The following is a 72,089-nucleotide window of genomic DNA, read 5'->3' on the forward strand; positions in this document are numbered from 1 at the left end:
TATTCGAGAAGTGGCTCACGTGTGATACAGAAAACAATCATCATACCAACAACAAGTATTAACAGTAAAACCTCGAATCAACTCCATCAAATTTATAAACTTTTCTGATTCAAAATCATCATTTGTACGTTAATTCTACCTACCAGCCAGGTTAGGACATCAGAAAAAAAAATGAAATTACTGTTGTGTATAAAATGCAACTTTCTCGTCCATTTTTGAAGAATCAAGATAGCCTTTACCAATTGGAGAAAAGACGGTTTTTGAGCTAGTGGGGCAAAAATATTCTTTTCTCAAACATGGTATGAAATATTGATGTTATGTGCCTTATAATTGGCAGCGAAGTATGACGTTGCAGGTGCGGCTAGGACGATTGATAGATAATGGAATTTCATACAAACCTTGCAGGCCAAGGCCGGCAAAGTCCTCTTTTTTAATTTCCAAACACAGATAATTGTGACATAACATCCAGGTATTTAGCCAATTAAAAAAAAAACTATAAGGGGCTTTATAGACGTACCGACTGCAACAGAACTGGTATGGGCCCTAGACAATATTTGATTTTGGGTGCGTTTTCATACAAAAAAAAATTTTTTGGTTTTTTTTTTAATTTTTTTTTAACTTTTTGTTTTTTTATAAGCGTATACGGGATATTAAAGGGGAACGAAAATTCGATTATTTTTGCGCTACGACGCACCGTTTAGGAGATACAGCCATCCAAAGTTACTATTTTCAGTAGACTTTATTTATTTCATACCATGTTTGAGAAAAGCACTATACATACCTCGGCGGGAAATGGGGTTGCCGGCCGAAGACATATAGACGGCCGAGCGAAGCGAGGCCGGATAGGTCTGTAATGTACTATTACAAATATTGCCTTTGGACTGAGTCGAAGGGTCCACGCTGGTATAAGCAGGTAGCAGGTGCTACTGCCCGAAGAAAACTCAACAAGCCCCTCTTTGTCTGAGGGTAAAGGTAAGATTCGTATTTTTTTTATTTTCTGGATAAGTAGGGAAGTCATTTTAAATGATAAAAACAATTAATATATTTTCTCATTCTTTAATCATATATACCTTTTAGGTACTTACACGCGAACACTATAGTCGTTATGGTGTATGGTATATGGTTAAGCTTAAACATTGAGTTGAATAAAATTTACAGATTTATAACATTTAGTAACAAGACTAGACAATACTTATTATACTTACACTGTAATATCATTATCCGTATATATTCTGTTTTATATAACCACAATTTAAACGGAACGTAGGGTTCATTGCTAAAACGATTCCTAAATCTATTGCGTCAAATATTTTAGACCCAACGTTACAAGTGGCGGCACAAATTTAGCGCTGAGGCCACTGAGTGAAATGTGGAGGGGATAGCTGCGCATGGGGACGCATACCCTTCACCCCTTGTAATCCCATGAGAGACCCGTTTTAGACTTCTTCGCATTAACTGTCAGCGCTAAAGTTATGTGCCGCCACTTGTACTTAAACTTATAAGGGCCACTTGCACCAACGGAAATGTAGGGTTAACCTTCCATTTTCGTTGGTGCAAGTGGCCTTAATAACATTAACTTATAAACTACTATTTATTTCATGAAACTGGTTGATTAACTCAAAATTATAATTTTCCTGAATGAACCCAATAAAACATATATACCTAGATATTTAAGAACAGTACTTAAGCCACAAGTTTGAATGTATTCACATTTAATTATTCAATAATTATCAGTAATATCTAATAGTAACACTAATTAGCCACTGTAACTGGATTATCCATACTATTATATTTTGTACTTAATAAATATAATATTATAAATGTTTAATAATTACGCAGATGCTCAGCATATCCCCCTGCGTTACAAATCTAGAGTTAAGAAGATCAGGTGATGACCTAAGTATCGGCATCGGTCGACGATTGCTAATCTAGAATGAGCTTAAGTCTCAGAAAAGAAAGATAGCTTTGTGGAGACCAAATCACCGTCTTCCAACAAGATGGGACGATGACATTAATGTCTGTTAAATATTAGAGGAGGAGATTTGGTTTGGAGAGAGGAAGCCCAACAGCAGACATGATTCTTACCGAGGAAGACGAAGCGACCACAGCGATTATTTATTTATTTTATTTAAACTTTATTGCGCAAAAATCAAAAATGTACAAATAGCGAACTTAATGTCTAATGGCATTCTCTACCAGTCAACCATCGGGCCAATCAGAGACAAGTAAAAATGGTGCATGAAGAATGAAAAATAACAATTAAATAAATAAATAAACTTACTATATAATTAATACATACAAATATTATTATAATATGCTTATATTGATGGATGCTACTCGAACTCTTGTTTCAGCAGATACTGATGTACCAACCGCTTAAAAGCTAACTTGCTTGGGGCTTGTCTAATACTGAGAGGGAGAGATTTCCAGAGGCGGCTCGCCTGGACAGCAAAAGAGTTAGAGCTTAAGAATACGAGATGTACGCAGCTCACCGCCAGGGTGAGGGGTGTCAAACAGGATCACTTTTACGCTTCACAATATTCACATAAGTTTTTCATAAGATAATCAGGACATAATCCTATAATAAGCCTCAAGAAACGCCACCATTTTGCATTCGTTCTGTTGCTGTTGCATAATAAAAGTTTTTGGTAAAGCGTAGCAATTATATTTGTTAATAAACTGCCTACTAAACTAAATAATGAGCGCGACAAAAGTCCAATAAAAGAAATACCACCAACACATACCTACACTCGAATATTTTGTTAATAAATAACGAATTAAAAAATGATGATATGCGTAACGACAAACGAGCTAATATTATTAAGTATTTAAAATTAGAATACTAAAAACTTCCTAATTTTCAAAAATTGTTGAATAAAATTGTCTTCATTTGAGGAGTGCAATATTTGTGTTTTAATTATGTCCTCGTGTTACAGGAAAGGGTCCGGTGAAATTGTGAACTCATCGGTAATAGTATCAGCAAGTCTGAATGATACCTTGCATTGCTTCAAAATGCTCATTCATAATGAGATTTGATACGGTGTAAATACCTTAACGATTAATGTAGTAATGAATTTGTAAAAAAAATAAAGCTTATTGGTTGGCACTGCAACACAGAAATTACATATGCCGCAAACGACTGAAGTGTGCAATCTAATTCTCCGGCCTCGGGGAAGCGCCGCGGTCCGAGTTGGGCGAACTGCCGCCGGAGGTGCTCTGAGGGCTTCGCTCGTTCACCTGCAACACCCAATAAAGGGAACCTAGAAGTAAATTTATTCAATCTAACACAATTTACGATCAAATAATCAGTTCCACGTGACTATACGTCAAAATAATTTATTTGCCATCTATATTCATAATATTATTTTATTTAAAACGAATCGGAAAATTTTGTAAATTTCCTGTCTAAGTAGTGAAGGATCACGAACGACAGGCTGTTTGAAGCCCGACGCCGAGGCTTTAATAACTCGAGTTTGTAATCGCACTCGCGAAGTAATAACCAAATTTTAAACTAAATGTATTGAAATATCTACGCTGACATTTCGAACATTCGTCCGCCATCTTGTCATTTTTAAACGGTCGAGAAAGGCCCCACCCATGTATTCACTTTACTGCCCTAGGGTGGTAAAATAGCTCATTACACATCAGTATGCAGGCATGTAATAACACCGTTTACGAGCGAGTGTGATGAAAAATACATATTGAGCATGTTCCATGGCTATTGTCGTTCACAAATTGTGTGAAGCGTGCTAAGGATTTCCTTTCTTATGAACTTCGACGATGAAAAGGAGAGTTTAACATTTTAGTCGAGACTTCGAAAATAAGTGAAAAAAAAAATTTACTACCTCTACCTACTTTCGTGACCTGGCATCACGTCTCTTCCCATATTTATGTATAAGTTCCAATGCTACTCCGACGCCACCAATATTTCTTCAAAGAAAACACACTTGTTGCCAATCGGAGCCCAACATTGTGACCCTTTACGTCCTCTGCTCTTTTGTTTGGCCATTCATAAGAGCATTAATGCATTTCATTCACCGCTCAACATATGGTACGGTTGAAGTATCGGTGGGTGAAGCAATAATCGAGGACCTTAGGAAACTCATACCATTTTGTGTATACCTACCTACCTGACCTATTGTAATAATTATAAGGTTTAATTGAGCGCAACACTAACAAACTGTGTCACAGTTTGGCGAAAAATTAACTTAAGGACAATGTAACTGGGTTTTTTATTTAACAAATAAATAAAAAAGTTTCACTCTCTGGCAAGTTTTGTTTAACCTACGTGACTTGAAACCCTGACACCGCACAAGATTCCACATTCTGAACCACTCGCTATGCTCGGGTATTAATATTGGCACGTGCGGTTAAAGAATAACTTTACCCCCTTGTAAAACAAGTTACTATTTCTAGGTTTTGGGATTGTTGGAATAGGTATATGCCATATTCCAGAAAGTAATGTAGCATCTGTTGTTCAATTTCGCCTTTCGATGTAATTTTTGCAGATATCGGCTGTGAGATGTACTATGTCTTTCATGAGGCCTTCCTGGGTCTCATGAATCGAATTATTTCTGTTGCATAGTAAATGGCTGTTCATTATGTTCTATTGCCGGTTGCCTATTATTGACTGTTATTTGTTTTATTTGCAGGTGATCTGGATCATCGATGACAGGATCTTCCGGGAATAACTTGGCTGTAAGCTTGTTAGCAGTGTCTAGTGTGGACGTAGTGAAAATACCACTTTTGGTTTTTAGAGTTGAAGGCAGTTGCAGTTTACGTGCGTTCTTCAATAAGTCAATGAATTTCTGTAACAAATAAAAAATACAATCTTAGGGTAACTTAGTATTGTCATTGGAAAAGGCGCTTAGTTAATTCCGTAAGTACTTCTGTAACTTTGCTGAAGATAATTGTTCTAACATGGGGCCAGCAATCAAATTACGATTTGTAAAGGAAAGTTCTCGAGGTGTACAAATGCAACTACTTAAATAGAAATACGAATCATTAGGTGTGGAATAACTGATTGTCGGAGCAACGCCAAAAACTGTTACTGGAGCGTGTTACAAAAGCGTGTATCAAAAACAGTACAAATAATGTAAGCTTACCGTCTGAATGGCTGCCTAACATCTCGTATGCATGTAAAGGTAATAAAAAAATTAAGTATAAGAGAAGATATAGAAAATTAAACCAATTCAATTTCAATACTGGGAATTGCTGCTTGACTTAAAATAATGACGTGCCAAGTTTTGAGCCTATCATGACTTTTTTTCATCCTTTTGTCCTTTAGATAATTATAATATAATAGGCTACTAGACTCGTATCGAATTTAGCACATCAAGTTATTGTTTTCTGTAGTATTTGACTTAAGAAATCAATATTTATAGCTTGCGGGCATTAAAAGTGCGTGATGACTGCGTATTTTTAATTAAAGATGTGTGTATGTTTTTTTTTAATTATGGACTCCGAAAACGGTGTTGGCCAATGGAGTGACGTCACATAATTCAGATCAACTATGGAAATTAGAGGCAGTAATCTGATCTCCATAGAAGCAACCTCTATTAAAATTCATAGTTCTTGACGGGTGTGACAATGTGAAATATTTTTTCTAAATATACTGACGTCATGTCATAGATATTCTATAGATTAATATGGCTGATGTTGTTTTTGCCTGATCACGTAAAAGTAAACTTTAAATAATTTTTTTGCGGGTTTTTAAGTCGTAATAAAATATGGTACTATTTTTTTTTCGTTTAATTAGACAGTAATCAATAATATAAGACATACTTTGAAAAAGGGTCAAGTAGCCTATACCAACGTCAAAATATTTACCAAACAGAGTTAACCATATTATGATTTATAGCAGCACGCATATTCGTAATAGGTAATATTTTTTTTACTACCTACGTAGTCTTTTCTAAACACATCTAGTTCTGACAACATTCAGACCAAGAAGTGTTAATTCGCAGTGGATGTTGCATTACAAATTTACAATGCTATAAACATTTGCGTTATGTTTGTGTTGTTGTTAATGTGCGTAAATACATCACGACTCGTGATCGTGAATCATCAAATAACGGTAACATTTCTGAACCTTTTAAATATAAAATAAATATAATTGCCTGGACCTGGACCTGAATGTCTGAAAATACATCACAAAACGAAAATGAAACCTCAGGACTTTTTACAAGAAAATTATCCCACGCTGTGGGATGGGACCCACCCCGATTCGAAAAGGGGATACCCCCATTTGCCAGAATTTCATTTGCCATAATTTTATTTGCCACCCTATTCAACAACCATAATATTGTTTCCCATAACAGCTTATGCCATACTCATTGTTTACTATATTGATCATTTGCCAGAAACTTTGTTTCCCACAAAGTCACTTTCCATAATGTCATTTGTCAGAATCATCGAAATCCGTAATGATCACATTCCATAACATCATTTGTCATCCAAATTAGCTGCCAGAAAAGTCAATTTTCATAATGTCATTTATCAGAATCATCGAAATCCGTAATGATCACATTCCATAACATCATTTGTCATCCAAATTAGCTGCCAGAAAAGTCAATTTTCATAATGTCATTTAACAGAAATATCGAAATCCGTAATGATCACATTCCATAACATCATTTGTCATCTAAATTAGCTACCAGAAAAGTCAATTTTAGGTTAGGTTAGAACTGTGATTCCCGGAAAATGAGAGTGCTGTCAGAAAGTAGGTTAGGTTAGGTTAGAACTGTGACCCCCCGGAAAATGAGAGTGCTGTTAGAAAGTAGGTTAGGTTTAGAGGGTTGGGGTGTAGCAAAGGGTACGCAGGACTTAGAAAAATTTTGATGGGAGTGGTATCATTATGACACCTACTTTTTATGATGCTATCGTATAGAGGACGCTAAAATAAGCACGTTTTGTATGGGCAACTTTTCTCTAAACTTAATAATTTCCGAGATAAATGGGTACAAAAGTTACGGGACTTAGAAAAATTTTGATGGGAGTGGTATCATTATGACACCTACTTTTTATGATGCTATCGTATAGAGGACGCTAAAATAAGCATGTTTTGTATGGACAACTTTTCTCTAAACTTAATAATTACCAAGATAAATGACGGATTGTAAAATGTGAAATTTTCAATGATGACATATTATGTGAACAATATTAGGCTGCGAAAGTCCGAATCTAGGGCTCTCGCCGGTTAGGACGCGTGCCGACACTGCGCGCCCTAGAGTGTTTTTGTAGAGCCGGAGGCGCGGAGGAGGGCAGCCCTCGCCCGCCGTGACAAAGCTCGGGAGCCGTGCGAAGCGGAGCGGCTGAGGCTGGTCGCCGAAGGCGACCAACAAGCCGAAGCTGCGGAGCGGAGTACGAGCGACCGTGCTTTGCCACGCAAGGGCGGAAGGGCTGCACTTCCCGAAGCGCCGGAGCTAAGGCTGAATCTTAGGTCTCACAATAACACCACTTGGATGATTTTTTTTCTAAGTGTCTGAAACTCGCCATTTTCAAAGTCCATTATTTTCTCTACAAAACATGCTTATTTTAAGTGCTCAAAAATATGTATACGGCCAAAGTGGTCAAAAATATGTATACGGCCAAAGTGGTCAAAAATATGTATACGGACCAAGTGCTCAAAAATATGTATACAAAGTTCTTTGCGTACCCTTTGGTACACCTTGACCTAGGTTAGAACTGCTAACAATTTTATTCAATCATCATATTTTTATTACAATGTGCTAATCAACACAACAATAACAATCAACTATAACTCTTAAACTCTAATAAAAATCTTCATAGTTTAATGTAAATACAGGTTTGAACCCAAAGCACGCAAAAATTCTTCCTTTGTATATACGTCTTTGTTAGACAATATCTCATTGATTCTATTCGTACGATTTAATGTTTTCTTCCTTTTTTTGGTTCCGGTTCGCCATTGAGAACATTTTGTATGTCCATCGTTACTTTATGCAACTCATGCATTATTTCTGTGCTGAAGAAATAAAAACCGGGATGGGATTTACCCATAAGTGTATTAATTCGATTGTGCCAAGCTTCGGCGAAGTTTTGTGTTCGTGGGAGGTCATCACTTTGAATGTTAACAATACTCCAGAACGAAGGATGGAAGCGCGGAGGTTTATTATCAGCACCGGAAATGTAATATTTATCAAACCATGAAGCAATTGGGACACTTGCTGGTAAAATCGTTTTCACCCATTGCTGAAAATATTGGGGAATTTCACTGGGGCTCAAAAATGATAATGCCAGCAAAGACTTCATTTCTACAGCAAAATCAATACTTTCACCGTATAATACGACCAGCCCGTCGGTCTGTATTTTCCTGAAAATAATTTGGGCTAAATGAAAGTGGCAGCCGTTCAATTTTATGTCATTAAAATGTTGCCTGAAACACTGTATGGCTGCCAACTCAAAATCCATTATACAATTCTCCACTTTTAATATTAAATTATTGTCATTACTGTACTCCATGATGAATTCAATAATTTTATTATATGTGTTTTTATCTTTATGTGTACACAGTACAAACATAAGTGGTAATGTGGTTTTCCTATTGCCCATTACATTCCCGTGAATAGCATATAACTGCAGAAATTGTGTAGGTGCGATTTTAAATGTACCATCAAGAATCCACAAAGTAGATCGACACAAAAACTCCATCATTTTCCGTGTTGAATAAATTATAATGCGCTTGTGTTCCTTAAACAACTCATCTTTCATAATAATATTATCGCCATTCAACTTAAGTTTGTCATGGTTTACCGTAAAATAAATATCAGTAGGCTCATGAAAAATATCCTTATGCTTCTTTTTCTCACGGTAAACTATCTGTTTCATAGCACTTGTAGATGGTTTTTGTAATAATTGTTCGGGACATTTAGCAATAGCTTTTTGAACAATTTGACAAGGTTTTTGACTTATGTCATTTGCAGCAATGCTTTTTAAATCGTTAGTCAAATTTGCGATGTGCAATCTATTGGCATCGGGCTCATGATTATGATAAGTATCACTATTCACAACCGTATGATTTTCAGTATTTTCGTTGCTTAACGTTATTGCCCGTGCATTGCAATTTAACTCCTTGCGTAATTCACACACCCAGTAAAACTTGGACTTCACGTTTTTGTTCTTCTCGTATGAATGACCATTTATATTCAACTTAAAACCACCTTTTGATGTTTTAAATAACTGACAAACAATATTATCATCCATTTTACACGTAAATTCAACATCAAGTATCGTAAACAGACTGACACTTTTTTTTTCAGAAAACAAAATGTAATTATGTCAATAAAAGTAGACAAAAAGGAATATAAAAAATCATAGACAATAAATAAAAAGGTAAAATACTATAAAAAGTTTGTGCAGTCTTGCACAACACCATTGACAATAAATATCGCCTACAAAATATATTGCATACCCACTACTCACATTAAAACTACTTTGTAAATATACATCGAGCGCCTACAGGAATTTTGTTGGCAATTACTTAGCTAGTGTTCGAAAGAACTGATAATTTCTTATGGCGTTTGAATATTCTATTAAACCATATTATTGCACTTAATAATATGGCTAACAAATAATATGGAGAACAATTATTATGGCAGTAATCGCTTATGGCATTTGAATATTCTATTAAACCATATTATTGCACTTAATAATATGGCTAACAAATAATATGGAGAACAATTATTATGGCAGTAATCGCTTATGGCATTTGAATATTCTATTAAACCATATTATTGCACTTAATAATATGGCTAACAAATAGTATGGCATTGTATGATTATGGAAGGTAATATTCGGATAAACAACGAGTATGTCATATGATCTTTATGGTAAACAAATCATTCGGGCAAATGAAATTCGGGCAAGTTAGATTCGGGCAAATGAATATTATGTTAAATGACTGTCGGGCAAACAATAGACAACCTTCGAAAAGACGTTCATTAATTTTTGCTTTTTACTACTAATCGGTATATGTTTATTTTTTTTTGATTTACACTATTAAGTTAATGAGTGTCATATGTTTCCATTGCATGCCAGTATTTAATAATCTCAAAATTGTCAAATATAAATGAAAAACAAAACGATTTGTTGAAATTACGCGCAAGACGTAACTGCCCTAAATATAGGTACCAGGTGGTTTATCGAAAAAAAAGTAATCAGTACAGAATACAAAATACCTGTAAACCGGTGTGCAACATGTTGGCGATAGTCTCGACGTCGAGAGTGGAGTCCTGAGCGGAGATCTTCTTGATGGCGGAAGACACGATGCAGATGTCGCCTCGCAACTCTCGTACGAGTGCCGTTATCTTTTGAGCGTTGCTTAGAACCTCCACACTCTGCGTGTATGGATTGTATCGCACGCCGAAAGGACGCTGGATACTTTCAGCGAATGCACTGCAATTAAATGATACATATAAGCCCTGCACATAGCGATACATGCAAACCGTTTTCTTCTCACGCCGCCCAATAATATTAAGAAGATCTTACAATCTTTTTAAATTAAGAATTTATTTTGCCAAATCAAAATAGTGTTTGTCTTAGAAATTTTTAATGTGTGTGCGTGTACGCTAGCTTAAAAGGTATAAAAGTACTGTAAATATTTTTCTAAGTAGGTGCATAACTCTGTGCCTCGTGTGATTAAACCGAATCCTATTCCGCAACCACAATAGATATTGTGTTGCAGATGTTGCAGGATTTAATACAGTGCTGCCGCAATTGCAGCAATGATTTCCTTCTGACACATACATATACATATACTGACCGCATCTTTTCTTTGGCTTCTTCAAAAGAGTCCGTGTAATAATAAGCATTCTGGTAGGAAGTGATGATGCAGGTTTCATTGACGGTGACTTCAGGGTCAAAGCGCTTGTGTTTAGCACTCGTGGTTAGTGCGTGCTTCAACTCCGCCACTGAGGAAAGTAGCCCGGCGCCGTAGACCCGGAACGAACCGTCTAGGGAACGGCAAAGACCGAACTCCACGGTGAAGAAATAAAGCTGTAATAAACGTAAACGTTTTGACTTTCAATCGACAATAACTAGTGAATGGGAATTTAAAAAAGTATTAGATATATAAAATAAATAGAAGCCAGTCTATAGATCGACATGCATTGTGCCGCCTGAAACTATCGACACCAAACAGTCTGCAATTCAGTAGGATCGAGAGTTGCAAGCTGCACGTGGGTTGCATTTCGTCTGTATATTAGGCTCTATTATCATGGCAATGTATTAAGAACACGTCACTGTTTATTTTTGAAATGTTTATGAAATGAAATATGGGTAAGTATTTTCTGATGTAAGTATGTACATTGAAAATATATATGATAAATATTACTTTCTCACAGCTCAATAACGTAACTATACCTCTAAAAGTATAATGTTCATTTGAGCTGTATCAAAATCAGTAAAAAAGTCAAATATGAATCGGAATCACATCATATTCGGTGTTTCAGAGTACGAAAAATATTCTTCTTTCTTACAAATAAATATTTTGAATAAACAACTATTACCGTAGCCAACTTGTCGATATCCTCGTCTGACGCACCCAGAGAAGCTAGTCCTAGCTCCTGAGAGAATTGTGCGAAAGAAGAGTTTGCGAGCAACGGCATGTGCCCTAACAGCTCGTGGCAGCAGTCACTGTAACATCATGGGAGTATGTTTACTCGTAAATATAATGTTTTGTTTTGCTTCAATATTCTCGGAATATGCATAAGTAAGTATATACTTACTGTAAAAAAGTGTGCGTTGTTTTAGGATAAAATATGAATGCCTTGAAGAATAAGGAAACTTGGCATAGGAAAAATGAAAGCAAAAAATAAATCTTCCATAATGATATCATTAAACTTCTTATTCATAACTTTAATTGTCAATTTTTAAATATTCTGTTTTTAGTCTTAGATATGTAGTTTTATTTTTATACTTCTTTATTAAAAAAATTGTATCTTCAACTTACGGCTCAGGAGTATAAAACGGATCAGAATAATGGCGAATGTATTGGGTGCAGTGAAAAACTCGGAAGGCGAGACCGGATAGAAAGTCGCGGGGAGAGAGGTAGCCAGCTACCGGCCGTAGCTGGAAGCCAGTCTTCCTCTTCAGGAACGCGCTAACGTCCTCCAACTGAAAGTAACATTGATAGTGATTCATAATTTTAATATTTCGGATACTGTGCTTATAAAACCTAACTATAATTAAGATCCATTTTTAGACCACATAAACCCCGAAATTAAATGTGCAAGAATTGATCGCTCAAAGTTGTACAAGATAAACAATTGTTAATAATAAAAAAAATACTGTATAAATATAATGGACGTCATGACCGGAGGCGCCAATATACTGAATTACATAGCTGATGGGCATACTCGTTAATCCATAAATCGTTAATTAACGAAGTGACCATTTTGGCTCAACTAAGTACATTCTTGCGACTAGAAAACTTGCTACTTCACATTTACCACAGATTGAGACGTATTTCTAATGTTGATTCTTCGTTAATTGACGAGCACAAAATAAATAGCTATGCACCTTATTCAACAACCAATCTCAGGAAATGTTTAGTCTGAAGCTTGCATCTACTTCGGTAGCAAACCCAACATTAGCACCAACGAAACTACTGCTACTAGTACATTGCGATCGTAGTCTAATCTGTGACTTTATTTCAGTTTAACTATGTGTTTTCTCATACAGTATACAACTTGTTAAACATAAAAAAACATAAAATTAGGTAAGTAAATTTCGCTTCTAAAGCAAGTAGAGGCATACAAAACGATATGTTCCAAATTTTATCAAAATGTGCCTCTAACGTTTTCGAGTGAAATGGCTGTGATATACAAACGTATAGAGAGACGGACGGAGACGACGAAACATAAAAGAGTTACATTTTAGCTACGACGGCATCAATAGGTACAATATAAATAACCCGTATTTATCTTAATTACACATACCTACATTTTAAATGATTCCAGATGCTTCGGAAACGGAAACATGTTACCGAAAGGTCGTCAAAAAGCAAGTTTGCTTGTTAACGGCAGAATATATGAAGAGGTATTCTCAGGGAAGTCATTAAGAAAAGCAGCAACCTGATCTGGACCATGTTTCCCTTGCGACTTTTGCGAGATAAGTATAAAAAAGGGAGAAAGTGCGCGAGATACTCGAGATAGTACACCGATAGAATATGTAACGATGGATTCCGCAAAAAAAAGAAAATGTTAAGAGAAAATGAAATTGCTGAATTTAAATAGTTATTTGTTATACAAGGGGGCAAAGCTGTATTTTAACGCCGAGTGTGGAATTGAAAAACGAGCAAGTGAAAGGATTCTATAGTTGAACCACGAGCGAAGCGAGTGGTTCGAGAAAAGAATCCTGAACTTGCGAGTTTTTTAACACACGAGAAGTAAAATACATTTGCACCCGAGTGTAACACAAAACTTTTCCCCTCACTGTAGCGAGGAAACTACAACGCAAAAAATGCGTTTATCACTGCTTCCAGTAGTTCCACAGGTGGTAAATCATCTTTATTACTAGATTCACCTACTTTTATCAACTTTACAGCTGTTAATTTGACTTTATTCAAGGTCAAATTACTTTACCCACTAGTGGATAAAATGCGTTTTTACCCGCTGGTATTAAAGGACAAAACACGTGTTTCCGAGCTAGTGAGGGGAAAATAAAATTAAGTCAGCTGATATTTACTTTTGACTGCAGTCTACCAAAGATCTCCGAAAAATGGCATACGATCTAACGGACTGATATACATGTAAATAAAGCCTTTTTGTTACTTATTCAACCTATGACTTGTGAGTGTCTATGACATGGCCATGTCTTTGACATTTCTATTTACACATCAAATGTCAGAGGCTTTATTCAACGAATAATGTTTTATTTGTAAATTGTTTAAAAGATACTGGAATATTAGCTTAAATGTTGTTTCTCTTTCAGGTGAGCATTTTTGTTGTTATAATTTCAACAGGTATTATAATTAGAGTATAATTTGTTTGTACTTAATAAAACATTCTCTTTCAGAGCAACAATCTTAGTTATTATTTCAAGAAAAGATAATTAACATATTATAAAACAACATTTAGACAGCTAAACCATGGAAAAACTAAAATTTGAATTTGTTGTGAAAGCGGGCGAAGACCCGAAAACAAATATATGCTGCATGACGTCAATCACAAACGCGGACAAACAAATTTTTTTAATTCCGGAAAAACTACAACCAGTTAGACTGCACGAAATTATTGTAAAAACCGCGGCGTATGAAAAAGTCAAACTTACTTTACAAAAGAGACATGATAGGAGACAAGTATGGATATCCTTGACTTCAGAACAGATGAGTGTTTATATGGATGAAGATGATAATATGCAGTTCAGAGGATATCTGTTAGAAGAAATGACACTTACACCTCAACTACAGGCGCCAGCTGCGGGTATCTCAGAAGAAGCTTTGACAAAGATTTTAGAGAATTTGGTTGATAAAAAGAAAGATATATCGAAACAGCGCAACATAAAAAAATTGTCTGATAAAATGGTTTTAGAAAAGTTTAGCAATAAGACAACAAACGCAAGTCAGTGGTTAACTACTTTCGAGACCGAGTGTTCTCGTGTAGAAATAGAAGAGGATATACAGAAAATTGAGGCACTTAGGTTGTTTTTGGAAGATTCTTGCTTGGACTGGTACCGGTCAATGATAATAAAATTTACAGTAGACTCGGACTGGTGTCAATGGAGGAAAATGTTTTGTGAGACTTTTGCGGACAAAGGTTGGTCGCCGATCAGGTATGCAATGTTTTTTAAATATAGACAGGGATCTTTACTCGACTATGCTATTAAAAAAGAAAGACTTCTGCTGGAGATAAATAAAAAAATTGACAAATATACATTGATAGACCTGATTGCTACCGGATTACCAATATTTGTAGCTGACAGGATTGACAGAGAGGATCTAAAGGAAACTGAAGATTTATTTAACAGTCTGAGAGGATTAGAGCACTTGGTGAGTAAGAAGATTTGGGAAAAAAATCGGTGAGTTTAGAAAATAAGAATAAGGAGAAGAATGAAAAAGACTATCATCCGTGTAGGATATGTGAGAAAGAAAATAAGCCAAATCGGTACCACCCCGAATCTTCTTGTTGGTTTAAAAATAAAAATACGCAGGTACCAAACAGGGAGCTAATAAGGAGCGTTAATCATTCGGAGTTAGAGGTAGAATTAAATGAAATAGATACAAAAAACTTGTAATTACGCCATTAATTAAAACTAAGCTGTTGTTAAATAACACTTTAGAAATTTTCGGAATTTATGATTCAGGATCTAATGTTTCTTTGATTAGTTCAAAGTTACTACGGTTTAAAAATAATACAGTTAATAAAACAGGTGTCACTGCTAACCTGAAAACGATTAATGGCGTTAAAAAACCTATAGGAATGGTAACTTTAAATATAAATATTTTTGATATGGAACATGAACTTAATGTGTTTGTTATAGATGAAAAGAATTTTGACTATGATTTCTTGATTGGATTAGATTGCATAAAACAATTTCGTCTGACGCAACATGATAATTTGGAGATTACACAAAATATACCGATCTTAGAAAAACAATACAGTCAAAAAAATGAACAAAACGAGAAAGCTATAATGTATCCTTGTGTATCTTCCAGAATAGAAAAAAAATTAAATTTAAAGGAAGATACTCAAAATGAAACAAAAAAAATATATGAAATAAATTTCAATGAGCACATAGATGTTGAGAATTTTGATGCTGCAGTGAGTCATCTGACTCCGCAGCAGCAATTCGAAATAGATGAACTGATTAATAGACATAAACCACTTTTCGCAAAAGACAAGTTCGATATAGGTACAGTAAAAGATTATGAGGCTCACATTGACTTACAAGTAGATAGATATTGTAGTAAAAGACCTTATAGGTGTACTATTGAAGATAGGAAAGAAATAGAGCAACAAGTATCACAGCTGTTACAAAAAAAATTGATTGAGGAATCATATAGTCCTTTTGCTGCTCCAGTAACACTAGCGTATAAAAAAGAAGACGGAAGAAAAACCAGGTTGTGCATTGATTTTAACAAAATTGTAGTTCCTCAATCACAACCGTTTCCCCTAATTGAAGACTTAATGATAAAAACTAGAAAGTGTAATTTTTTCTCAACATTGGATGTCAACTCAGCTTTTTGGTCAATCCCTATGAAGGTTGAAGACAGAAAAAAAACTGCTTTTGTCACTCAAGAAGGGCATTACCAATGGACCTGTCTCCCATTCGGTTTGAAGACGTCACCGGCCATTTTTCAGCGAGTATTGAGTAGTATTATAAGAAAACACGGGTTATCAGATTTTACTGTAAACTATATAGACGATATTTTAATCTTTTCAGAAACATTCGCAGACCATATAAAACATTTGTCCTTGCTGTTAGAGGCTATATCGAAGGAAGGGTTTAGATTGAAATTCTCAAAATGTAATTTCGCACAAGATTCGGTAAAGTATTTAGGCCATGTAATTCAAAACAATACAATATCTCCACTGAAAGATAATTTGATTGCCATTAAAGATTTTCCAATACCAAAAACTCAAAAAAATGTTCGTCAATTTTTGGGTAAAATAAACTTTTACGGAAAGTACGTTCCCAATATATCAATAATATTGGACCCTTTACATAATTTATTAAGGAAAGGACAACAATTCGTTTGGTCAGAAAAATGCCAAGAATCCTTTGATAGGATAAAAAAACTTTTATGTTCAAAACCTATTTTAGCTATCTTTGATCCAGATCTTCCAATACATATTTACACAGATGCGTCAATCCAAGGCATAGGTGCAATTTTGAAACAACCGCAAAATAATGCCGAAGAGAAACCTTGCGCGTATTTTTCAAGAAAATTAAATGACAGTCAAAAAAAGAAGAAAGCTATTTACTTGGAATGTTTAGCGATAAAAGAAGCAGTCAAATATTGGCAACATTGGCTTATAGGGAAGAAGTTCACAGTCTTTTCAGACCATAAACCTCTTGAAAGGATGAACATAAAGGCTAGGACGGATGAAGAATTAGGAGACCTAACGTACTATCTATCACAGTTTAATTTTGATGTGGTTTACTCACCAGGGAAATACAATATAGAAGCGGATAGCTTAAGCAGAAATCCGGTGTTAGAGCCATATGAAAATCAAGATGAATTACTAAAAATAGTAAACTTTATTAAACTAGAAGACTTAATACATGATCAAGATAATAATGAAGATATAAAACAAAATAAAGACAAACTGAAGTTAAAAGATAAACTGTATTATAAAAATATAAGAAAAACAGATAAAATAATACTAACTGAAGATTTTTGTAAAAAGATAATTGAAAAGACACATAATTATTATTGTCATATAGGCATTAAACAAATGGAAAACAAGATCAAACCTTTTTATGATGCAAAAAATATATCAAAATATATCAAAGAGTTTTGTGATAACTGCGAAACATGTATAAAAAATAAATCTAGAGGAAAATTTAAATTTGGGTTAATGTCACACTTAGGTCCTGCCACATTCCCATTTGAAATAGTATCTATAGACACTATTGGTGGATTAGGTGGCTCGCGCTCCACAAAAACATATTTGCATTTACTTGTAGATCACTTTACAAGGCATGCCTTTATCTTGACATCTAAAACACAGACTGCCAGTGATTTTATAAAGCTTGTGGAAAAAATTCCTCAGGGCAATAAGATTGGTATGATTTTATCTGATCAGTACCCAGGTATAAATTCAAGAGAATTTAAATTATATTTAGAAACTGAAAATATACCTATAATATTTACGGCAGTAAATGCCCCATTTTCTAATGGATTAAATGAGAGACTTAATCAAACTTTGGTCAATAAAATCAGGTGTAAAATTAATGAAAAAAAGGACAAGTTGGCATGGACAACTATTGCTCATGAATGTACGCAAAGGTATAATGAAACAGAACACACAGTGACAGGGTTTTCTCCAAAATATTTATTGGAAGGACAAAGCATAGATATTCTACCAATAGAATTAAAACAAGGAAGCACAAAGACAAGCTTATTAGAAGATAGAAAAATTGCGTTAGAAAAAACTATAAAATCACACAATTATAATAAAAAACAATTCGACAAGAATAGGAAAATGTCTGAGCTCAAAGTAGGAGACTTAGTATATGTAGAAAACGGAAATCGTTTAAATAGGAAAAAACTAGACGAATTAAAAATTGGTCCATATAAAATTATTGAAAAAATATCGGACTCAATTTATAAAATAAATACGGGACATAAGAAATTAGAGTCAAATTTTTTTCACATTACTAAACTTGTTCCAATATCAAAATAGTATTAATTAGGTAGAGTAGTATTAGTTAGTATATTTTCTCATAAATATCATCATGATATTTATGAGAGTGGGAGGGGAGATGTAAATAAAGCCTTTTTGTTACTTATTCAACCTATGACTTGTGAGTGTCTATGACATGGCCATGTCTTTGACATTTCTATTTACACATCAAATGTCAGAGGCTTTATTCAACGAATAATGTTTTATTTGTAAATTGTTTAAAGATACTGGAATATTAGCTTAAATGTTGTTTCTCTTTCAGGTGAGCATTTTTGTTGTTATAATTTCAACAGGTATTATAATTAGAGTATAATTTGTTTGTACTTAATAAAACATTCTCTTTCAGAGCAACAATCTTAGTTATTATTTCAAGAAAAGATAATTAACATATTATATACATACAACATACATACAATCACGCCTGTATCCCATATAGGGGTAGGCAGAACACATGAAACTACTAAAGTTTCAGCGCCACTCTTGGCAAATAAGGGGTTGAAAGAAAACAAAACTGTAACTGTCGGACTGATATAATCTAGTAAAACTAGCTTCTTGGGACACAAATGAGACTGCTGGAGTACAATGGCTGAAAGGATTTTTAGATCGCCACCCAGGACTATCAGGTATGCCCAAAGGTTAGCTAGAGCGACCAGTTTTAATAAGCACAATGCATTATTTAATAATTTGGAGATGGTTCTCGATAGTGACCAGTTTGAAGCTAATAATAACATTTATGTATATATAACGATGACGAAACAGGGGCGACGGTGCAAAAACCAGACAGAATCATTGGCATGCAAGGCATTATTAATGTGCCATATGTATCCAGTGGACACGCGTGTCATCATTATGTGACCAGTGCATATTGCACCTTCAATTATATTAACTGCTTCTATGGGAATCGTATTCCTAGGACATCGTTGTTTACTTTTTGCATGGATAGATAATTTTAATTTTCTTCTCGTTGTTTTTATAAACGTTAATTTCTCCTTCTATTATTTTATGTAGTGATGTGTTGTAAAATTGTAATTCTTGGGCTCCGTATTATCAACAGATGCCAATGTAGACTTAAACGTCAATCACAGAGTGAACGTTGCTTGGCAAAAATGGAGATCGTTGACGGGAGTAACTTTGTGATCCACGCATGCCCATAAAATCCAGCACTAATGTACAGCTCCGAGTGCTGGGCAATCAAAAAGTCACACGAGCAGAACTGCCATGTGTGACTCGAATGGGAGCTTTAAACTCGCACCAATAACCGAAAAACTTACCGAAAATCGTTTTAGGTGGTACGGCCACGTGAGCAGACGTAGTGATGACGTCATCATGTCGTCAAGGTCGCTTTAAAAATTCCGGAACTTAAAAGAGAGGCCCCTGCCGATGCCGCCGCCCGAACTGGTGGTCAAACGTAGAAAAAGACCTCAAACGATCACAGATGTCAAAAGAGACAACCCAAAATAGAATAGCTTTGGCACACGAGAGTGAGGAGGCCCGACCCCAATTAAAGGGAACAGGGAAAGAAGAAGAAGAAGATATGTTGAAGAACCTAAATAATACATCGCCATATAAAATTTCTGTGCATACTATTTACCACCTACCGCATCTATAATTTGACTCCCCGTTTGATTTTGGCCTCAAGCTCGCGTCTTGTCTTACATACCTGGGGTAAGTTGTCTTCCCTGTAGCCACAGTACTTGACGAGTTGCGGCCAGTTCTCCAGGTACTCCTCGCAGGCGTGCACCAGGTATAGCTTGTGCAGCTCTCGGAATATTATCCCCCTGCACAGTGATCATCGCCTTTATTACAGCTACCAAAGTCTGCGCGTCCAATACAACAACATTTTCAGGATGCCGATGCAGCTGCCTCGGTTCTGTAGTGCGTCATGTATATTCGCGGAGGCGCACAGGGATGGCTTCCACGCCATCATTCGCAATGGTCTCTTTACTTAGTCGCATTGAAGGCAGTAGCAACAGCATCCTGGGAGTGTTTGCGTATAAGTTTGACTGCCCCATTTATAGTAAATGGAGGCAAATAATGCTTGGCCTTTTTTGATAGTATGTTTTATACTTATTAATTATATTATTATTTAAAGCCTATACTGTGTCCCACTGCTGGGCAAAGGCCTCCCCCTTCGATTTCCACTCGTCCCGGTTATGAGCTATCTCCGGCCAGTCGCTGAGATACACGTCCAGGTCGTGTATTTACTTATTAATTAATTAGTTTAATTTAAAATCACTTTAAGTAACTTATGGGCCCCTCGGCCTGCATTAAACGTATTTATTTATTTACAACCACTACGTGTCAGCGTACACATTTCAGGAAGGCCACAAATTTAATTACTTAGTTGATATCAAGGACCATATAATACCGGGACAGACAAAGCCCATACAAAAAAGTGTACCCCTGAAATGTATGGGCCTTTTAGGCTTAAATCTAGATGGCGCTGTTTCGCAGCCTGGAAGTGCCCAAAATTATATTTTCCTCAAATATTTTTGCGTGTCTTTATTTTTTGTAAGAACGAATTACATGCTTCTTTACTTATTTTAAAGCCTGACAAGTTTTTATTTGACCCTCGTCATGTTGCGGATTTTCAGCTGAACTAATTTCTTTTACTGGCAAAGTTTACTATTTGACACCCGTCGTTAAAAGTCATCGAATGTCAGTGATGTAAACAAGAAGCGGATATTTTAAATTTTCTAGAGGTTTCATCTCATCGCATCGAAATATGCCCAAAAGGATACCAAAACAAACTAAAAAAATTATATTAAACACAATCCACTACCTACAACAAAAAAAGAGTGAAGGAATTCATTGTATTCCGATTAACAATGTTTTGAAATCGGTTGTTGACATGACCGGTATTGACGCTATAATAGTCTGGTTGTACTGAACTGGTTAGTTGGTTTCGATTTAGCTTAATAGTTTTTATTTTCTTATTTAAGGTGTCTGTAGCTCTACGGAAAAGAATATTTATAAACACAAGAAAACCGTTCCTGCATCATTGCCACCAGTACAAAAGGTCCCCCATAAAAAGAAAATAAATATCGACGACTTTGACAAATGTGCTATAAGGCCCAAGATTCATGAATTCTATGTCGTGCGAAAACAAATACCGAGTCTGAAAACCTTGCTTACTGCTTTACAAAAAGATATTGGCTTTACTGCTGCCCAGCAGGGAGTGCTTAAGAAACCTAATGCACAGTATGGGGTTTAAATACAAAAAATGCAGAAACCAACGGTCTGTACTGATGGAGCGCTCCGATATATTGTAGTTTGGCGAGAAAACTATTTAGACCAAATAAAAGAAGCAAGGGACAACAATATGCCTGTTGTGTATTTGGACGAAACATATATTCATACTTCTTTCCCACACTATGAAGCTCCTTGAGCGGATTGTGGACTCCCGGATCCGACAGGAGTGTTCTGTCTCGGAGTGCCAATATGGATTCCGACCAGGACTAGGGACCATGGACCCTATTTTTGCCCTAAGGATCGTCATGGAGAAATACAGAAGAAAGAAAACGCCTCTCCATTTCCTCTTTCTGGATATGGAGAAGGCCTTCGACTGTGTTCCCCGAGAGATGATCTGGTGGGCAATGAGGGCCAAAGGGGTTCCCGAGATCTATGTTGGCATGATCCGTGACATGTACCGTGATTCCGAATCAATGGTTAGAACTGCTGTTGGTGACACCAAGCCCTTCCCTATCTCAGTCGGAGTCCACCAAGGCTCGGTTCTCAGTCCCTTCTTGTTCAGTGCGATATTAGATGAAGTTTCAAACAGCATCAGAAATACACATGAACAACCCCCGTGGCTTCTCATGTATGCTGACGATATCGCACTGGCAGATGCGGACAGAGGGAGACTGGTGCAACGTGCGACTACGTGGAAGGAGTCGCTTGAGAACGGCGGTCTCAAACTAAATGTGGCGAAGACGGAGTACATGGCCTGCAATATTAAGGACCCCGCGCCAGTACACATAGGCGATAAAGTTGTCGACTGTACTGACCAATTTAAGTACCTGGGATCCGTACTTCATGCGTCCGGGGACATCGACAACGACATCAAGACTCGCATAACGGCTGCGTGGGCAAAGTGGCGTGAGGTGACTGGTGTCATTTGCGACCCAAAAATGCCGGTTAAACTGAAGGGACAGGTCTATAAATCCATCATTAGACCTGCCCTCCTATATGGAAGCGAAGCGTGGCCTGTGCTTGAGCGGCACAAGCAGTTGCTGCGCGTCACGGAGATGAACATGCTCCGTTGGATGTGTGGAGTTTCGCGGAGAGACCGCGTGAGAAACTCCCGCATTCGCGGCAGTCTTCATGTCCGTGACATAGCAGACAAGCTCCAAGAAAGCCGCCTACGATGGTACGGCCATGTCTTACGTAAACCGGCAAGTTACATAGGGAACAAATGTCTTGCCATGGCACCTCCGCCTGGCCCCGGACGAAGGGGAGCACCCAAGAAATGTTGGCTTGATGTCGTTGGGGTTGATATGCGTGTTAATGGTCTCACTAAAAGGGATGCAGAAGACCGTGCGAAGTGGAGGAGAAAAAGCCGGAAAGCGGACCCCGGGCTCCGAAGCGCCCGCGCTGAGGATGCAACCGGGAAACCGCCAAGATGAGAGAGAGATATATTCATACTTCTTTAAATCACGCGAAATGTTGGCAGAGCGATAGTGAACCAGGAGTATCGAAAGCCGTTTCAACTGGGAAACGATATATCATTGTTCATGCCGGTGGATCATCAGGTTTTGTTCCTAATGCCCTCCTGGTATACAATGACAAGGAAAAAAAAGCGGATTATCATGATTCTATGAATAAAAATAATTTCAAGAAATGGGTTCTGCAAAAATTTGTGCCGAATTTGAATGAGCCCACATGCATAGTAATGGATAATGCTCGGTACCATTCTTTCCAAATTAATAAACCACCTTCTTCTGGCGAGAGAAAACAACTTATTGCAGACTGGTTGCATTTGAATAATATTTCATATCCTAAAAAGGCCTCCAAAGCTAAATTACTTGAGATTTTGAGACGGCATAAACCAGAACCCATATCGATACCTTTGGGTTCAATTGGCGTAAAGGACAAAATGCAGGTTTTCAGGAGAAGCAAAAAACAACTTTTTTTTTAGAAAAATGTTTATATCTTTTTTGTTTTTTGACCTATATTTGTGACGTATATAGAAAAATATGTAGATTTTTAGTATCCTTCACCTAGTGTAGCAACCGTAGTGATAAACTAAACGGTTTAGAAGTTAGATGGTTGTAAAGGACACGTCAAAATGCTATGGACGTCCTTTACACCCACGATTTTTTTGAACAATTAGAGTTGATAGGGTCGTAAATGACGGTCTTAGATGATTTTTATACAAATTCGGGGCGTAAATGTAACCGGAATGGTACAAATGGCAACTGTTTTTAGCTTAGTTTACAATTGAGAAACTTGAAAAATGTATCAAAACGTAGTTAATATGGCATAGAATAGCCACATTAGTGTTACAGTGTATATTTATCTAAATATTTAGCAGAGACAAAGAACAAGACTATTTTATATCCAGTTTTGCAATAAAGAAGCAACATTTGCTTAAAAACTATCTAGTATTTTGGAAAGTTATTATTTTAGTACTCGCCGCTGTCTCAACTCAATAAGTTACGCATTCAGTATTTAATTCTAGCAGGGAAACGCTTTCGTAGTTTAAGTAAATATAAAAACACTAATGGTAATCACGTAAACTTTAATCAGCAACTGTGAACAGTAGATTATATTAATACGACAGTAATTTTAAGTATAAAGTAGAAAGAAGTTCTAAGAATAACTAAGAGTTAAGTACCAATTTATAAACGCAAGTTAAGACGCGTATACAAACTGTGACCAACTAATAAATAATAGTAACTGTAGTCAAGACTACCTACTATGTTGATGCATATTTTTGATAATTTTAAAACAGAAGATTGTTATTTAGTCTTTAACCTGTTAAGTAAGAATAATCTTAATTATGAGTTCAATCCTAGAAATATTATAGTCAATGCTTTAAGTACCTGTGGGTACATAGCCAAGTCACCAAACGCTAACGCTCATTCGCTAGCGAAACGCACCTGTTATTGTCGCACTAAATGTTAGTATAGTCTACTGTTAAAGTTTACTGGCGGCGTAGCTGAATGGCAATCGTCGACGCCAGACGCCGACAAAAATGCAGTCTGGTGCAATACGCAAGAGCGATAAAGCTATAGCTATAGCTACGAAAAAATATATAGCTACGAAATAGATATTATCGTGAGCGTTTGTGCATACGTTGTGGGTACGTACCCTGATTACCATAGTGTTTTTTTTTTAAATTACCTACATCTCGTCGCAGTATAATAATACTACGAAAGCGTTTCCCCGCTAGAATTAAAGGCTGAATGCGTAACCTACTGACTATTCGACAGCGGTGAATACTAAAAAAATAACTTTGAGCTTGTTGCCAAAGTATTAGTAGATCGTTTTTAAGCAAATATTGTTTCTTTATTACAAAACTGGATATAAAATAGTCTTGTTCTTTTTTGTTTCTAAGATAGCTTAGATAAATAATACACTGCATTAAACTAATGTCTATTCTATGCCATATTAAGTACGTTTTGACACATTTTTCCAGTTTTTAATTGTAAACTTAGCACAACATTTGTACCATTTCGGTTACAATTACGCCCCGGTTTTGTATAAAAATCATCTAAGACCGTCATTTACGACCCTATCAAATCATGGGTGTAAAGGACGTTAATAGCTTTTGACGTGTCCTTTACAACCATCTATCTTCTAAATCGTTTAGTTTATCACTACGGTTGTTACACTAGGTTAAAGATACTCGTAATCTGCATATTTTTCTTATACACGTCACAAATATAGGCCAAAAAAACAAAAAAGTGGGTTTATCTTTCTCTTGGAAACCTGCATTGTATGTCCTTTACGACAATTGAACCCAATGATATCGATTACAGTTGCAAAATATTTTTAGTGCTGGTCGTAAAGGACGAAGAACAAAAAAACTTGTCCTTTACGCCCAACTTTACCACACTACTATAGAAAGTGATCCTTAAAAAGTAAGGGCTTAAAGGGCAATAATATATATCAAGGTGACTTACGACTATATTTTTATTTGTAGATTTCCTTTACGACACAAATAATAATTTATAATTAATGACTTGATATTTACGCCCCTTCAGAAAAGCTATTTTTGCAAGTCCATAGTAGAAAATCTTGGTCGTAAAGGCAACTTTTTAAGAGATATCGAAATTTTAACTACACAGATCGATAGCGCTTGAAATTCTGAACAAAACTGTATATATAACTCATTTTCGCCAAAATGTCCTTTACGCCAATTGAACCCAGAGGTATCGATATATGAAATAGATACGATTCTCGCCACATATGGACACAAAGTCGTAAGATTGCCGCCGTATCATTGTGATTTAAATGCAATTGAAATGATATGGGGCATCGCAAAAGCAAAAGTGGCTACTAAAAATATTAATATTCCTAATGATGCCTTCTTAAAGCTCGTGGGAGATAGTTTTCAGGTACATATACGTTTTTAATGTGATTCGTTTTGTTAAAATTTTGTGGAACATTTTGCGAGACGGTTAATATACTCAAATTTCCTAAAATGTTATTGTTATACAGGAAGTGACTCAAGAAAACTGGAGCAATTGCTGTGACCATGTCAAAAAAATTGAAGATGAATATAGGAAAAAAGGTCCCATAGTCGAATCCCAGACAGAACGTTTCATAATAGAGGTCGGTGGTCCTGAAAGTGACACCTCAACCGACGAAAGTCAGACGTCGTCGGAGTCGGAAGAATATCTTGATATCCAATATTTGGACTCTGAATTTTATGAATAGGTACCTATTTGAAAGCCAGCATATTCAGTTTGAATCTTAAAAACCATGTTTTGATTTTGTACAAATACCTATCACGAAACCAATACACAATGTCCCGATTATATATGACGTTTGACATTGTCGCAGATTATTGCCATATGAAAACGGTTTGTAGCGACATCGTCTCAGGGTCAAATAAAAACTTGTCAGGCTTTAATATAAAATTATATCACGTCAATACAACATTTGACAAAACAAAATGTATAATAGGCATCGTCAGTGTAGTTATGATAGTATTTAATAGATGGCGCTAAAAAATGGAGGTGCTATTATAAATCCTATATAAATAATCCTTGGTTGATATATACCTACAGGAGCTGTAATTTTTCAGTTGATGTTTCGACATAAGTAGGTATCATTCATTCATTTTCATTCGTCATCAATTCAACCGTAAATCCAATTATAGTGAATAGTTTTCTGTGTCGCCTCAAGTTCGCACCAGTGCCTTTGTAGAAGCAAATTTACACTATTTGTTTATGCTTAATTAAATAAAATTGTTTCGTATTGTTTCTCGTTTTATATGTAATGATAAGTTTTTATGTGTTTTTTCGGTATCGTTGCAGCATAGGTACTTACTAATATTATAAATGGGAAAGTGTGTGTGTCTGTTTGTTTTTCCGTCTTTCACGGCAAAACGGAGCGACTAATTGACGTGATTTTTTAAGTGAAAATAGTTGAAGGGATGGAGAGTGACATAGGCTACTTTTTGTCTCTTTCTAACGCGAGCGAAGCCGCGGGCAAAAGCTAGTTATTATAAAACGTACATTACTAATTACACACACAATATGATTTACTGGCGCATGCGTAATTTTACTTATTTTCAAGATAAGATATGATTTATTGTAATATAGACATGATAAGTATCCCAAATTTTGGAACAAATTTGTTTGACATATTCTTACGTTTGTGTTTTAGAGCCCAATATCTGAAGGAAGGCGTACAACTCAACGAATAAGACAATTCCTCTTTATGACAAAGAGTTACTTTTTTCACTTACCATGTTTTTATTTCAATTTCAGTGTATTGCACTTTCGGTATCGGTTGGCCGCTATAATCAAGCAAAACATACAGACAAATTAGAGTACTTCAACCACTTATATCATATAGGTCAAATTATTTAAGGGTATTTGAATGCAATTTTACTTTTTCTGATTGATTATTTAATCGGGAAGTGACCACAATACTTAAATAGTATTTATTGCTAAAGTAAGATTCAATACACACCTATTTTTTTCCTATTAAGACTATTTTGTAAAAAAAAAACTAATATGAAAAAGAAGGTGATCGAAAAAATTTAAGTACCTACTAAGTAATAATTCTTTACACATATTGCGACAATAATAATCGTAAGTAAGTCGACGGAACCTAGTCGTGGCTTAATAACCACAGGGTAGACCCGATAAATAGGTAAGTAACAGATATCTACAATTCGCAATAGGTATATAATTTAACCGATGTTTTGCAGTGGAAGGCATGCATAGGTTTATACACTTCTTGAATTTTCTCGGAGATTCAAGGTTTCTGATTAACTACACATCGCAATGCGTAAAAAAAGTTAAGAGGCTGATAACACAAAATCTATTGTTCTCACTTGATAATGGATAATTACCATTATATTCCAAATAACATAGAGGTAATCGATTTATGATTGTCCGATTTCATGGCTCGATGGAAAATAATTGCAAAGATTCAGTTAAAATCACCAGTAAACGGCTCTATGTAAATACACACACCGTAAAATTAAAGTGGTGGTGTTCCCGCGCAGGGCGATTGGTATCGGTAGTACTTTCGTATTATAATGATAATAAGCTTAAAAGTTAAATCTTTTCGAAAAAATAAACTCGCAAAAAAAAACCCTAAATTCGAACAAGCGAATAACAATAGTAACGCATTGCAAGTACAAGGTTCCGTGCGGTCCAAAAGTTTCCGGCCTAACAAAAAATCTTCAAGAAAAGAGCGTACACCCATCTTAAAGGCCGGCAACGCACCTCCAACACCTCTGGTGTTTCGGGTGTCCATGGGCGGCGGTGATCGCTTACCATCAGGCGACCTGTCTGTTCGTTTGCCTCCTATCCCATAAAAAAAAACCGGCCAAGAGCGTGTCGGGCCACGCTCAGTGTAGGGTTCCGTAGTTTTCCGTATTTTTCTCAAAAACTACTGAACCTATCAAGTTCAAAACAATTTTCCTAGAAAGTCTTTATAAAGTTCTACTTTTGTGATTTTTTTCATATTTTTTAAACATATGGTTCAAAAGTTAGAGGGGGGGGGACGCACTTTTTTTTCCTTTAGGAGCGATTATTTCCGAAAATATTAGTATTATCATAAAACTATCTTAGTAAACCCTTATTTATTTTTAAATACCTATCCAACAATATATCACACGTTAGGGTTGGAATGAAAAAAAAATCAGCCCCCACTTTACATGTAGGGGGGGCTACCCTAATAAAACAATTTTTTCCATTTTTTATTTTTGCACTTTGTTGGCGTGATTGATATACATATTGGTACCAAATTTCAGCTTTCTAGTGCTTACAGTTACTGAGATTATCCGCGGACGGACGGACGGACGGACGGACGGACGGACGGACGGACGGACGGACGGACGGACGGACGGACGGACGGACGGACGGACGGACGGACGGACGGACGGACGGACAGACAGACATGGCGAAACTATAAGGGTTCCTAGTTGACTACGGAACCCTAAAAAGGGCTTACATATCTTTACAATTTAATTTTTATTTTTTGATATAGCCTTCCTCTGTCACAACGCACTTTTCAAATCTCTTTAAAAGCTTCTCTATCATTATAAAAATAATAAGGATTGTTGTTCTCAAAATCGGCCTAAACCGCAGGGGTCACTTCGTCAACCAATTTTTTTTTTCTACTTCAGTCTGCCTTAAGTTTTTATAAGAAATAATAGTCACTTGTGGTGGGGTCACGTCTCGAAGATAAGGTAGATGCCGTTTTTTTTTATGACACATTTCGTCACAGCAACCTTGTAAAATGAGTAGCGCGTGAACGGGAAAATTGCCGCGGAGATGCCTTTGTGCCTCTGCTAAGTTTTTAAAGACTATACGGCATAATCTGCTATCGTAACTGGTCAAAAAATATTGCGTAGTATCTGCTATTTACTTTATCTTTTTTCGTGCATATTGTGACCGAGGTTGTTCTAGGCGCCTTTTCACCACGACGTTGTTACTCCATTAATTTTCTTTTATACATATATAGTAGAGTGTCTTACATAACCATAGTTTCATCTACAGTAGCAATTGCATTTGTAAAACTCGCTACACGGCGTCTATGCTGGTCTAAAGGCCATGGCAGGGTAAGGGAACATCTTGTGCCTTAATAGCTTTTCAGGCTGATTTTTTTGTGATGATGAGCCCCGCCGTTAGTTACTCTTGTACAAAATGTCAGCCTACTCCTCTTCTTATTTTCCAAGAAAAAAAATGATTCAGAAAAATCATTTTTCATGAATATTTCCGCTTTTGTAGATCGAATTAATTCGTGCTTTAAACATATAATACACTGCCGAGACGAACAATATGTCATAATAAACCGCGTAACATTCCATAGACAAAACTTTTTTTTCAAGGCCTAACATTTTTCATGATTTTTTTCATAACTTCTGAGAGAGTGACACCTCCAATTTTTTAACATATAATAGCCTTTTTAATGGCCTATAACATAAATTAAATTCAAGCTTCTAACATTGGTGCATCATACAGAAATTATTAAAACAAAACTTGGTAAAGTCCCTGTGACGTAAATAAAAAAGAAATAAATTCATCTTATATTAAACCTTTTTGTAACTGTTCATAAATGGGATGTCACTGGCCTTATATATAATACTGTTTACATCCTAATTTTGACATATCGATAAAAAGAAAAAACATTGTAAATATCGCAATATAACAATCCTGGAGTGCGATCATGCAAATAAATGATGGCAAAATTAATCTTTATTCATCCTGCTTTAAGAAAATAAAACAGCAACTACAGGATTCGCTGTTTTGTGAAAGTTGTAACGACGTTGTTTCGCTGGAGGAGGTAACTATCATATTTTTTACACGAACTGTTTTTTTATTCCAAAAGCTGTCTAGCCTCGATCTTCTTGAACATAAAATCAGAATAAATCAATGTTTTAGGTCAATCAATGGAAGTCGAATATATATGAGCTACACCTACCTTCATATATTTGTCGGGATTTGTTCTTAAATGCAATTAAGGATTCAAGTTTGAACATTAATCTCGAGGAAGACGAAGTAGTGTACGGTCAACCAATTTGAATCCTAGGCCACTCTAGAACCCTGCCTCATTTATACCGTGTTCTATTTGCCATAAGAAGTCACATTGACGTTTACTGTGCAAAGGTTCTACAGTGGCCTAGGATTCAAATTGGTTGACTGTACATACTATGTACTACATAGGTGTATGTACAACATGTGGCATTCCGAGTAACATGGAACTCGATAATGATTATTGCAATAGCAAAATTGACTTAGAATATTTATTGTGTCAAGTCTGTCTAATGGACTTTGTACTCTAATGCAGCCAGGAGATATATTTGTACTAGATCGCGGTTTCCGAGACGGCGTTTCCTACTTAGAAGCTAAAGGATTCAAAGTTCTAATGCCAGCCCTCAAAGGTAATAGAAAACAACTCACGACCGTTGAAGCTAACGAATCTCGCTTTGTGACAAAAATACGTTGGGCCGTCGAAGCAGTCCATGGAATGCTAATAGAAAAAAATCGGCTACTTAGCACCACTTTAGACAACAAAATGTTATTTTCGCATTGCATCAATATGTTTGAATCGGTATGGCCAAAAGAACACATTAGATGACTCTACGACGGAAATAATTTTACAAAGAATGAATGTAAAACGACATGAAGAGAATGTTTTAAATAAAGAAGTCGAAGAACATGGATGGTTGCGAAAACAATTGCCACTTTAACCAATAAATAGTATAGAGATTTTGGATTTTCCAGAGTTGACAGAAGAACAACTAATATTTTTTTCCCCTCACTACCTCGGAAACACGTGTTTTGTCCTTTAATACCAGCGGGTAAAAACGCATTTTATCCACTAGTGGGTAAAGTAATTTGACTTTGAATAAAGTCAAATTAACTGCTTTAAAATTGATAAAAGTAGAGATGAATCTAGTAATAAAGATGATTTACCACCTGTGGAACTACTGGAAGCAGTGATAAACGCATTTTTTGCGTTGTAGTTTCCTCGCTATAGTGAGAGGAAAAGTTTTGTGTTACACTCGGGTGCAAATGTATTTTACTTCTCGTATGTTAAAAAACTCGCCAAGTTCAGGATTCTATTCTAGAACCAACTGGTTCAACTATACACGGTGAAATTTTAGTGGTTGTTTTCCCACGGTAGGGCGATTTGCTATCGGTAGTACTTTCGAATTGTGATAGACAAACATATATTAAATAACTGTTTTCCAAAAAAAAAAATCCGTAAAAATTACCTAAACTCGAACAAGCGAATAACAATAGTAACGCACTAAAACTGCAAGTCGATGACAGTTATGAGACTTATAAGATAAACAAGCACAGTTAACCTTTCCATTGGTTTGATCTTGCCATTACGTTGCGTCAACTTTGATAATTCGAATAATTACATCCTCTTTGCTTAATGATTAAAACTATTAATGTGATAACAGTTCCTGTCAATGTCAACACTACTATTTCTAGTAAAATGGATCGGCATTACGAATATTCTAATTTAGAGTACGTCGCGATGGTGCAGCTGTACGCTAGGGCTAACTACGACTCCCACGCCGCCCGGCGACTTTACGCGGAGCCAGGCCATTTACAGTCGCTGCGTCTTCGGGGGATTTTAAACCCTCAAGTTCCGCACGGACGAACAATTGTCGCCGCCACACAGCGGCTGCTTGACCACGGGCAGTTCCAAACGCCAGCACATGCACAGGGCAGAGGCCGGCCGGCTGTTTACAATGCAGAACTGGACGAAGAGATCATCGAGTACTTCGAACAAGATCCTCGTCGTAGTACACGTATGGCTGCGGCTTTTTTTGGCATCAACCAATACTACGTGTGGAAAACGCTAAACCGAGAGGGACTGCATCCTTATCATTTTCGGAAAGTGCAAGCCCTTCACGAAAACGATGGGCCAGCTAGGGTAGTTTTCAGTCGGTGGTTGCTCGATAACAGGAATGCTAACATTTTGTGGACGGACGAAGCAACATTTACGCGAGTGGGACTTTTTAATCAGCACAACGAACATTTTTGGGATTTTAATAACCCACATGTAATCCGCGAGTGTGCTCATCAAGTGCGGTTTAGTGTAAATGTGTGGGCTGGGATAGTCAATGGCTACGTTATTGGACCTCATTTCATAGTTGGAAACTTGACCGGGGGAAGTTATTTGGAGATGTTACAGAACGTTATCCCGGACTTATTAGACGACGTTCCGCTAGCAGTGCTAGCAGATCTCTACTACCAGCATGATGGGTGCCCGGCTCACTATCAGCGCGACGTGCGGGCCCACCTTAATGCCGTGTTTCCCCAGCGCTGGATTGGGCGTGCTGGGCCCGTGCCTTGGCCAGCGAGAAGCCCGGACCTTACTCCGTTAGACTTTTATTTGTGGTCTGAGCTAAAACGCATAGTGTACCAGAGGGAATACGAAAATCGAGAAGCGTTAATAATGGCAATAACCGACGCTTTCGATGTTATTAGACGTGACAGAGACACACTAATATCATTGAAACAAAATCATATTAAACGTGCCAGATTGTGTATTGAACGTGGCGGATTACAGTTCGAACAATTATTGCGGTATCGCGAAGTTTAAGTGTTTATTTAAGCTTGACTTTAACTTGTTATGTTTACCTTTAAGGATCTGCAACTAACTGCACGTAAAATGTGAAGAAAAATTAAACGAAACTACTTTAAGTTATTTTGTTTCATTCACTCAAAATAATTAGGTAAGTACTGCTGCAGTGCAACTATTGGTGATAGGTCACTTTCGAGTTACGTTCGACACATTTATAAATCTGGCATTTATTAATATTATTTCAAAAAAAGACTACACATTGACTGTATATCGATAGCAAAATCATTTCGTTGCGGGAAAACAACCACTAAAATTTCACCGTGTATAATCCTTTCACTTGCTCGTTTTTCAATTCCACACTCGGCGTTAAAATACAACTTTGCCCCTTGTATAACAAATAACTATTTTAGTGGTACATATCAAAAGCGTCCAGCTATATCCTATTTAAGAGAAATGATTCTGGAGGATGGTACTATCAACATGCAAGACCAATCGAACATTAAATATACAGGTTCAGTCCAGACATGTCCAGAAAACGGTATCGCTGTTTTGTGGAATATATACCAAATTGCAACGAAATTGACGGTATTAAAAACTTCGTTTGTGAGTGTGTCTGCGGATTACGCACAGTCAGCTGCTGCTCCCATATTGCAGCAATAGTGTACTATTTATCACATGGTAAGTTTTTAACTACAATACCTAGACCAGCCGAAAAACTTAGCAATTAGTTTAAAAAAGGACTAAGTGTAGTAATTAACGAAAATAGTGACGACGACGACTGAGTTAAGACTTTTTTCGCTATGATGCACCAATGTTAGAAGCTTGAATTTAATTTATGTTATAGGCCATTAAAAAGGCTATTATATGTTAAAAAATTGGAGGTATCCCTCTCTCAGAAGTTATGAAAAAATAATCATGATTAATGTTATAGGCCTTGAAAAAAAATAATCATGATTAATGTATATAGGCCTTAGGCTATTCTTCTTATACTGAAAAAGACTTTTTTTGTCTCAATGGAATGTTATGACGGTTTATTATGACATATTGTTCGTCTCGGCTAAGTGTATTATATGTTTAAAGCACGAATTAATTCGATCTACAGAAGCGGAAATATTCATGAAAAATGTTTTTTCTGAATTATTATTTTCTTGGAAAATACGAAGAGGAGTAGGCTGACATTTTGTACAAGAGTTACTAACGGCGGGGCCCATCATCACAAAAAAAATCAGCCTGAAAAGCTATTAAGGCACAAGATGTTCCCTTACCCTGCCATGGCCTTTCATGAACTCACGGTTTTTCACTCATCTCGCTGTAAGCACGATAAAAGTAAGAGCACTAACCTAGCACTAAACAAAAAATTTGAACAATTTTTTTAAACTCTTCCGCCATATTCGTCGGGCCGGAGACATTTGGACCGCACCTCATAGACCAGTATCTTGGTACAATGCCTCAAAGGCCTATTTTTTAGACAGCTTTTAAGTTTACTCTTAGTTTCTTATATAATTATGTAAATAAATAGGTTCACGTCAATAAATAATATATACTTACTTACTTATAATATAAGTAGACGACTATTGCTACTGGCGTTCGATCACTTTCGAGTTTCGTTAGACGCTTTTATAAATGTGGTATTTCTTAACATTGCTAAAAAAAGATTACACATCGATTTTTACGGATTTACACCGCAAAATTATTACGGTGCGGAAAAACAACCCCAAAAATTCACGGTGTATATTTATGTACGGGTGCAAATAAAAAAACACAGTTTTAGAAAAACCTTTACACCTAAAATATTAAACCGAGTAATATTAAACAAGTAATCCCTAATTTATTTTCATCGCTTTCTTATGGTTTTTTGCTAAGGCCTTAATAGAAAAAAAATATAGTGCAATTCATGCATGGCGTGCCTCCTGTGTGTGTAATGTGTAGGTACTTACTACTTGTAGTTGTTGGCGATGGCAGCAAACTGTTCGCGTCGCTTGCGGTACACGGGGTCCTTGAAGCCAGGGTGGTCGGCGTCCAGCTCCGAGCCGTACATCAGCACGTTTTGCGCTCGGTCCAGTTCCGATATCTTCCTCGGAAACCAAGGCATCTCCCCGAAATCTAATAAGAGCCAATATATATTCATAAGATGAGACGTGGGTAGGAGCGATCCACGACACTCAGGGTAATCGGATCGTTCACAACCGCATTTTAGTGAAACATTGTAACAGTTAGCAAAATTGTATTTTATCCACAAGAGTGCAAAGTGATTTCATACAAATTTTAACTTGATGCCTTAAGCTAGCTGATAGAATTTACCTATAAATGATGATTTTGAATCATAAATATTGAATTTATAAATCGATGGATTTGATTTAGTTTGATGTTTTATAGTCAGTATTTTGTTCGTGTTGGTGTGGTGAAAAATTTTTGTTTCACTCGGTGGCAAAGTGCCTTGAAACCCTCGCAACGCTCAAGTTTCCACTTCGAGTGGTTCAATATTGGAATCTTTCGCATGCTCGGGTATCAAATTGGCACGTGCGGTTAAACTTTGCCCCCTTGTAAAACAAATAACTATTTTCGGTTTGGATATTTTTCTATCACACAATAATAAAATAAATATCCCCATGGAATGTTTAGATTATGATAAAAATGAATGTATACAAGATACGATTTTTCCAAAGTGATCGATCATCAATTAGTAAAATTACCGTACTACTACTAGGAACAGCGTACTAGCTTATTCAAATAACTGTATTGACCTATTCTTTACTTAGCAATTCACTTACGGTTAATTGTGCCTACCTGCCAACTTTGTAACTTATTAAGTTAAGTAACTAAGATAATAATTAATTTAGTAGCAAATATAAGCCATGAATACTTGTAACTGAATAAATAATGTACTTATTTACTAAATTTATTTTTGAGTGAATTTGAACTAAAACGTTTCTTTTTACTTTTTATAAAATCTAGGTTTTTTTCTCAGCTCAGCATTTAGTTTTTCAAAAGTAACAACTAAATGCAACATTATTTCCTTTATTTCATCTTTCCTTTTAAGTTAGGCTGTTTATAAAATGAATATAAAAGTAAAATACAAAAACACATACAAAACAATATAAAAAACATATAAACACATTATAAAAAACCTAACCTAGGGTGCCGCCAACATTATTATTATTAATCAAATTGAAAAAGATGAATTGAGTTAACGGCATTTAAATTTATATTAAACTTCCATAAAACTCAACTGAAGCTTTAGCAGCGCAGCGCAGTTTAAACTACGCTTTTTTTACAGTCAACTATGAAAAGTAGGTACCAAAACTAGCGGCAGCAGAAAGCGGTGTCGGTGGCGGAAACACCTCTCCGGTTTGGGCTTGTATGACTTCAAACTCTTGAACCTCGCGTTTCAGCATTCTTTTTAATTGCTCCATCCTGCGAGTGTCACACTCTACATCCACAAGTATATCTGCCTGAAATATTTTGTATTTATTTGTAGGTATACTTAAATTTCAATAATATTTATAATAATCAAATTACCAGTGACTACTCACGTCGGCTACTTCTGTAGAAGATTTTCTAGACTCAATATGGAGCACATTTATACCCAAGTCCTGAAATACAGACAAGACACGGACCAAGCCGCCAACTTGGTTTTTTAAAGAGAATATCACCGAAATCCTCTCTCCTTCGGCAGCCGGCTGCTGTGACGCCATGCCGATGTCTCCAAGCTTGGGGTGGTGGGGCATGTCCTTCTTCATCTCCCACTCAGAACCGTTTCTGTACAACCATAATCCGAGGAATCCTTTTCCCGATCCACTCATTGTTTGACAACGTTTATGTTATATAGATATAAATTAAAAATGTTTGCTTAACAAAGGTGGTTGTTTATTGAATCCGGATGCGTTGCTGCATTGGTGGAGACAAACTGCGCGCTCCTCCCAGGCAGTTCGCCTTATAAAGAGAAGAGGCGCGGGAGACTCGTCGGAGGGTGGGTATATTTGATTGGCTGAATCAAGCGTTCGGAGTTACTTGGAAAATGTTCTCTTTTCACGCTATAAAGACGGAGACACACTTAAATATATCAAACTTTTATTACCTCTTGGATTTTCTACCTGAGGATTAAAACAAACACTTGGTTACTGTAAACTAAAATATTATGTTGTTCAAGATCTGTGGTAAAAATTGTATACAGCCATTTGTTTCATTTTCAGTGATTTTAAAGACGGCTCTCTGCAGCCGTACGAACCTATTATACAATACATTGAAGAACAATTTCATACATTACCCAATAAGACCATTTGTGCGTTTTCACATTATCCGATCCGATATCGGATGTTGGAAGTATTTCAAAGGCAAAAATCAAAGATGCAGTCTTAAATGTATGGGGATATCGGTCCTATCCCATCCCTATGTGAAAACGCACTAACACTGATTTAGTATTAAAATCGATGTTATATATATTTTTTATGGTTTCTCCGAGATTCAGAAAACAATTGTCTATTACATATATTAATTTCTCAAAAGAAAAAATCAAGCATTTAAGGGTGAAAAATCATATTCAGTCCTAACCAGATAAGATAACTCGACAGTATGTGCGAAGCCTCAGCACTTACACCTATAAAGGCTCGTGTAAGTGTAGACCGCGAGGAGGCACTCGGGCTGACGGAGTTAAACGGTCCAGTCACTGTATTTATTACCATTGTTTAGCGAAAAGAGCGTTCCGTATCATTCATTATATAGTGAGGAACCCGCCCGTTTGTTCACTTTGCTACTGGCTACGGTATAAAATTAGAACAGATATATTTTCTGATACCATCGGCAAGAATCCTTTGTTTACTAAACTTCTTTGACGAGCTTTGCTATTTTATTATTTATTGTGTACTGTGTTTTACTAACAACTGTAAATATGGATGTTTCATATTCCCGTTGGTGTCATTGTTATTACATTTAAAGGACTAAAGTAGGTTGAATATTCTTTGTAAAATGCCCGACCAATAAGAATTTTATCGTTATATTGTATAAACTTTATTATTTACCACACTGTTGGGTCATCTATGTGATCACTGATCAATTGATCATCTTAGGGAAATTTTAGGGTGCCCTCTATTTCGCCTATCATTAATTCGCATAATATGAATTCGGATAACAGATTTGGCATAACATAATTGTTCATAACATTGAAAAAATGCATAATACTTATCTCGTGTAACAATGAATCTGCATAATTGAAATTTGCATACTATTATTATTTATTACCTATAACTTTAATTATCATAAAATGATTTACCATACTTAGTTATTATATGGAGCAAGCGATTAGATCAATCAGGGGCTGATTATCCAATTTCGAGCGCTCGATTTTGATGACAAACGATCCCATTCCTATCGATGATCAACAGTTTGTATTTATGTGAAATTTAAAAAAAATACTTTTTCATACAAATTGTATGGAAAACGTTCTTCTCGATTTGTGGATTTTCTAGACGGGTTTTTTTGGTCCCGTACGAGCTTTTGATTCTTGATAGGAATGGGTTCGATTGGCGATTGACCTTTTTCTCGCACCCTGATGTTTTTTCCAAAATCTATAAACGCCAATTTTCATAAATTAAAAATCGAAGGAAAATCTTCTTAGATCATTTTTGAGTGGCAGCACGAGATCTGGTAGCTGCCTTTACTGACCCGCTATCAAAATACATCCTGTATACCTATAGATGATATGTAACGTCATTTACCTACTTGACACTAACTTAAATGTTATTCTTAAGAGTCTCTCACACTAAGGGCCACTTACACCAACGAAAATGGAGCAATGGAGCACCATTTATATGGAATTTGATAGATGACAGCTCACTAACCCTGAGTTAAGTGGTTGGTGCAAGTGAGCCTAATTTATTAATTTATTATATAGAAAACGAAGACAATTTTTTTCGAATTTAACAAAACGTTATATACTTACGGGGTGGTTCCTGATAAAGAACCTATAACGACCTGTCGAATTTAACGGAAAATGAAAATGAACACGGTGTTTAACATCACACAATCAGTTTTTGTGGATTTTATTGAGATATTATTCCGTATTACCTACATTACAATCACTAGGTATTTTTCATTAAAAAAGATTGAAGTATACTTATTTAATTGTTTTCTTACAACATAATTAAAAATAAAATATAATTTCATTGTATGCCATTGAATAATTCTACAAAGCGAATTATGCTTATTATACTTATCCCAATTCATTTATAACAATTTACATTATGCACATTAGCATTATACGTAATTTGGTACCGTAGCCGAATGGCATTTCTGCGATGCGAAACGAAAACGAAACGCCGCGAAAGGTAGTCTGGTTCTGTCGCGCCATATGTAAGAGCGATAGAGTTAGATATCTACGAGCGTTTCCTTTCGTGAGCGCTTCGTGAGCGTTTGTGCCATTCGGCTACGTACCCTGTTACGCGAAATAAATGATATGCGTATTAAACGTTATGCGTAATAAACGTTATGCCCATTCATATTAGGAGTATTAGGTAATAGACCCGAAATTTTATGACAACTGTATAAACTGAATGAGATGTATTTAAGACGGGAAACAAACATCTGACTCGCATTGACGAAACTGAAATTGCCGTTGCAGCTACTGCAGCTTTAAGCCACGCTGACTGACATTAAATTTATGTAACATTGTGTGACAGGGGCACTACCAATATTATGCCTCGGATATTGTTTTTTTAGAGATAGAGGTCTGTGACAGATAGGCAGACAGACGCAAAACCGAATCGGTACCTACCTACATGTATTGCACATGTTATGTTACATTAATTAATGCGCTCGGACCGAGCTAACGAGGCATGAATAGGATAAGGTGACGTCACAGTTAGTGACGGTGCATGTGGGCTTTATCAGTAGCCTTAAGTACCATGATTTTGCCACGGACATAATAATATTTGCTAGTGTACATGACTACATGTAACTCACACTGCATTTCTCTCGTATTTACTGACGCAAGTGCAAGCAAAATGCACTGTAGTTAACTATCGCATTAAATATCAAATATGTCAGTGTGAGACGTGAGACTCGTGATAAAATTACTGATCACGCGTCACGCTTCGCAATACGAATTGGAACTCTTCGTATAGACGTTATTTATTTCATTTTTTACGTAGGTATATTAGGTATATTAATGCAAAAATGTAGCAGGTTGGGCAGGTTAGGTTTTGTGTATTTTTTTAAAAGGAGTTTGCAAGGGTACAGTTAAAAAGTAGTCGTGAATTCATGCTACTTAATATCTTTCATTGTTTTCTAATTATTGGTGAAAAAGAATTTGCTACTTTAATTTAAATACAATTTCATTTAACTTTTAGTAAAGAATCTACAGGCTTCAGGAAAATGCACCTCTTAAAAATAATAATAAAATTCCCATTCTCTGCTGCCATTTTTTTCCCAACCACTCCTTAATACTAAATTATTTATTCCGTTTAATTTTTTTTTAATGTACCTACTTATATTAAGTGGGTTATTTCGATTTCACTAATTGAAACAAAAAGGCAGTTTTGTTACAGATCACCCAAAATATGGGTGGGTGGGTAAAGACCCATCGACAAACACGATTTTTTCCTTCACAATACTTCTCGCTACACGTTAATATTGATAAAAAAGCTGTCTAACCCAACTAAGACGTAATAATTATTAACCTAAGAATTTGCTATATCTGCCAAGATGTTGGCAAATAAACTCGGAATTGTGGATCAAGCAACGTCTCGAAGGAAATCAAATTAATTAAAGGCAACAGCGCTCCCGAGGGACATCCGTTTACGCTGTTTAATATCATAATGATTCTATTTGGATACATTTTAATATACATAATAGCAACTTCTTATTGTAATATACAACTAAACGCCTTTATGATGGTGATGATGTGGATAGGTACGTATATCATTTAATATATAAGTCGGTAAGTATTGCACAGATAGAAAATATCTCTTCAACCAAAGAAACCTATTTGAACCAAGAGATATCCAGTTTCCCATATCAGGAAGATTTTAATTACTTGATATAAAACATAAAATGTCTCGATGTGTATTACTTGCACTAACCATTTTATATCTTAACATGATTAGCAAAACAATCTTTTTTTAAAAACTTAATCATTTATTCCAAGAGCGTAAACGTTTTGTTCAGTGATAATTATTACTCAGAAGCAAATCAGCAAGTTCTTAAAAATAAGTATAATATTTCTTGGTTCTAAGTAATAAAATTGTTGTATTAAGAGTTATGACGGTTTTCGGTTAAGAGTTATGCATAATTAAAGTAAAAGTTAATGTTTCTTGGGGTGAAACAATTAGTTACTTACACCAAATATATACATTTTTCATTTTTCAAAGTTCTGACGGTATTAGATGAAGATTTACATGTTTGAAGTTAGATTTAATGTTTCTTGGGGTGAAACAGTAAGTATCTTAAACCAAATATACTTACTTCTTGGATGTAATTTATCTTATTTCATTTAAAATATATAATTTCGAGTTCCCCAGCCAGTTAGAGAGAGAGAGAGAGAACTGGAGCGGAAGCACGTTTAGGATAGTCCTCAATAATAGCGCGTAGTTCCCAGAGGGAAGCAGGGGGCTATTATGTCGGAATTTGTATTCCTATGATTCGATACATATCACAGCAATTCCCGTCAACTTTGTACAATGCCACGTCAGCAAATTTTAATTGATCCTATTTTGTTACCAACATTTTGTAATATAATTCGACTTTCGTAAGATATATACAGGATAATTTTTATAATTAAGAAAATATAGATACTAGAGAACCCTAATGACGAAATAAAACTTAATAAAATCTCAATTTATCAACAAAATCTTGGTAACAAAATAGGAATTAATAAAAACAAATTTAACTTTTCCCTTAATTTTTGTACAAACTTTTCGAGAACTGCTGATCAAGTTCCAACCGGCGAGCCTAACCAAATCGGGAAAAATCTTAACACCGCGATGTACGAATTCTATGGGCTGGGGTCAGCGCCATCTAGCGGGTTTTTTGGTAACTAAACCGGTGTCGCCGCTCGGCGCGCGAACTAAATCTTGAAGCAAAACTTTATTATTTTTCGATCTAAACGTGTTGATTCTCAAATGGAACTTGTAGGCATTAAATCAAGAATTTGTGATATGAAGCCAAGAATGTAATAAATCTTGACCTAAGTCCGTGTTGATTTTTTATTTAAAACCTGATCGAATTATGAATGAAGTCTATAAGCATCAAACCAAGAATTATTATAATCAAGCCAAGATTGTTCTAAATCTTGAAGTAAAACCTTGATATTTTTTGATTTGAACTTGTTGATTCTCAAATGGAGCTTGTAGACATTAAATCAAGAATTTGTGACACAAAGCCAAGAACTTAATAAATCTTGACATAAATTTGTGTTTATTTTTGTTTTAAGTTATTCTGGAACTTTGAATGGAGTTGCAAAGCATCAAATCAAGAACTATTAAAATCAAGCCAAGATTGAACTAAATCTTGACGTAAAACCGTGTATTTTTTTTATTTAAACTTTTATGTCTTGACTGTAGAACGTAAAAGTTAAATTAAGAAATTATGATTTCCTATTAAAAACGCAGAATTCTTGTAGTTAAATTGTGGTGAATCTTCTTTTAACAGGTTTTTATTTTTGCTTTGATAAAGGTTACTTGAACCAAAGACGTTTTTTAAGAACTAGCATATTCATACTAAAACGGTGTAATATTTTGTTGCAAATAAATACTTCTTTGATTCAAATCTGTCCTATTTGTACCAAATGTATATAAAGTTACGACTGAACAATTTTGATTCTTCTTTGAAAAAGGAATATCCCTTTAGGTTAAGACCATATTATTAGATGAAGAATTATATTATTCCTTTTAAATAACAGTGTTTGAGAGAGTTTTCCGTCTTAAATTAAAATATCTTTTCTATCTGTGTGGTCTTAAATTATTGATGTTGGAAAGTGAGTGAAGATTACAAAAGATCCTCACCGTCGCCGACGTCTAGGATCTAAAAATACGGGTTGTGAGCAAAACACAATGAATTAATTACTCTTTGGAGGTATACATATTAGGTATCAGTAGGTATCATATGAAAATACATGTGTTATTGGGGTTTGGTGCGAACCACTTTGATTCAAAATACCTGGCGTTTGGCTAGGAATTCCGAATTCAAAATTTAATTTTAACAGATTTGAAATGAAAATTTTTGTACAACAACCGAAAACGCTCTTCGCAATGGTCGAACCAGAAGCAAGCCATTAAACAACAGGTTAATCGATCTAGCCTACGGTTGCTTCAGGACCAACGCTCTACCACACACAACACTGAAAGCTACTACACTAGCACACTATTATGAAAGTAAAAAGATGTAAAATAACCCAAAATAATAAGTGACAACTATCTGATCGCTGAAATTGATGACAATGATGATAAGCTGTTTATTTTCGGTAGTGAATCGGCGAGAAAAATATTGAAAAAAATATTTTGTATGGTATCACCCTCTAACACTTACAATTGAGTCATACTAAATATACTCCATGGTCTTTTTTCTTGTGTATAAGGTATAGTAAAATGTGGTACATTATTCCGGGATACTTTGGTTTTTGTCGCAAAATAAGGAAACTATCAGTAAAATCTTAAGTAAATGCAGTATTTAATTAACTAGAGATAAAATAGAACCGAAAAAGTCGATTTTCGGATATTTAATTTATATTATCTTTTGAAGCCGTGAGGTACCTCCAAACGCGTCAGTCGCAACCACGCAGTGGTTTCTATGGGCGTGTTTGACGGTGAGCTTAACGCGGCAGCGGAACTTCGTAAGGGTTTGCTGTAATGATGGTAAGTTTATTGATATTAAATTTGTATCATAATTATCTTATAGTTATTAAACGACATTTATATCATCTTTTGAAGTTAATTTAAAACATAATTTTATTAAAATACCCGCTCCCGGAATAATGTACACCATTTTGACGAGGTGTACATAATTGCGGGAGTATCACGGAATAACGGAAACACAGTCCGTAATGTTTTTGTGTCCTATTACTACTACTTGCGGTTAAGTATATTTATATATTTAATGTAAATATATTAAGTAAAGATTACAGATTATAGTGACATAATTACGGTACATATATTTTTTAGATTTTAATCTGATAATTGAATACGAAATGTATACTTATTGAGTAATACGTGCGAAATATTGGACTGTGGCATCAAAATTAAATTTGTTTTATTTCATAAAATTAAAGCACAAAGTTTATTTATTTCAATGTTTTGAGTATAATTGTTATATAATCTTCCAATATACTAAGAAAAAAAATCTAGTTTATCTTTTAATATAGCCTTTTTTTGACTGCCGTAATTAAGTACACGACTTTATATGAGTATATCTTATTCCGGTATACTTATATAAAGTATATTAAAATATATAAACTCATAAAATAAGGTACAGAGACCCGGCTATTATGTTTTTAAACTTCCTTAGTGAGCCAAAAATCTTTATACCGCATATTGGTTTGTCCGTCAGTCAGTCTGTCCGTCTACGATTTAGCTCAATCATCATTAGTACTAGAAAGCTAAAATTTACATGAGGACAATACATAATAGGATAGACATATATAAATATAAAATAGTACCTATTTACACCGATTTCATCAAACATGGCTAAGAAAATAATACTAACATACTTATCTGACACAGCAAAAGGGAGTGTACAAGTTTCTAACCCTTCAGGTGGCGAAATCCGGGAGCCGACCGCACGTAAAGTGGCAGGTAACCGGGAGCCGGACTTGAAATGAAAAGCTGTTGAGTGGAAAGGATACCGATAAAATGACAGAAAAAGTTTACCCTTGAGTGGCGGGGCCCTCGCGGGTGGTCATCGCGAATGTTACTTATGTTACAAAAATTATAATTACTCAAAAAATTTACGGATGTTGTGCATAAACCATATATCACTGGATTCATTATGAAACGGCGAAAATTATTCCATAGCAAAAAAATACATTCCATTTATGTGAATTTTGACAGACTCGATCAAATATCAGATGGCTACATTTTCCACTTCCATGTATTAAAGTAACTTTATCTAGGTAAAAAAACAGTAGATTGTAGAAAAAAGTAATCCAGGGACTTAAATATACATTTATTTACACTTATATCCCTTTTTTTAACATATTACAGTACAATTTTTGCGAAAAAAACGGTTTTTAAACACGTGTCTCAAATATGGCAGGCGGGTGGTCCAATCAAATTGGGTCATATTTCAAGTTGTTTTGAAGTTGAAGGTGTTGAACCTTTACTGAATGCCGTCCTTGTTTAGTGACGAATAGTTCGTGCAAGTGTGAGGAAGCTAGATATAGTTTTAGACGGTTTTATTTATATACTTGGTCTTTGACAAAAGTTCAGAAATCCGCCCTCCAGGTCTGTCAGCGTGCCATGGAGCGTAGTATACTCGGCGAGAAGTTGACCGATCGCCTCAGAAACACTGTACTACGCTCCAAAACACGGATAACTGACGTAGCTGAAACAGCCGCCAAGCTTAAGTGGGACTCGGCAGGGCACGTTTGTCGTATGCCGGATGACATGTGGGCTAAAGCGACAACCAATTGGGTCCCACCAAATCGAACCCGGGGTCGCGGAAAGCCTCGACGGCGTTGGCGAGATGACCTTGACGCTTTTGATGAGAACTGGTGGGAAACGGGTCAGGACCGGGATACGTGGAAAGCGAAGAGGGAGGCCTTTGCCCAGCAGTGGGACACTCTAGGCTCATATAAAAATAAAAATAAAAAATTTAGGTATATCGTCGCACGGGGTCCGGGAGCCGGTCCCTGCCACTTAACAGCTTGTTTTTCCCAGAGTCCGGCTCCCGGCGCCTGCCACTTAACGGAATGTTTTATAAAATGACCGCGCCACTTCTCCCCTATGCAACTTGTAGCTCTGCCACCTGAGGGGCTAATAGGGTGGCAACGCGCATGTGACACTTTTTTTTGAGTTGCAGGCGTCCATAGGTTACGGTGACCGCTTTCCATCAGGCGGACCGTATGCTTGTTTGTCACCGACGTAGTATAAAAAAAAGAACACTCTCGATTAATTCAGCTCTTTCAAACGAAAAAACTAATCAAAATCGGTTCATCCATTCGAAAGCGATGGTCTAAGGGCTTAGACAGACAGACAGTGAAACTTAAAACACCCTGTCGTTATATCATATAATCGTTATACCGTAAAATATCATATTTCCCTTCCCATTCCAGTCCACCAAAATATTGCCAATTATAAAAAATACACTCTGTATAAGCATTTATCCGTGCATTATATATTTATGTAAACAATATTTTTAATTCGTTTCTTTACATTATGCTTCAACAAAGTGGACTTTAAAGATATCCCGTAATAATGTACAACGACTCCCGGAATTAAAGCCATACCAAAATTGTATCCCGGAATAATGGGCAAACTAAGGGTTTAGTAAAACACGGTAATTTCTATAAATTAGAAGTTACGATGCAAAATAATGTCTTAAATCGATCGTAGAAGACTTATCCTCAAAATAAAATAGTTAACACGACTAGAAACTTCGCATTTTTGTTTCAATCCTCACTTAAAGTAGGAAACGTCTTAAGTTCCCGTAATATGGTACAGTTACCTTAATTCATTCTTTTTTTCAAAATTAGACTTGTATATAAACTGAGAATCTTACATCAAGTAATTCTGAGACGTTTTGTTTCTTATTAGGTGAGTTATTTATAAAACGAGGCGATTTTAATCTGATTTAATAAGAAAATGCAATTTGCAGAAACAAACTTTTTGCTAATACGACGTAGTACCTACTATCATGACAATGATCTACCCAGAATCTGACCTAGGTAGTCAGAAATTAATTAACGAAAATTGTTAATAAAGACGCCACGAGTATTTTTGACCCAGTTATAGATCGTTGCATACAATACTTTTTCTACAGCCATGCACTTACTTTTTAATAGTTTTCTAGAATAGCTTTCGTGAAATTCGCACTGTTTCCTGTATTTTGACGCGTCGGGTCCTGCACTCACCTTGTCGCTCGCACTCACCTTGTCGCTTGCACTCCCCCGCGCCGCCACCAGCCCCCGGCCGGCGCCCCGCGCACCCACGCTATATATCCCTTTAACTATAACCCCCTTATTCATGAACGTTCACTAAAGTTATCAAGCCGATAAAGTTCGTTTGTCCCTTTCTATCACACCAACATGTCGAAAAGGGACAAAGGAACTTTATCGGCTTGATAACTTTAGTGAACGTTTATGAATAAGGGGGTAAGCCTTTAAGGCTTAAAGGCTTCCTAACAATGCTTTAAGAGCTATAACGTATGCGTGGGTGCGCGGGGCGCCGGGCGGGGCTGGCATCTTTTATGTAGGGTTTTAAAGATCTATGCACGACACTGTACTGTAAATGACGAATAACACTACGGGAGTAGAAAGAACTTGTAAAAACGATTCCTAGCAGCTATATAATATATATAAAGCTGCTAGCGCTAGCCGGCACCCGGTCACCTGTTACCTCCCTTAACCGTTTCCTCAACTCCCTGAGAAGCCCACGCGCTCCTTTACCTCACGCTCACGGCCCGAGTTCTCGACGCCAAACCCTACGAAAGCGTACTTTGGTTTCATGAACGACTCGTAAAATATTCCGTTTGAGCGGGCCCGGCCATATTCAGATTTCGCCAGTTAAGCTTTCTTAGGTCAAAATCAGATTGAGTATGATTCTCGCTATACCAGATTCATCATAGGTCTGTTTCTGAATCAGATACTTTCAGGGCATGACTTGTACAGTGGAAGTTCAATTTTCGGCTTCGACTCAAATTATTACTCACGCCACTCGTCTTTTTTGACCTCAGTTAAACGCCAGTTGCATAAAATACTATAATTACGGACACCACGCGTTGAGTTGCCGGCGGTGCGTCGGGAGGCATCCACGTCACCATGCCTTGAACGACATGATCCAGAGGGCGCCTGAACCTCTGAATGGCTGAAAAATTGCGACATAGGCTGTCTATTGCAACAAAAACGAGAGGGCCCCTGCGCCGAATCGTTTATGGTGCAAAAGTTATCCAAAACTAACATAAAAATAAATTATGGCTACTTTTGCACGGGAAAAGATAAGGAGCGGGGTTGAGTAGTTAGCTTTTAATTTATTTAAGTTAGATTTAATTTATTATTTAAGTTTCCTTATTAAAATTGTATTTTTATATATCTATAAATAAATTTTGAGTTACAAATTACTGTAATTTGTATTTATTTTATTTAACGAACGAGGTATACCATAGCATATTTATCATTCTCTTTGCGTTATCCTGGCATTTGCCACGGCTCATGGGAGCCTGGGGTCCGTTTCGACAAAAAACAAACAATTGCCGGAACTGTACTCAATTGATGTAATGTCGAATCAATGAATGAAATGTCGATTTTAAGTAGTTAGATATCGAATTTTTGAAACATCATGTTACTTATTTAGGTAAAGAAACCGTCATCAGTTTTTACCGACCGCGAATTACTCTCCTGAAGAGAGATCAAAGGCAAAACAGCGGTCGTCATTAATTCCAGTGAGGTGGCCAAACATGTTTTTCCAAAGTATTATTTACTTTAGCTTAAGTACCTGGGACCAATTTAAACGCTCTCCTATCAAAACCAACTTGATTATACGTTAAAAGTGTTGAAGGATTGTCTCTTGCAAAAAAATTACATGTAGGGGGGTACCCTAATAACACCTTTTTTTCCATATTTTATTTTTGCACTTTGTTGGCGTGATTGATACACATATTGGTACCAAATTTCAGCTTTCTAGTGCTAACGGTTATTGAGATTATCCGCGGACGGACGGACGGACGGACGGACAGACAGACATGGCGAAACTATAAGGGTTCCTAGTTGACTACGGAACCCTAAAAACGCCTCATGTATGTCACCGTAAAATTGTATAAACCGTTACTGACTAAGTATCTGCTTTTGAGTTGAAAATAATTTACACTAAATTAAAAAAGACTTAACTAGCCAAACAAGTGTGATAATAAGTGGTCGACCATCGACGATCGAAGTCAAAGTAGTGGTAGTCAAATATTTTTCCAAAGTTTAAACTTTGGAATAATATTTGACTACATGGCTGCAACAGAGTAGAGAGAAAAGTATGCCCGTTACAGCTATATTCATGGACATGTCTAAGGCGTTTGACTACGTCCAACACAACATTCTATTAGATAAATTGAATAGGTATGGAATACGTGGTATCTGTGCCGACTGGATAGAATCGTATTTAGTGAACAGACAACAGTTAACTGAAACCACAAAATATTGTTCTGAGACTCAAACTATCCTAAAGTTTCAATCTAATCTTGAATTTGTAAAACAGGGTGTTCCACAAGGCAGTATACTTGGACCGTTGTTATTTCTTGCATACATAAATGACTTACCTAATATAACTAAGCACAATATAACTCTGTTTGCTGATGATTATTCTGTTGTTGTCTGTTGCAAAGACCCTGCTACGTACGAACTTGAAGTAAATACTGTATTTCATGATATCAATGTCTGGCTAGACATCAATAAGTTAAAAGTTAATTTGAATAAAACGAACTATGTGGAATTTCATGCTTCCCAAGGAAAACCTACGAATATAAACATAATGTATAACAATGTAAAAATAGATAGCGTAACATCTTTGCGGTTTTTGGGAGTTATGATAGACTGTCACAATAATTGGGAGCTACATACTGAATTTTTAATTAAAAAACTAACCAGGTTTATCTTCGCCTTGCGTAAATTGAGGAATATTGCTTCTCGACAAGCAGCAGTATCGGCGTTTCACGGTCATATAATGTCGAACCTACGCTGTGGAATCATCCTGTGGGGTAATTGTAAGGACATCAACAAAGTCTTTAAGCTACAAAAAAATGTATAAGAGCCATATTTAACGCCCGAAGTAGAGACTCATGCCTACCATTGTTTAATGAATTGCAAGTACTCACAGTCCCCTCTTTATATGTCTATGAAATCTGTTTATACGTGAAAAAAAATTTACATAAGTTTAAAATACAGAAAAGTAACCCGCGAATAACGTCCAAACTCCATGGTTTCAATTTATGCTATCCGGATGAGCACAAAACCGCTTACTTTAGGAAGAGTGTATTTTATATGTCTGTTCACACGTTTAACCACTTGCCCAATGAAATCAAAATACTAGAGCAACCTGAATTCGGACGAAAACTTTATAAATGGTGCTTAGATAAGGCTTACTATAAGATAAGTGATCATTTCATTCCTTTGACAATTGACTAGCATAATATAGAATATCTAAATATAATTCATTATTTAATTATTAATATTTTTTTTTCGAGAATTGTATCAATTACCTAATTATTTTATTCGCACTAAATGTAATAGCCTGGACATTAATATAAGTATTTAGCTGTAAGATTAGCTTTAGTATTAACAATATTGTGCGCCGCATCGCGGTGATTGTGATGATACCACCCTGACATATCTTTAAGACCGTTGTACCTAACTCACAGTCTGACAATAAACATTTCATTTCATTTCATTTCATTTCATTTCAACATTTTGAACCTTACAATGTCAAATCAAATCTTCAACACAACCCTGAAACACCGGTTATTGTTGATCCCATAGAGTTTTCGTATACAATTAAATAGTTATTTGTTTTAGATTCCAATACTGATTATTAGATTCCAATATGAATAAGATTCCAATACTGAACCCCGAGCGTAGCGAGTGGTTCAATAAGTGGAATCTTGAGCGTTGCGACGGTTTCAAGGCACGAAGGTTAAACAAATTTCGCCACTGAGTGAAACACGACATTTTTCACCACACCAACACGAACAAAATCAAATCCATCAATTTATTCAATATTTATAATTAAAAATCATCATTTATAGGTAAAATCTACCAGCCAGCTTAACACATCAAGTTAAAATTTGTATGATATTACTTTGCACTCTGGATAGAATTAAATTTTTCTATCTGTTTCCGAATCCAAAGAGAGCTTTTACCAGTTGGTGTGGTAACAAACTATTACAGTGCCCACAATGTCAAAAGTAATAAATTTGAATGTACAAGCTTAGGAATAAAAAATGTTATAAAACTGTTGGACGAATTTGTTGCTATAAAAACAAGGCCGGCGACCATCAAACAATAGTTATTTGTTTTACAAGGGGGCAAAGTTGTTGTTTAACCGCACGTGCCAATATTGAAGCCCGAGCAAGCGAAAGATTCCAATATTGAACCGCGAGCGTAGCGAGTGTTTCAAAAAGTGGAATCTTGAGCGTTGCGAGGGTTTCAAGTCACGAAGAAATGAAATGAAATGAAATGAAATATTTATTTTCCAAGTAGGCATATTACAATGCGCTTATGAACGTCAAATAAAACTACGCCGGCTCTAACCCTACGCCTCAGCCTCGAGAAGATTTCAGTCCCCCCTCAGTTGGAGGAGGGTATCCACTATGGGACCGGCAAGAAACTCGGCGGGCCACTTCTTTTCAAAACATTACATCTTATATTTAACATGCATTAAAAAAAAAAACAAGATACAATTTAATAAGCAAAAGTATTCATAAAAAAAAATATTAACACAAGAAATTATACAAAGTACAAAGCTATTATGATTATTAATAAGAGATGTTAGAGATGTATAGAGTCTCTAAGTGTCAAAGTACATCTAAAAAAATTATACATGAAGAAAAAAACCGAATAACTAAAATAACTTTAGAGTTGTAAAAGACTCTTGTTGTCTTAAGCAAAGGAAAAAAAAATATATGTATACTTAATCTACTTTTTTCCTTGGAGATGTATATGGTCTCCAAGAGTCAGAAAGAAAAATAAACAAACAAGGACCGAACAGAGTGCCTCAACGTAATCTCATTCAAAATTAATGTTACATAGAATAGCATAGCCCCTATTAGCTGAAACAGACCGGTCTTCACAAACAGCACCCGTTCACGAATATGGCGCGCATCTCAGCCATCGCCTCCCTCAACCTTCATTCGGGAAGGTGGCGACCCGATCAACGACGTCACCGTAAGCAAAGACTTTTTAGCGAGCATGACATGTTCAAGCTGTCCGGGCTGTATTAAATATTCCAATAATAAGTGAATACGGTATACCTAGATGTAAGACACAATATTCCGTGCTTGTATGTTACATAGTTTAAATTGACTTAATTGAAAACAAGATCTTGGGAGATGTAAAAGGTCCCCACAGTCAATTATAATTAATGGGATATAATAAAAAATAAAAATTTGGAGGTGTAAAGGTTCTCCAAGTGTCAAAAGAACTAGAAATAGAAAAAAAAATGCGTATGAAATACAAATTTCACGTCAAGAGACTGTTAAGCTAGCAATCTCCAACTAATTCTACAGAATACATAACTAGTATGTACTCAACAAGTCAATATATATATATATACCAAATTATAATTATACAATAATAAGGATCAATAATTTAAACAAACAACAACAAAGGTTAAACAAACTTTGCCGTCGAGTGAAACACAACATTTTTCACCACACCAACACGAACAAAATATTGACTATAAAACATCAAACTAAATCAAATCTATCAGTTTATTCAATATTTATAATTCAAAATCATCATTTATAGGTAATTTCTACCAGCCAGCTCAAGATATCAAGTTAAAATTTGTATGAAATTACTTTGCACTCTTGTGGATAAAATGCAATTTTGCTATCTGTTTTCGAATAGCAAAGTAAGCCTTTATCAGTTGGTGTGGTGAAAACATTATTATCATGCCAAAAATGATGTAATTCATTCATTTTCTTTATTTGCTTCAATAAGATACAAGTATCATGCAAAATTGTAGTATTCAGTAAAATAAACTTAGCCTAAACCGTGCATAACATTCAAAATGAAATCAAGGATATCATAAATTGACAAAAGGGTGATAACTGGCCTAACTAACCTAAAGATGTCACAGTTATAGCTTTAGATTTTAAGAACTATATAATTATATTTCATTAAATGATTCAATGATACGAGCAGTAATTTAAGTAGTAATTAGTTATAATTTAGCAAATGAATATAAGTAATCAAAGAGTATTTGATCATGAAGCGACAGGATCTCTTAAGCTGGACTTCCGAGCAAAGCGGCTCCGGCGTCACTAACGCAGCGACACTGACGCGGCGACAGAGCGATAGTACTATGCAGTATGTAAATGTATGAACTTACTTCCGAGCGCAGCGTCACTAACGCAGCGACAGTGACGCCGCGTCAGTATCGCCCGGCGATAGCGGCCGTGGTATGACTGGCATAGCACTGTCGCTCTATCGCAGCGATAGCAGTGCTATCATAGCACGTAGTTTCTGGATATTTTTGGCGCAAGATTTTCAAATAATCGGTAATAAAATAATATCAAATTGAGTTTTTCTAATTAACCAGCACAAGTTTCTGAAATATCCATCGTTCACGTCAAAATGTATTATTTTTCAAGGTTTTAATTATTGTTCAGAGTCTAAATAATATATCCGTAAATACTATAATGATCCTTAGTAAAGGAGCAAAAGTTCATCATCCTAGATTGCTTCATGTTTATGTGCCTGGACCTGAATTCTTTTTTTTTTTTTTTTATTTATTGAGAAACAAACAGTCTTATAAAACATGTATGTAAATATGCTAAAAGCTATAATTTCTTATACAATAGACCTATAGTTTCATATATGTAAATATACTTTTTTATAAACTTAATACTATGATATTAGTTACATGACAACTGCAAAAAATCTAATACAAAAATAAGATAAGACCGAGAATAGCTGACCATAAACTTTAAAATCTAACTCAGTAAAGAAGAAACACTTTTCTTAAATATTCCTAACGAACTGCCAAAAATATCAGTGTTCATACAGTTTTCATTGTACGACCTGCATGCGCGTTTAATATATGTTTGCTGTGCATACTTGGTACGACACCTTCCAACACTGAACAGCATTTTGCTCCGACAACCACGTTCTGTTCTACGAGGCACTCGAAACCCTATATTATGTAGAATTTCAGGGGCATCTGCATGATTGTTGACGATTTTGTATAAAAACACCAAATCATTGCATGATCGCCTTAATGATAGCGGCTGAAGTTTATGTCTTGAAATTGATGAGGCGTAATCTCCATATTTACCCCTAATTCGGAGTTCCAGAGCTTTAATAAATATTTTTTGTACCCTTTCGATTCTCTTTTTATGGAAAAACAATAGCGACTGTCGCCAGAGACGCGCCGCTCGGAAGCGAACCTGCGTCTGTTACCGCTGCGACACTGAAACAGCGGCTCTGACGCTGCGGCCATTGCGATAGATCTTTGCTCGGAAGTCCACCTTTACGCCGTGGCTTGCGTGCGCGACGGTCGCGCGATGGTCGCGCGACGGCGATGCGACGCATACGAAATCAAACCTTATCGATATGGAAGTAGACGATGATGCGATGAGACGCGACGGCGACGGTCGCGCAACGGTCGCGCGACCGTCGCCCACGCAAGACACGGCGTTAGAGTCTGTCATACAAATTATTTCCACAGACGATTATTATAATAGAATACTGCTAATTAAAAAAAAAAACAAATATGTGCAAAACTTGCTTAACAAAAAAAAACTTTCCCAAGAAGGGCATTGTGGTGAAACCTTTAATATCAGATGACTTCATAGGAGAGACAAGTAGGGAACAAACCAAATTATTTTATTGAATATTTTTTTGATTTGTTCTTTTTTCAAGTAGTCACACTACTATATATAAATTATAAATTTAAATAGATATCATACAGGAAAGAAAAAACGACAAGGCCCACTGGTGGCCGAGCCGGGAATCGAACCCGGGTCTTCAGCTTACGCGGCTAACGTCTTCACCACTAGACCACCCGCCCGCCACTTGTCGTTTTTTCTTTCGTGTATGATATCTATTTAAATTTATAATTCATAGGAGAGGTCAAATGGATTTGGTAGATTTCCAGTCTTCTCCTGATCAAGAGTATTGATGGTTATTAACTTATTACAATACCAAGACCATTTCACAAAATTTTGTTTTCTCCGGCCTTTAAAAACTAAAGAGGCCACAGAAGTGGCGACTGATACTCATCCTCCAAAGTGACAATGGACGCAAACATACTCATGTATATGGAGTTAGTAGATATGTAAATAATCAACCTTAACATCTCAGAAAACTAAAGATAGTTTTAGTAACATTTTACCACATATCCATGAACTTCTACTTGCTATTTTTGCTTTGACATATTAATTAAGTTCTGCCAAACAAGCTTGATGATCATGATTTTTGATACAAACGTGCTTCTTAGCAATTAGAAGCAATCGCAGTTAAATTAATATTTTTTTTTAGATTCCTAAATTATTTAATAAATCTTTAAATAGGTAAGATCAAAACATGTAACTTTATTAATAATAATCATTAAAACATAATAAAAACACTTAAGCAGGCAGACAATTCTATATTCTATCTGAGTCCCTCTCTCCAGATGTTTTATTAGTAATCCCCATCTGGTGCTGTGTGTCTTGCTCTTGTGCGTGCGGTGCGCGCCGCGACTAGGATGAGGGCTCCCAGCTCTGCAAACAATGAACTACTTTTGTAGCATGCACTAAGAGACAAATAAAAGCCTTCCAATATGAATCTTAGGAAAGAGTTAACCCTTAAAGCTTTCCTGTCACTTTTTTAGTACAGTCACTTAATGTGACCTAGAGTTTAAACACTAAGTGCTAGCTAGAAAAGGCTATACGTTCATGAAAGTGGAAGATAAACACTACGTCTTTGAGCTTATAGCATGACTAGGCAACATTCGGTTTATGCGCAAGCGACAGTTGAAATTTCGAATTTTCGGAATATGCGGCGAAGTGCATTTGTGACGTCATAAAATATAAACTAATTCATCCAGGTGTACTGTTTCTGTTGATTTTGTTACTAGACGAGTTAAACTTTAGTTTCGTGTATAAAGTTGATGCAATAATTTATTTTTTCATATTCAGAAATTGTGAAATATTTCGTGTCACAATTTTGTGACATTGCCGATATTACTGGTAACCAAGTAACCATCTAGCATGTCCTAAAAAACGGACAGTGCCGACTTATGGGCAATCAAAATAGTGACAGAAAACGGACATTGCCATAAATGGGTTAAACAGGTTTTTTATTAAATTCTTAATTGTTTTTATAATTACTGGGCCTAAATACAAACTATGCTTTAATACTAAATTTACATAACGTGAGTTTTCATTAGCAAATGCAAAATCCGCCTTTAAATAGCAGTATAAACAATTTTCACTCATGAAACCTCTTCAAGCTGATGAAAAAGATATTATGATCCTTTAGGTCTTTAAAATGCTGGATGACTCACCACAAAATTCAGAACAGACTTAAAAAAGTAAAGTTTCTTATGTGTAGAGACAAAGGAAATCATTTATATTCTGGCAAAACTTTCCATACCTCATGTCAAACACCAAGGACCAAGAGTCTGCAGTCATGGAGTATGTTATGGAGATACGCAATAAAATTATATATCAGCTTCTATTTCTGGCTAAGGATAATCAATATGATCCCACTATGTTGCCAGATGCCAATATGATCAAGAAATATGTAATTTTTAATGTGAAAGTTAACTTTTCCTGTGCTCAGAATTCAGTCGTCAATCTAATAAAGAAACAAGAAAGTCAAGACTGTGAGACCACAATGAATGGTTTGAATATTTACGTATTTAGTCTTAATACTTACAATAATTGTAATTTATAACTAGCCGTAGCTTAGAAACTTACAGATTTATTAAATATTTTTGAATGTGGGTAGTTTTACACGTTACAATTGGGACAGACGTGAAAGCATAATTTCTTGTTCAGACAGATGTTGTACAGAGTTCGAAACGAGATTATTTTTAATTCCGTATACCTACCGATATACATAATATGTCTTAAATGTGAATTACTATATTACTATCGGCATAACAGCGTAAAAATAATTATGTTTTAGTTAACATTTTCATAAAAGGTGGCATTTTGAATCACCAAATAAAAAACGTGTATTTCAGGAAGGGAAGGTACGTATTGACTACCTACCTTACTTTTTCAATAGTTATAATATTGAAACTCATTTGTAAGTAAACTAAACGAGAAGAATAATGCTCTGGTCCATAGAAATTATAAATTAGATAAGAACATTGGGGTTTAGGCTAAGAGATAAATATGTTTTGATTGTATACCATAATAACATTTATATACTTAATAGTTTTTTGGATTGTCATGTGTCTTTTTTAATCTTCTGATGATTGTTTAAGTGTTTTTAATTATTTAGTAGTGTGTTATTTTAATAATTTAAGGTTTTTTCACTTTATAATACGTAATTTAATTTTTGTTCTTGGACACCTTATGACGGCGTTGTCCGTTTTTTAAGACTACCTTTGGGGCCATCACTCAGTGGGATTCCTGGCAATGTCCGTTTTAACGGACGTCCTGAAAATCCTACTTTCAAAATACTTTCATTAATTTTTTCTGAAAAATGGTTCGTTTTGACCCATAACTATACCTAAAAACATGCAAAAAGATACATGGTTACATTACTTCATGTCTTGCCGTGTTAACGGTTAACTTTACCATTCATTCACATTTGGCAGTACTATCCACCCTAGCTGATGTGATTTGTTACAGTCTAAGATTTGTAAGTTCCTCTTTTCTGCACATGACAGCGTCTGAAACGTCCTATTGATATTTTAAATAAAATCCCGTAATAATATATAAAAACCTTTGCGCTGTTGGCTTCGGCCCCACGCACGCCTCCCAAAAGTCCGGGACCCCATGGTCCCGAGAACTGGAAAGGACATATAAAAAATAAAAAAAAAGTTAAAGGACCTTATGTTTCGCTGTTATAGTGTTTGTCACTACTGTACCTTGGCACAATAAAATTGTACCCAGTCTACCCTATGCTAGAACAGAGTAAGGTGCACCAGGGTATTTCCGAATGATTTTTGCACTAGTTGATAAGGTGTATGTGTTTCCATGAACCGTCAGTGTAGCAAAGTTTTTAGACGGAAATAGTGAATAACACATTTACTAGATGGAATAGCCTAACAATGGATTACAGAATTTTTCATAAATAATGTAAAATTTTTAAAATACAAGCATTTCAAATCTAGTTTGTTTTTTCGTTGCAAAGGTGCAATTCCGAATTGGTTCGGGTAAATCCGAATACACTTGAAAACGAGTTTTATGTGTATGTTGCATAAGAATCATATTATTTTTTTGATTGAAATTACCCTCCCGGCTCTTTTTACTCGATTTGGCGTATAGGAGTACTTATACATGTGTTTGTCAAGCTTTTATTTCGGATTTACCCGATCAGGAATCTGTGGTCCTCAAACTTTAATGACACATTTATATCCACCATCAATAGTTTCCAGCGGTCGCCTTATGATGATGTACCTACTTAATAAAAATCCACATAAATTAAAGGCTTAGTCTTTTGAAAATCGCGTTTCAAATACCCGGTTATTACGAAAAAAAAATCATACACTGCAAATTATTTAACAAACTGTTCTGTTGTCCTAAATGTTGAATAGACCCTTCAAAGACGTACATTTAGAGGTAATCACAGCCTAAGTACATTTGTTACAAAGATATCAATTATTTATTGATTTTTGATTTTTTTTTCTTCCATTTTCCGCCGTAGTCGCTAGCGATATTTGTACGACAACTTCATTATTATGTCTTCTATCTACCCTATTTTTTACAAGACATAATTCCATGGAACATTCAAGTAATCGCCTAAACACTTTATATCCGGGTTATCCGGCTTCTAGGGTTGACACTTCGGTATTTTTAATGTTATACATAGTTTTCTTGGGGATATCTATTTTTCTCGGTTTTTATGTGTTCATATGAAAAAAAAGTGGTGCCACTGCTTCTAAAACTGATGTAGTAAGTATCGTGCGAGTCATTATATACGTTGGATTGTACGATGGCACGGATCGTCAGTGTGCAATTCCGACTAAATACTTGACCTTGACTTAGAGATACTGAATTTTAAACGCATACCGATAATGCCTGTGGATTTGGAATCGTCGTTTGGTTCGCCAAGACTTATGAAAGAATTATTAAGAGAAATGATTAAAATATTTTTCACCTCACTAGCTCGGAAAGGACTTTTTTATTCTTTAAAAACAGATAGCAAAGTCGCATTTTATCCACAAGAGTGCAAAGAATATTTGAAATCCGAACGTGTCATTAGTTACTTTTTTTTAATATAATTCCTTGTAAAGGCATCTCCCAGACAGGAAAATTTTGTCCCTGAGCTTAAATTGTCTTAACAAATCATGTGACGCGAACGTAAAAAATAATTTCATATCGAATTGTATGCGACTAAAAATATAAAATTCAAACAATTTTATAACATGATTTTACCATAAGACACTTGAAATCGTATAAGAAATTTTATTTTTGACTCTTCCATTGTACTTATTCAGAACGCATATGCTTAAGTAACATTGCAATCTCAAAATGCGTGAAACGGAACGCATCCAAATAGATTTTTTGTGGTGTTGGTTGGTGCTTCGTGGAAATTGTAATAAACGCAAAATGACTTATTTCTGTGCAATTAAATTCAGTTGTTTTTAATGCGTGTTTCCTCGCTTTAGTGAGGTGAAAAGTTATGTGTTACACACGGGATGCAAAGTTATTTTAACTCTTGTATATTGCAACACTCTCTACGCTCAGGATTCTATTTTAGAACTACTCGCTTCGCTCATGTCATCAATCCGTTCGCTCGCTCGTAGTTCAACCCTAGAATCCATTCGCTCACTCGCACACTCGGTTAAAATACAACTTTGCTCCCTTGTATAACAAATAACTATTAATTAAATATAGTTCGTGTTTTTTAAGGTTCCGTAGTCAACTAGGATTATAGTTTCGCCATGTCTGTCTGTCCGTCCGTCCGTCCGTGGATAATCTCAGTAACCGTTAGCACTGGAAAGCTGAAATTTGGTTAACAAAGTGCAAAAATAAAAAATGAAAAAAATTGTTTTATTAGGGTACCCCCCCTTCATGTAAAGTGGGGGCTGATATTTTTTTTCATTCCAACCCCAACATGTGATATAATATTGGATAGGTATTTAAAAATGAATAAGGGTTTACTGAGATCGTTTTTAGGGTTCCGTACCTCAAAGAGGAAAAACGGAACCCTTATAGGATCACTCGCGTGTCTGTCTGTCCCTCTGTCACAGCCGATTTCTCCGAAACTACTGGACCGATTTACTTGAAATTTGGCACACGTATGTAAACCTGTGGCCCAAAGACGGACAAGTAATTTAATTAAATGAAATTTAATCACAGGGGTCACTTTTGGGGGGTAAAATTGAAAATTAAAAATCAAAGTTATTAAAACTATATTGTGTTACATATCAAATGAAAGAGCATTTTATCAGCATCTGAAATATATTTTTTTTATATTTTTTGTTTTGGTAATTTAGAAGTAATTTAAGAAAATAAGCAAAAAATGACCATTCCCCCCTTATCTCCGAAACTACTTAGCGTAAAATTTTCAAAAAAATACACGAGATAGCCCTCTCCATGTAGATTACAGGAAAACCTATTAGAAATCTACAGTCAAGCGTAAGTCGGACTTAAGAGAAAAAACTCAGATTACGAATTTCACTCACTGCCGCTGCAAGTAGTTACTAAACGTCTTAAAATTGTGTAATCGAGTTGGACAGGTATAAAGAAATTCATTTCTGTCTTTTTCTTTTTAGAACTTGTTCAATTTTTTTTTCATTTGTACAAAATGACTTAAGTTCCTACTAAAAAGGAGGCGCTTAAGACCGTTTATAAATTGACTGAGCAAAATTTTATTCAAATCGGTCCAAAAAAAGGTGTCTGTTGACGAAAACATAGAATTTGTGCCACCGAAAGCCCAAATCTGAAGTCCATTTTGCTCTATCTCTTATCGTTTCCGAGATATATACGTAAAGTCTTGAAAGTTCGAAACGTTAACTTTGCCATCATAGTCGTTCAGGCGCTCATGAGTTCTTTGTATGGAAAAGTCGAAAACCGACTCGCACTTGACCAATGTTCATAGAACGTTGTGGTTTTTTTTTTATTAGCAAAAATGACTTAAGCGCCTTCAGAAGTGTAGGTGCTTAAGACCGTTTGTAAGTTAAAGTTAGCTGTGATGGCTCAACGAAGAAAGAAGATTTCAGTATCCTACTTATCAGGGCGAGCGGTAGCGAAGCTCTCCTATAGTCGACAAAGTTCCGAACCTTGTGGTACATTTTTTGAAAAAACTATCACGCCTATGAAGTTGTGCTTAAACATAGTAATTTATATTCATATCTAGATTTCATATCTGTAAAAAAATATTATTTTATTGTCATTTAAAAAAAAAATCAAATCTCAGTTTTGTGTTCAATATTGTACTACTAACGCCATCTGTTAGGATTCTAAGGAGTAAGAAAACATCGTTTACTATTTTGTATAACTAACGCCATCTGTTAGAAAACTAAAGAGGTAACGTTGTATTTTTGACGTCTGTCAACTATGACGATCAATCGGAACTTGGCACTGGAAATGGCGCGTAATTCAATTTTTCTATGGGAATCAAAACTTAGCCCCTACATTTTTAATATTATGTTATGGCTCGTCAAAGTTTAGGAAGCCAGCCAGATGCCAAGGGAAGAAAGGGAGGGAGAAGAGAGGTTATCAACACGGTGTTTTCAGTCAAAAGAAAAAGTAAATTTTATTTATTTATTTATTGTTGAGAAACCCAATGTATATAGGATATGTTTAGGAAACTCAACGATAGAGTTGTTCGCTGTCGTTCGCTAGATGTCACTGTTACCCCCGCAAACTGGGCAATGACTTGTTTTCGTAAAATGTATAAGTATTTTTTGATGTCCACATTTTTCGTTAGATGTCGCTGTACCACCTGCAAACTAGCGAACGGCATTCTATGGTTCAATAACATATATTTAAATTGTATTAATTTCATCTTTTTTAGGGTTCTGTAGTCAACTAGGAACCCTTATAGTTTCGCCATGTCTGTCTGTCTGTCTGTCCGTCCGTCCGTCCGTCCGCGGATAATCTCAGTAACCGTTAGCACTAGAATGCTGAAATTTGGTACCAATATGTATATCAATCACGCCAACAAAGTGCAAAAATAAAAAATGAAAAAAATGTTTTATTAGGGTACCCCCCCTACATGTAAAGTGGGGGCTGATGTTTTTTTTTTCATTCCAACCCCAACATGTGATATATTGTTGGATAGGTATTTAAAAATGAATAAGGGTTTACTAAGATCGTTTTTTGATAATATTAATATTTTCGGAAATAATCGCTCCTAAAGGTAAAAAAAGTGCGTCCCCCCTCTAACTTTTGAACCATATGTTTAAAAATATGAAAAAAATCACAAAAGTAGAACTTTATAAAGACTTTCTAGGAAAATTGTTTTGAACTTGATAGGTTCAGTAGTTTTTGAGAAATATACGAAAAACTACGGAACCCTACACTGAGCGTGGCCCGACACGCTCTTGGCCGGTTTTTGATAATATTCATATTTTCGGAAATAATCGCTCCTAAAGGAAAAAAAAGTGCGTCCCCCCCCCCTAACTTTAGAACCATATGTTTAAAAAATATGAAAAAAATCACAAAAGTAGAACTTTATAAAGACTTTCTAGGAAAATTGTTTTGAACTTGATAGGTTCAGTAGTTTTTGAGAAAAATACGGAAAACTACGGAACCCTACACTGAACGTGGCCCGACACGCTCCGCTCTTGGCCGGTTTTTTAATTACGTGTAATTTCACTGATTCCTGTTGTGTTTTATGAGTACTATGTTTAATTTTTAAAATTAAAAATACACCGTTACAAATTATATACACCGTGTTTCACTTAACACTAAAAACATGAAAACAGTTTGTTCAGAATCGAGAGTAGAATCGATTGAGCTATATCGTGATGGGAGTAATATTTTTATTTAAATTAGCATTATTAGTTATTTTTTACGTGCCCTTGAACTCGTACCTAATTTCAACCTTGTCATTTTGAATATTGGGTTTAAATTTGCTTACTGTGATTACTTGTCCAATTTTGAAGTTTACTGTGACAAAGCTTTAAAGTGTTTTAAAGTGAAATCTTAACTGTCTATTGGTAAACCTTATGTTGTTGCAGTGACGTGCACAAATAAATAGTTTTACGGTTTATGATGGTAGTTAGCAATTATTTTATTGAGTGTAGAGCTAAAAGTCAAGTATAGCTGTACAGAAAATTAAAAATTCAAATTAAAAAAAAGTAACCATCAGATTAAAAGATAAATACTCTAGATGAGTTTAAAAAACTAAAAACCAGTTGGGGTGTCTGAGGTTTTGAGTGATACCGGAAACACGTTGTATATTACCTGAAAAAATTCGTTTCATTAATGTCGCCAAAAACTGAAATTTGTAGAAAGCTTCGATGAAACGTTACATGTAGCGATGAAAATTACATGAATGATACGTATATCTTTCAAACCCCCGTGTATTTTTCAGTAAAATACAGCATATTTCCATGCGGATCTTTGGTTAAATCTTTCGCATGTAAGTATTTTACTTGGACGGTGTTATGGAATAGCGAACTAAGCGCCAAAATCCGAAAAAAAAGTTATGAATGCAGTTCGGATATAAATGTGATAATCTATAGTATTGACTATTTCTTTGTTGAAAAATCATGCTTACAGCCTTATTTTAAGGGGTAGAATCAAGCGACACGTTAAAATTTGTATGGCCCTGTGTACTAAGTCGTTACGTAAAAACGAATTGAACGCCAAATTTACTTTTACAAATTAAAATAAGCGTATATTCTAAATCGCAAAATCGAGTTAAACGCCATAAAGATGTTATTAATTCGTTTTGGTTTAAAGTTTGGATGATTTATAAACGCAATATCGATTTAACCGCCCTAATGGTGTCGTTTAATTCGTTGTTACATATTTGAAATTGCAGGATATTTCGCTTAATGAGAACTAAGTATCAAGCGGTTTTGTTATATCATAATATCTTATGTGTGTAATCCTGGCTAGTACTAATGAATTATTATTAGTTACAATGCCAATTTTGCCATATATGCTGATTTTTTTGACATTTATTAAAAAAAGTTGATTGCACAACAAAACTAAATTGTTAGACGGATTAGTCCTAATCATTGTGGAGGAAAACATTGTTGTTGATTTTTTTACAATAGCACTATTTACTCAAATATATGGAATTTTATTTTATTCCAGTATTCACTTTACCTCTAACAATTTGCATTAAAGAATCAAGCGACAAAATATGTCTCATAGTACGCTACGGCGAAATAAATTAACCTCATCGCAGTATTAGTTCAATAAAGAATCAAGCGGAAAAACGTTAATAACTTCGAAACTAGAATAGGTATGGTGTTATTTTTTTTTTCTATTTAAATTATGAACACTTTTATAGGTTCAATGTCAAAATTAACTTTTTTGCTTTATAAATGAACTTACAACAACTGATTCAAATTTCAAATCTTTCTAGCTCATTTTCTCGATTTCAACTAACTGTCGCTTGATCGCTTATTCCATAACACTGTCCACTTGTAAAATACATTGTAGGTATTTTTCGCAGTATTATTATACTGTGAATTATACTCGGAACGGTTTACTGACGATTCGCCAAAAAACGTTTCCCAAAGTTTCACATCCCAAATTATTATTCCCAAATTATCATTTCCCAAATAAACGTTTGGCAAAACAACTTATCGCAAATTGACATTTAGCAAAACTTTTTTTGGCAAGTATTTGTTTCCCAAAATATTTACTTGTTCAAATTTCATTTTACCAAATATTATTTAGTCAAAGGTATTGTTAGGCGCTGGAAATTTGTTTGTTGATTTTATATTAAATGTGTCCTGGAAATTTGTTTGTTGATTTTATACTAATAATTTGTGTAAAATCGCTGTCAATAGAAATTGTCAACAGTGTAAACAAACCATTATATAAAATATCAATATTTTTGCACAATTTTATTATTTTAAAGGTTGAGGATCATAATGTGAGATGAATTGATTAAATAACACATGGATTTAGCCAGTGTCTGATGAGTTAGAATGGAAATTAAAGACATTTTGACTAATAAGGTTTGTTTACATTGTTCACAAATTCTATTGACGGCGACTTTATGTCGTACCTACTTTTTTTCCTCCTGCTACAAATGTTAAGGATGACAATTTCACTTACATGTCCATTATGTTCCTTATGTTTTCAAGACCATTATGTTTTATTAATTTTTAATTACTATAAAACGCCATTTGCTCACTGTCAACCTAACACGCTCCTCCTCGCTTCGCTCGTCGTCGCACTTAAACTGACCCTGTCACGTACGAGTTTTATGTTACAATAATAATAAAATTATTACATTACATTTATACCTTGTAATATTTATTGTCAAACGTGGTTTTGCATGGTGTAATTTGTACAAACATTTTTTGACAAAAAAATAGTTGACAAAATAATTTTATCCAGTAATATTAATTTGACAAAAATAAAGTTGAGCAAACTTTTCGTGTCCAACTGAAGCCTTGGGAATAAAACTGAAATTATCATTAGACAATTTTAAGTTAAATTTGGCAAAAAAAAATCTTCGTTATATTAAATTAATCCCGTAGAAATAAAAATGGCTAAATATTTTCGTAATATGCGATGTGAAATTTTGACCAAACATGTTTTTGGGATATAAATTCTGCCATTAAAAACGTTTGCGAAATAAAGTTTTGACTAAATAAAATTTGACTAAGTTTGTGCCAAATGATAATTTGACCAAACAAAATCATTGCGAAACATACCTTTGCCAAACAATATTTTGGGAAATGAAACTATTGCGAAATGATTATTGGGAAATGAAATTTGACGAAACGTTTTTTGGCGAAACGGCAGGACACCTTGGATTATGCTACTGCTGGCGCATCTAACACAAAATATTGACCAGACTAGATATTTTCAAACTTTTATCCGGAAATAGCAGAACTCTTTCACTCGCTGAGCGTGTAGAAATTGTGTTTGCTACAGCTACAATAGGGAATTCATGTAAAATATCGCAATCCAGGGAGGAGGTCACAAAAATCCTACCTGTAGTTTTGTCGAAAGGTGACACAAAGTATAAAGATTGCAAGAAAAACAAGCAATACCTACTTTACAAAAAAACACGCGAAATGGCTGGGTGCCACTTTTATCAGTATATAGTCACTTGGCAACGGAGCAACCCATTGAAGACACTGCAAAAGACCAACCCGTCGAAGACACTGCAACGGACCTACCTTTTCAAGACACTTTGCTGTCATCACCGAAAAGTACAGTGTTTTCGAATTTGAGTACATCACAAAAAATCCGGTCGCAAAAATCACTTCAATCGGTACTAGAAAATGAACCACAGAATAAAAGAATCAAAGCATTAGTAAATACACTACAAATTGAAGGCAAACCTCTTTCAAACAAAAATTCAAAGCCATAGAGTCAACCATAAATTTATCTTTAGAATCCGAAAATGCTCCGATACTGATAAATACAAAAATTGTTGCTGAAGCTCCCAAACCCTACAGATGAATCACTGGCAATGATAATTGTCAAAAAAATGTCCGTTGACGTTTACCATTTTCTGCACAACGATTTAAAGAGGCAATTCTACTTTCCCGCCATATTACAAAGTTATTTTATTGAATCTAAACAAAGCTGCTACCCTGAGTCTGTTCAGATCAGATTAACGAAAAAGAAGCATCAGTTCCGTTGCAATGTCTCATCTGTCATTCACAGTTAAGAAGAAGTTTTCAGGCAATATAATTTGGAATGTGGAATGTGTTTTTGTGGGGTCATGGGGGTTTGATGGCAGTTCTGGCCAAGCTCTTTACAAACAAAAATTTGATGAGACGCAAAATGAAAGCAGCCTTTTTTCCACAACATTTATTCCGTTGCAAATTTTAGTCAAGTCGTCATCTACGGAGCCAACCATATTATGGATGAACTCAGCTCCACAGTCATATCGAAGCTGTAGGCCAATTCGAATCGTATATGATTCAGATTCAGATTCATTTATTTCATAATACAAATACAGTATAAATTGCATGTCAATCTACAGGAATTCATATTACGATCGTCAAATACAATAATATATGACAAAGAAAATAAGGAATTAATATTGTCAGAGAAACAGAGGGTACAGGACGAAATACACAACCTCACTCCGCTTAAAGGCCAACTAACAACAGGACAAACCATCACAGCTACCTGCAATTTGTATTTAGCGGCTATCGATGGAAAAGTTTTAAATATCTTACTGAATACAAAATCGCAGATGCGTTGTCCTTACTGTAACCTCACGCAAACAAATTTTAATGACTTAAAAACAGTATTTTCAATACACGTAGATGATCAGGTATTCAAACACGGCATTAGCCCCCTACACGCGTGGTCCGCGTGGATAAGAGTTAGAATTCCTGCTTAAACTGGGCTATAAAAATGAGGTGAAAATCTGGTACATCACAAACAAGTCTAATGTAGGTCATCTTGCTGAAGAGCGCAAAAAAATAATTTAAAATGAAATTCGGAAAAAATTGGTGTTTTAGTCGATGTCGTGCGCCCAAATATCCCAACAAACAAAACATCCTTATAAAATCAATTTATAAGGGCTAAACACTCATAGTAGTTTTAAAATAGCATTCATTATGCCAGAGTTCCTTATAGCGGCGCATTATAAGAGAATTTGGCCTAATAGTACATTTACTCTTATAATTTGGCCATGTACACGTTAATAAGTCAAATTTATATGACTGCAATAAGGGTTTAAAAATATTTACTCTTATAGTAGCTCATTATAAGAGGATTTGGCCAATAGTACATTTACTCTTATAACTTGGCCATGTACACGTTAATAAGTCCAATTTATATGACTGCAATAAGGGTTTAAAAATATTTACTCTTATAGTAGCTCATTATAAGAGGATTTGGCCAATAGTACATTTACTCTTATAACTTGGCCATGTACACGTTAATAAGTCCAATTTATATGACTGCAATAAGGGTTTAAAATTATGTATTCTTATAGAAGCCATTTAAAATGCCTTTTCGCTGTATAATATTCAAAGCACTATAAAAGCTTTTGTTATGGCCAATTATTCTTATAAAAGTAATGCATAAGATAACTATGATGCTTTATGCCTCATAGGAGCATATTATAAAACGTCTATCCAGCAAACAAATTAAAGCATTTTATAAAGTGTTTAAAAGAATTAAAGCAATACATTTTCTCTTATACAATAATTATAAAGGCTCTTCATAATTATAAGGGTTCTTGAAAGTGTCGTATTAAAAGTTTTTATAAAACTTGATTCGTCATTTTGAAAATCCAGCGAATGTGAACAATCTGATCCCAACTTATCGATTAGTGGTTCCGTAGAGGATGCCATTATGGAATAATTATAAGAATATGCAGGCAAGCAGCAGTGACAGTAATACAGGTATATCGTTAAATGATGAATTGAGTTTGGATTTAGCTTAATAATTATAGTTTTTGTTCTTATTTAAGGTGTCTGTAGCTCTGCGGTGAAAAATGTTAAGGTATATACAGCGGGGCCGCGGGGCAGATCTCGACTGGAGGGCAAATGTAATTGGTCCATTGTTTCCATGTTTTACAATGTTTACATTATTAAATAGAGTGTCCACCGGTTATACCAGACTAGCATGCACTCGGAGGTGGCCAATTATACATAACTGAGCGTATAAGAGACTATTACCAAGGCACTCAGTTTTTTTATCCATCAGTACCTACTAATATTAATTTTTAAGATTAACTTTATTAGAATAAGTTCCAAAAGTGTATTCCTTAAGCTGAGTTTAGACCAGCAAGTTATTGCTGCAAGTTTTGAGACGCAACTATAGGTAAGAGTGAGTGGCAAATATCTGCATCTCTTTCTAGCATATACTTCTGTCTCAAACTTGCAGCAATAACTTGCATGTCTAAACTCAGCTTTACTTTATGGACTTTGGTCTGAAATAAAAAAAAATCTTTTATTGCGGATTATCATTGTGAATGTTGGACGATCTGAATAAGTGAATACAATGTTCGGCTATTTTAAGAAGAAACCGATTTTATATGTAGTCCTTTTGGGACTAAGACAGATTAAAATTGAGGACAAATAAAGACAAACTCACTGTTTTTAAGATATTTATTTATGTGCAACGAAACCAAACCGATACAAGTAACTTTATAAGATTAATATTTTCAGTTCTATTGCTCACGATGTTGCTGTTTCAATGAGTCTACATACTTCAAAATATTAATATATTCTTCAGAGCGCCTACACGGTGGTAGAAATTGTAATTAACCTATCAGTAAATTTCCAAAATAATAAGTAGTTTCTTTTATCGAGGTCTTCATCAAATTCACAAAAGATATATTGATTTTCGTTTTCTTGTTTTGAATTATCAGCGCCATCTTTGCTTGGTGTGATTTTCTTACAACCTAAACTATTTCCTGCGTCCTCTTCCATTTTGCATGTTTTTTGATCCACCACTCCGGGCTTATTTTTGGGTGTAAGTAATGATTGTGACTTGTTTTCTCCATCAGAATATGTGCCGTTTTGTAGTTCATCTGTAATAAAAAAAAAATATTTATTTGAAGTCTTAGGCTAGGCTGTTTATAGTTATCGACACAAAGTCCATTGTGATGGCGGTACTGAAATCGTCTGTGGTTTTCAATAGCACTTACTTACTAAGAGGAGGAGAAGAGTTGTCATCTTCACGTCACTAAAAACGGCTGACTATGTATTGTATCCACAGATTGTATAACAATAACCATAATAAGAATTGGGCGTAGGGATGTGACGACCCCATCGCCCATTGGTTTTACCAGTGCAATCAGTCAACGCAGGGCAGCTTGTGGCGAATAAATATCAAATAGAGTATTTGACTCAGCATTTACAATAAATCAATAGGAAGTAATAAAATAAGGCACCAGAAGATTAAATATTCCGAAGCACAAGTTTGTTTTAAATTGAAAATTCTAGGTATAACTTCCTAATGAAATATTGAAAATATCAGTATTACCTGACATGCTGCGGACTACACGGTTTTATTTTGTTCTATGCCGGTTAATCGAACCAAACCTTTATCAAAGCGTTCCCCAAAATACCGGTTTAATAAGAACGGTCTTTCGAACAAAAATGCAATTTCAAAGGTTTGCGCCAAGTACATGATAACTAGACAGCGGATTTCAGGTAGCGATTTAAATATTAATATGGATATGACTAGTGCAATTTTTTAAATACATGTACATGTCATATGGTTTATAATCTATTATTATTACCTACATCGCACACCACAAACTTCACTGAATAATTAGATTAAATTAATGTTATTTTTTCAACAAACTACATTTAAAAATAGTACATTACATCAGAGGCCGGGAAAATGAGGATTTCCGGCCAAGTGGGTATATACGGCCGAGCGAGCGTGCGAGCGAGGCCGGATAGGGATACGAGGCCGGGAATCCGTTTTCACGCCGAGGCATGTATAGTGCTTTTCTCAAACATACAATGAAATAAAATAAAAATGCTCTAAAGGACAATATTTTATAAAAAAAAGTTACTTTGCAGGCCTAGGCCTGAAAAATAATATGAAATCCCTTTACAGTCCTCTCGAGTTGTTGCGCCCAAAAAGCGATACTTCCCAGCCCATTTTAAGGAACGTAAAGACAATATTTCATTGCATGTTTGAGAAAAAAGTATTTTATTCTAAATAATGGACTTTCAATTTAAATATACAGGGTGGCCCATTCAAATCGGTCAGTATGGGAAAGTCTGAAACTATAAGACATACGAAGATTTGTTCTTAGGAACCATGTCACCGATTTTGATAAAAAGAAAAACTGCATTCATACAATTAAAAAAAAAAGTGTACCCAGCTGGGGAATCGAACCCGGTTGTTTTGAAAAAATAAACTTACACTATTTCTATTCAGATATCGTTTGTGTAGTTCTTAAGCAGTAAATATCTCTAAGAAACATAATGTCTAAAATGAATAAAATGAATTTTTTTCACATACTTTAATTTATCATAGTAGGTGTTCAAAGTGACAAATTTTTTTATAATGATCTAAAGTACAGTAATTTGCAATAAAAAGGGGATGTCACTTTTTTGCTTCCATAAAACACTGTGCGTAGGCGAGAGGCTGGCAACCTGTCACTGCAATGCCACAATTTCGATTTCTTTCAACCCCTTTTTGCCAAGAGTGGCACTGAAACTTGAATAGTTCATGTGCTCTGCCTACCCCTTTATGGGATACAATGTTAATGTAGTAGGTATGATCAAATTGTGTAAAAAGACAATGTGTCCAGCATCCTGGCACAATGCCTCAATGCCCAAGGGCCTATTTTAGATATAATTTAGCTATTAAGTTTTATGCTGTCTTAGTTATCTAGGGAGGATAATGAGGACTACGTCCCCTCATCATCCTCCTTGCATTATCCCGGCATTTGCCGCGGCTCATGGGAGCCTGGGGTCCGCTGTGACAACTAATCCCAAGATTTGGCATAGGCACTAGTTTTACGAAAGCTACTGCCATCTGACCTTCCAACCCAAAGGGTAACTAGGCCTTATTGGAATTCCAAATATCAAATGACATTTCGCACATAAGTCCAGACTACGTCCCCTATACTTGATGCATAGAGTAATATTTTGTCCTTTTTATAATGAACGGCTGTACAACAAGATGACTTCTAGGTTAAGCCCAGATTAAATACTTAAAGACGTGGGATTTCCGCTGGTGCATCTCTTCGTACAACGCATTATGCGAAAGTCTGTGGGCGCCTGCAAAACACATGCGCGCGCCGCGCGGTGCGCACCCTGTACCGGTCGATACCACCCCGAGCGCGCGACGCGCGCACCCCTCGTTCTATACCCAACAATCAGGTGC

At 35.6% G+C, this 72,089-nt stretch overlaps 1 protein-coding gene across 2 annotated transcripts; it reads right to left on the reverse strand.

The window, feature by feature from the left end:
- Nucleotides 1-1,049: 1,049 nt before the first annotated feature.
- On the reverse strand, nt 1,050-36,979 carry LOC125240725 (tryptophan 5-hydroxylase 1). Of its 2 annotated transcripts, none has more exons than XM_048148759.1 (10): nt 36,641-36,979; nt 36,406-36,559; nt 35,045-35,210; nt 27,289-27,339; nt 20,029-20,146; nt 11,969-12,132; nt 11,526-11,652; nt 10,781-11,013; nt 10,197-10,413; nt 1,050-3,237 (listed from the first exon to the last, which is right to left on the reverse strand). In XM_048148759.1, exons 1-10 carry the CDS (start codon nt 36,908-36,910, stop codon nt 3,154-3,156), a joined length of 1,584 nt encoding a protein of 527 aa, XP_048004716.1. In that variant the 5' UTR covers nt 36,911-36,979; the 3' UTR covers nt 1,050-3,153. The 2 variants fall into 2 exon arrangements, with proteins under 2 accessions (XP_048004716.1, XP_048004715.1); XM_048148758.1 differs by having other exon boundaries at nt 1,050-4,808.
- Between the last annotated feature and the right edge of the window lie 35,110 nt (nt 36,980-72,089).

The sequence above is a fragment of the Leguminivora glycinivorella genome, chromosome Z, assembly GCF_023078275.1.
Source record: "Leguminivora glycinivorella isolate SPB_JAAS2020 chromosome Z, LegGlyc_1.1, whole genome shotgun sequence".
Classification (NCBI taxonomy): Eukaryota; Metazoa; Arthropoda; class Insecta; order Lepidoptera; family Tortricidae; genus Leguminivora; species Leguminivora glycinivorella.

What these genes read in the sequence shown, in the direction of transcription:
- LOC125240725 (XM_048148758.1), bottom strand. Translation starts at nt 36,910, where the DNA reads ATGAGTGGATCGGGAAAAGGATTCCTCGGATTATGGTTGTACAGAAAC. An exon ending in GAAATTGAAATAAAAACATG is followed by an intron (nt 20,147 to 27,288) that starts GTAAGTGAAAAA and finishes ATCACTGTGCAG; the next exon opens with GGGGATAATATTCCGAGAGC. An exon ending in TGTTGCACACCGGTTTACAG is followed by an intron (nt 4,809 to 10,196) that starts GTATTTTGTATT and finishes TATTTGTTACAG; the next exon opens with AAATTCATTGACTTATTGAA.